General features: G+C 36.4%; 3 protein-coding genes across 8 annotated transcripts in view; 1 reads left to right on the plus strand and 2 right to left on the minus strand.

Annotated features, from left to right (window-relative positions):
- Positions 1-19063: 19063 nt before the first annotated feature.
- On the plus strand, positions 19064-22103 carry FAAP20 (FA core complex associated protein 20). Its single transcript, XM_026051112.1, has 4 exons — positions 19064-19155; positions 19755-19902; positions 20618-21240; positions 21658-22103. The coding sequence occupies exons 1-4, from the start codon at positions 19064-19066 to the stop codon at positions 21728-21730; spliced, it is 936 nt and encodes a 311-aa protein (XP_025906897.1). The 3' UTR covers positions 21731-22103.
- A 2472-nt stretch (positions 22104-24575) lies between these two features.
- Positions 24576-56967, minus strand: PRKCZ (protein kinase C zeta). Of its 4 annotated transcripts, XM_026051149.1 has the most exons (19): positions 56680-56965; positions 55969-56179; positions 54160-54281; positions 53707-53796; positions 53269-53319; positions 43333-43418; positions 42384-42515; positions 41755-41836; positions 40867-40919; positions 38756-38944; positions 36569-36666; positions 34947-35033; positions 34169-34304; positions 33623-33710; positions 33152-33271; positions 32844-32923; positions 32212-32301; positions 25428-25543; positions 24576-25152 (listed from the first exon to the last, which is right to left on the minus strand). In XM_026051149.1, the coding sequence occupies exons 2-19, from the start codon at positions 56037-56039 to the stop codon at positions 25065-25067; spliced, it is 1779 nt and encodes a 592-aa protein (XP_025906934.1). In that variant the 5' UTR covers positions 56040-56179; positions 56680-56965; the 3' UTR covers positions 24576-25064. The 4 variants fall into 4 exon arrangements, with proteins under 4 accessions (XP_025906934.1, XP_025906938.1, XP_025906937.1 ...); XM_026051150.1 differs by lacking the exons at positions 24576-25152; positions 25428-25543 and adding an exon at positions 29177-29266 and having other exon boundaries at positions 56680-56967; XM_026051153.1 differs by lacking the exons at positions 53269-53319; positions 53707-53796; positions 54160-54281; positions 55969-56179; positions 56680-56965 and adding an exon at positions 50346-50576.
- Positions 56968-63221: 6254 nt separating this feature from the next.
- Positions 63222-72089, minus strand: part of GABRD (gamma-aminobutyric acid type A receptor delta subunit) — a 13336-nt gene continuing 4468 nt past the window's right edge. For 2 of the 3 annotated variants that reach the window (XM_026050935.1, XM_026050934.1), the window contains 8 exons: positions 70255-70367; positions 69698-69765; positions 68852-69072; positions 68211-68293; positions 66463-66600; positions 65416-65571; positions 64600-64811; positions 63222-64275 (listed from right to left, as the gene is read on the minus strand). In XM_026050935.1, the coding sequence (XP_025906720.1) occupies positions 63976-64275; positions 64600-64811; positions 65416-65571; positions 66463-66600; positions 68211-68293; positions 68852-69072; positions 69698-69765; positions 70255-70367 (1291 nt within the window). In that variant the 3' untranslated portion in view covers positions 63222-63975. The remainder of the gene's footprint in view (positions 64276-64599; positions 64812-65415; positions 65572-66462; positions 66601-68210; positions 68294-68851; positions 69073-69697; positions 69766-70254; positions 70368-72089) is intronic. The other variant, XM_026050936.1, reaches the window with a different exon arrangement.

Raw genomic sequence — 72089 nt, forward strand, 5'->3', positions numbered from 1 at the left:
GCTCCTGGAACACAAACACTCTTGTAAACTTCTGAACCACACAGCCCTGTGGTGGGTGGGTGTTTGCTCCCGGCCTGCCAGTTCCAATCCACCCACAGATTCCAAAGACCCGAACAAAAAGCAGRCTCCATTTTCCTTACTTAACAGGCAATTCGTTTCCCTCTACACCCGCACCATCAGCTTTTTTTTTTCAGCATTGCACAAGTTTCTTGCAACTATCATGTCCCACCTTTTATGTCCTCCCAAAGTGGAGGGTGACATGTTTACGCATATTTTTATATATACACACAAAAATATATTCTAAAATGATTCACTCCTGCTTTAAAATGTCTGCTCAGACAGGAGGACTTGAGGAATATCAAGGACTGTGCTTCATATTGAAGCTATGTGACAAACACTGGGAAGGGCCTACTGTGAAGAATGTGAAAAAGGAAAAAAAAAGCAAAACCTGAAATGTGCAATTGTGACACACATCAAAATTCCCACAGCTTAATTTAGATGGTAATTCATTACAGCAGCAAGCATCTAATTTCTTCATGTTTACATTGTACAAACTTACTTCTAAATGTGACATTCAGGTATTGTAGCAAAACAATTCCTGAGTAAAATATACAATGCCATTTCCTTCCCTGCTTTCTTTTAAGAAACCTGAATTAAGGTTGAACATTCTCATTGACTATTTCCATTGCAGTGAAATTGGGGAAAGTCAGACTTTCCAGAAGGTGCAGAATGAGATTTCAAACTTTTCTTGAAATGGATTTATCTAGGAGTCTGATCATCTTTTTCAATCAGGTATTTCATTTCCATCATCATTCCATCAACATAAAAATGCAGCTCACAAAAATATTTCAATTTTTTTTACCACATTCTTATCTCTTCATCTAATACAAATACTGAAACATTTTTAAAGAAACATTTTTAATGTATTTCTCTTAGAAGTGTACTAAAATAAGCAATTCTAAAAATAATCTAATAAAGAAATCTTAAAATGTTTCACCAATCAGTCATACTTTAAAAAAAAAAAAGAAAAATTTCAATTAGTTTGAGAAGGTCAGCAACTGATTCATGGCAACACAAGTTCTCTCTCCCTTTTTTAATGGAAATATCAACTATTTGCACAACATCTTTCAGGTAAAAGAGCTCAGTGATGGCTGGGTCTTCCATGACAGTTACCACCCACTGGGTTCTATCATTTTCTAGGTGATCTTCACGATTCGGCACAACCTTGAAAATGTCTGTATCACACTTCATACAGGCCAGTTACAGAATTGATTTACATATTAATAGGTCATTTATAAAGTAATTTTAGGCTTTTACTGTGCTCCAAGTGGCGGCAAGATCTATTCTGGGAGCATTAAAAACAAAATTGGTAATTATGGTACTGTAAGTGAGGAGGGAATATACAGGTAGATGGAAAGCTACAATTCAGAAACTGCTGGATTCAACGAGTTGGCAGTTGGTGAAAATTTTTTAAGATAACCTTGGTTAACAGGATAAGTGGGAGGTCATTCTGGTGGGGAAAGCAGCATTTTGGCTCTTTGCATAATCCAGGGTTAGCAAAGTCTGTACACTGAACAAAGTCTGCCTATTCATTATTTTATTCAGAAAAGCACTGAGAGCAATGCGGCGTCAGCATCCTGCTGAATAGGGACCCTAGTTGTCAGGAGGTACAGGCAAAAGAGAAAAAATTTTCTGCTTAAAAGCAAAGCCACATGTATTATTCACTTCAAATGTAAGTCTGATTAGCAGAGAAAAAAAGACCCTCAGAAACGCTTTAGTGAGGCATTCAGTCCTAAGGAACAGAGCTTTACTAAGATTAAAAAAAAAAAAAGAGGATTAGTGTATTTTTACTGAAATACAGCTGCCTGCTTTTCTGATCAGTCATCTCAGCAAGAACAAAATACAATTTTTACTGCCAGCATGTAATGATGTAATCAAAACATCCAGTTTCCGTAAAAATCCACATCTGATTACAGATATGTACTCTCAGTCTGTGACATATTCTACTGACCAGTTCAGACACTCAGTTCCATTATTGCCGCACAGCCAAGTGCATGTGAAGCTAGAACAAATTCTGGATTCTTTTCCAGTATTCCCAGGGCACCCTCTGTCAAACCTACTGCAATCTTCTGCCTACAGCTCAGGGTTTAGCGATCCTTTTCTCTCCATAAAGTTCTTCGGCATTTAGGAGGCTCCTAAGAGTTAAAACAGTAACTAATATTTCAGTTATCTTCTCCAGGCTGATTCAAATGGCAGCAAAAACATGTAGGTGGAGTTCCTTCTGCTTGCCTGATGGCACACAACAACCTCCATTCTACCTTGCTCTTCTACTCTCCAGTCCTTTCTACCATTGGCAGAAGAAATAGAAACCCTGTTTCTCTATCATTCATTGGACTCATTAAACAGTCAAATAAATGGTCTTGTTTTTCAAGTAGGACATACAGTAATAACTCTCACTGATTCTGAAGATGTGATTTAAAAGATGGGATTTGTAGCCATCAGATAACAACACTACAACTACACCTCAGATAACAACACTACAACATAATAAGCAAGAGTTAATGACAGCTAGACTCTATTCACACCTTTCAGCCAAATTTTGAAGTATTTTAAAAAGATAGTCCAGTGCACAGTACAAGATCATGATCATAAAACATCTCTACCTCCAGCTGCTCAATAGCTTTAATTTCTGATAGGGTGCAAATCAAGACTGAGACACTGACAAAGCAAGTTAAGATGGAAGACAGAAAGGCAGAGCTCTCCTTTGATAGATTGTCCCCACTTCAGCCTTCCTATTAGGTTTTTAATTAGAATACCCAGGTTAGGAGGAGATGTCTCAGGAGACATATAGCACATTTCATGCCATAGAGGCTAGGGAGCAACAACACTGACCTCCTCATTTCTGGAAGGCTGAGACAGTTTCACTGTACCATAGACAATCCTGTACAGTCTGAGAGAACTCAAGACAGGAATAACTTGAAGAAAAATCATTACACCAGAATTTGGGAATGGTGGAAACATATGCTGTGGCACAGAGACAAAACCAGCATATTAAAAAAAATAAAAAATAAAAAAAAAAAAAAAAAAAAGAAGAGATCACATCTTCCTTTTTAGCATCTACAACCTGGTTGTACGTAGTAAAACAATCTCCTTCACAAATGTTGCTCCCCTCTAAGCTCTTGCTTTTCCTCAGTTATCTCTTCAGTGATGGCAACTAGTTATGCTTTGTCTGGGCTTGGTTCAACTCACTGTTTACACTTTACCATATTCATCTGACATCACTAAGCAGAGAATCCCATGGATTCAGCATTTGCCTTTGTTATTTTCCTTATTCCATTCGTAATTCCCGGTCCTTCTCCAGCCCAGCTTCCTAGCCTAGTTCATTCTGTATCTTTTACTGCTTTGCAAAACATAGAACCTCTTTAACAATATAGGTCACATATCCTTCTCTGTTCCTTATCCTCAGAGGATAATCACCTAATAGAAGAATTTGGCTGAGGTTACAACAACCAAAGTTTTTTGCTTCAGAAATCTCCAGTGTTGGCCAGAATAGCAGCTACCATACAAGYGCAGTTCAGTAGCCTCTTGAGAATAAATGGTGTCTAGCTCTACTGAATTAGCAACTGACTTGAATCTTCACAAAGTATGACTAATGAGCAATGTACATAGCTAATACAAGCACTGAACAGGTGACCTGCTTAAAATACTACACCCAAATTCACATTTTTACTAGAAGTTGTTATCAAGGATGCTATGAAATACACGGGAGCAAGAGGTTATCAAAAGCACATGGAAGAACTCTCAATTTTTTAGGGTTTTTCCCCAAAATTTTCTGATACGCTGCCCAGAGCTGTCCCCAAACACTGCCCATATGTGCCATCAGAACACCTGTACAATACAAGCTGTAACCTTAGCTTATAGAAGAGCCTTGACAGGGCAGCACAGACTTTCTGTCATTTATTTTAACACGGCATCTTTCATCTCTCAGTATGACCTGCAATTAGAAAACAGCACAGAATGCACCTTCAACAGAGAAGGGGATATGGATACTAAGCCAAGGCTTTACCCTGTAAAATGAACAATTAAATTGTTACTATTCACACTCCATATTTCCACCTAGAAGAACCAAGGCTATTCCACATGCTATTACCCAAGAATTACTATCAACATTTCAGGAGAAAAAAAAAACACTCTTGAGAAAGATAAACCCTAAGAGACACATGGAGCACCTCCCCTAGCTCAGGGTTTATAGCCATCTTGTCTATCCTAAGGCAATCAGTATCAAAAGAAATGTATCCACCAGTCTTGCATTACAGGAATTACTGATTAGCAAAGCCTCAGTTTTGAGCTTCACCAAAACAAAGAGATTTAACTCCTCTCCCTGCTCTCCCACACACACTAGATCATGCAGAGAAGTTGTGAGAATACTGATTTGATCTGCTACAGCTGCTCTGGTAAGTAAAAGGCAAATAGAATTGGGCTCTGCAACTGGCACGTATCAACTTCCATGAAGCCAGCCTAGCTCCTTCTAGCTCCACAGCAGAAAGGCAATTGTAATATCCTAGTGTGGCTTGCAAGGGTACTGCTTAAATGAGCTTACACAGTGCTGTGAATTTCAGGTCTATTCCCAACATTCATACATACCTATATATAAACACACATATATATATATAAAATAGTAATATATATATAGACTTAAAATATCCTCTATTTCTAGATGCATAGTAGTCATGTAGATCAGGCCCACTTCTCATCTCATGTGGCCCTTTAATTAAAAAAAAAAGTCTCTCAAATAATTAGGGTTTAAGGTTATTTTATCAAGCTGTTGACACATATCCATTATGTATAATATTTCTATAATTGAAAAGGAGAGGAGGGGTATCAGGAAAAGATGGCTTTGCTTGGACTCCTCTCTTTCAACTTCTCCCTTTCACACATTTTTAGATCTCATTTGTGCATGTGACAGTGCTAAGAACGACATTCCCTCCCTTATTCCTATTGTCCACTGTGTAATCCAAAACCCCTTTTGAAGAAATGACCGTGTCTGTGGTCACAACCGCCTGTGCATACTGCAGCATTAGTGCTCCAACCCAAAATGCATCAGCTCCTCTGCCAGCTGGCACCTTTCCTTCCCCTCTGCTTTCCCTCTCTGAGATGGAGAAACCATTCACTGCCTCCTGGGACTAGCACTGGACCCACACTGTTCCTGGTAATGAATGCAACCTGTTCTAATGAATGTGAAGCTTATTTGTGAGTGTGGAGTTGCACTCARTTGCCTGACATTTCACATTTCTCACCATAAATCTGGGTAACACTTTATTTTAATTATTGGGACATTTCTAACTTTTATTGTTTCTGGCAAACCCAGGGAAAATGAGCTCATGCATTATATAAGGTATGTGAGCTATTTCTTCAGGGGAAATTGTGTTCTATATTATTCTTGCCATTCAACAAGACATCATGCATCCCTCTTCTAGGTGTCACTCAGTATCAGGCTGAGAATAATTCACTAACTTTTCTGTGAATGACAGAAGCCTTGGAAGATAATATATCTATCCATTCATGCATCCATCCACCTTCCTGCATTTCTAATTTACTTGTTAATATTACTGAAGTAACACTTCTCATACTTCTTTCACCTTTCCACTTTAAGCTGGGTTTAGATACCACTTTGAGATGCTGCAAACATAACTACGAACAACAAATCTCAGATCCAAGTTTTATTTCTCCATATTAATTTTGATCTACATGTGTTACCAAGACCAATGCATGAAAAAAATGAACTAATACAACTCATGAGCATTATACTCCTCAAGAAGATGCTTCATATTAATGAGCTGGGATCACAGGATGCAGCCTGGGCCCTGAGGAGAAACAAATGATTTTTCAAATACCTTGATATCTCAATAAAAACAAAAAATCTCTTTATATTCCTCCCAGCAAAATTCTGTATCTTCAGTAATACGAACCATGCTAGAGCAGACAAACTGAACTCCTGTAGCTCTTCACAGTCTACTCAGCAGACCTGCAGAAAACTGCAGTCACTGTCCTGGGCCTTATTTACTCCCACTGCAGTCAGAGCCTAATTCCACATGGAGTCCAAACAAAGGTTAAATTTATACCCTATATCTCAAAAAAGATATTTTAGGACCAGCATGCAGTACGTGCTGAACATTTTGTAGGCACTCTTACCACTTGCTCATACAACTAGGCCATACTTTTCAATTAGTGAATTCTGATTGGACTGCAGAACTTGTAACTCAAGCTACTTCTTTTGACAATGGTTTAGGCTCTAAAAATTGACTCCTGATCTTTGGACTGCAAAGCAAATGTGTTTCCCTGTGTCTGTGCATTTCATCTCCTCCTTGGACTGTACCTTCCTTGTTCATACTGCTGGGTTTGAGATGATGAAATTGGCCCTTTGCCCAGTTGGGGAGGGGGAAAAGTAGTTAGTGTAACAGAATGGCTTTCTGACTTTTCTGAATAAAGTAAGTGAAAATTCCATGCAGATAGCGCATAGCATGTTTAATGACTCACGCTCCACATTTTCACCAGGGAAAAATTTAAGGCCTGTACTCAATGTTAGAAAATGGAAATTTTTATAAAACTTCCATGGTGATGTGTTACCATCTGTTCCAACATTAACCAAAAAAAAAAAAAAAAAAAAAAAAAAAAAAAAAACACTAAGCAAGTAAATTGCTTGATCTTCTTTCTTTTTCTTGTTGCAAGAGCTTTCTGTTTTATGGATGTGATGTGAGCCTGGATGGGAGGGGTGCTAGCACATACAATTCAGTGCAAAAATAATGGAGACTTTGGTCTAACTGCTTCCCAGCTTTGGGCCAAGAAAACCTAAGTAGTAAACTTGCATTCTAAAAATTATGTCCATTTTTCTCACACTATGATCAGCAGGGTTTGTTATCTTTATGTAAATCTGTATGTCCATAAGCATATATGTGCGCGTTGTGCCCAGACAAGAAAAATATCCCCAACCTGAATAGTATCCAAGACATCCTGATGAGAAGATTTTGCTAAAACAGTATTCTCTGTCCCTTGGGAACCAAGCCACTTAACATTTGGATGAAACGTGCACAAAATTTAATGTTTTGGTTGAGAAAACAAAAAACAGAAATCACAGTCAGCATATTTTTTCCTCTTTTCTTTCTCCTTCATCCAAGTAAGTTCATAACAATACATAACTTCTGTCTCCTTTTAAGTAAGAACACGTATTTCTTTCTTTCAGAGAGTTGAATTCTTGGAACTCATGCCATATTCATTTAGCTATTTTTACCCACCCAGCCCCTTCCTGTATCCATGGAGTTTCATCAAAACATTGAATTCCAGTCTCTAATGACATAACCTCCCCCTTTCCTTCCTGCTCTCATGTCACCTCTCATTTTCTCACCAGCTCCATAGACTTCTCTGATTTTTAGAGTTTTTCTACCTTCTTAATTTCTTTGCATACTTTGCAAAAGCACTGGGTACTAACACACTGCCTCTTTTCCAAAGTGGGGAATGTAAAGGAGTTGCAATAGCCTGCATTAACAGGCAAAAAAGAAGGGGGAAAAAAAAAAGCAAAAAACACGGGCTAAACTAGAGAAAACAGCTTCTCCTTTTCTTTTGGATAAAATGATGGTAACTCTTCAGACTCCAAAGGCTTGGTTTTGTCTTACAGCAGCATGAACCTGGAAGGGTGCTTCTGTAATCACTGTATACAAGTGATTACAAGAGCGCGTAAGTGAGCATCCTCATGCATGTTTTGATATAAATCAGCTGTATGACAGCAACAGTGATAAAAAGACAGAATCACTGTGGTTGAAGTTGCCACAAAAGGACTATGATACCTATAACAGTTTTACTGACTGTATTTACCAATTGAACAGGAGATAGAGGGTATGGGCCGTTCACTGTCTATCTCAGGTTACTTAATGGATTACCTGTAGCAAAATGCAGCTCACGGGATAGCCCTACAATATCTTTCCACAGGCATACAACATTTTGTCACAGCTGTGCATTTCTGCTAGACAGAGTTGCTGTGGTATGTTATTTTTAAGGGTAAAGGCAGGAAAAGGAATCTGGCATAAATATTCTGTGTTTTAGTAAAAAAAATCCAATTGAACTGCAAATGGAATTAATTTGCAGAACAATGAAGTCAAATTGCAAAATGTACAGATGAAAAGTATCCTTTGAAGTAATTCTGCAGGAGATAAAGGTGTTGATAAACCCAAAAAAAAAAGGGATATAGAGGTTAGAGCTGCTCTAGGTCAGATTTTAGCAGGTTTCACTTGATTATTCCCATCTGCTGATTCTCTCCAAAGCCGACATTTGGTAGTGACCATCACCTCCTAGTGTGCAGATTGCACCTCCAGCTAAAGACAGTGCCAAGCATGTTCTAATTTCCATGTGTAATATTTAACCTGGAAAGACTCAGTGACAACTACAGAGTAGAAGTTAACAACCAGTTAAAATTGCTATTAGCATGCCAGAAAAAGGGGGCAGGGAGGGAAATACAAGACCAAATTAGCTGTGGTGTTTGAGCATGGGAGGTCATCTCTGCAAAAAGAACACAAATCTAGTGAGATAAACAGCACAGCTGATAAATCAGAAACACAACCAGTATGAAATACAGGGTCTGCAAATATTTCAGAGAAGAAAATAACGGAGGGAAAGCTAAGAAGCCTATCTGTACTGGGTAGTTAGATATATTCTCTAAGGGAGTGTTCAGTGAAGGCTTGGTGATCAACTGACTCCAAGAGACTGGAGATAATAGATATGATCAGTTACACACTGAAAACTTAACCCAGAAAAATAAGAACTTTGAAACTAAGAGAACACGTTTAAGTATATAAAGGATTCATTTTGGATTTAGTTTATATTTTATTAAAAAGATGCAAAGATTCTTTCTTCTTCCTTTCTTCAAGAAAAATTGGAAAAAGTTGCTATGGTAAAACCAGCACATTTTCAGCATGAGAAAATGCTCAGACCTCGAATTTATATTATTTGACATAGGGAAAGGAGAGAATTTTTTCTTATGAACTGAGGTTGTTTACCAGCTTTGCAAGGAAACACCTAGTAGAATAACCAGGCATAAGCCCCTGACAAGCACATTTGAGATGTAAGAAAGAAACTGAGTAATTCTATCAAAAGACATATAGAAGGTCTGGATAGAAGTACATATTTCCTGTGCTTTTAACTGGTTGTGAATGCACTGCCTCATCAAGCCCACGCATGAGATAAAAAATTCATCAGAATCACGGTTGATTATGCAAGGGAGAGGATACAAGAATGGCAATACACATTCATCCAGCAATTCACGTAAGCCACAACTTTGAACAGGAAGTTTCACAGTCAAACTTTCAATTCTGACACCAGATGAAATAAAAAAAAAAAAAAAAAAAAAAAAAAAAAAAGGCCTAAGTGGAAAAAATAGTCTTAGTGTCTTTATGCCATCCACTACCAGATAGTTCATTGTTCTTGCTTGAAAAATATTTCCCATTTATATGTTACTTGTATTTAGAAATCCACACACTGGATTACCTTCTCTCTTTTTCCATTTCTACACAGCAAAACTAAATGACACAGTTAGCAAAGGCAAAAGATCACAGCCCTGAAGAACAAGGTCCACTGTCCTCAGAGTAGGTTCAGTACTGTCAGCAAGAGAAGAACTTCATTTTTACCATATTTCAGCAGTGTATTTCAATTAACAATGCCTCAAGAACTTTCCAAGAACCAGAAGCAAAACTCAAAGGAATCAATAACACTAAGATTAATCAGTTTAGATTCTCTATGAAAACTGAGAGCTACTAAGCAAACCAGTTAAGACCAACTGCATTTGTCATTTAGACCAAAACACATATGAGACTATGTAACCATTTATTAATGGGTCACTTAAAAATAACCACCTAGACAACAACAACCATTAAGTTGCTGCTAGCACACAGTGGATTTGAAACATCAATTAAAGTTTCTCATTTCATTAGCAGGACACTGAGCAGCACAACAGTTCTCAATCAAAAGCAAGCTTACAAAAGCTCAGGTAGCAAAAAGATTACTGATATACATATTAAAACTTCAACAAAACATGCTGGATTCCCTGATTCCCCAAAGTGATTTTATTATTATTATTTTTCCAGTAGCGGCAATTCTGGAAGTGTATGGGAGTCAGAAAAAGATATCAAATAGAAGCAACTGTGAATCTGCCTCATCTACTTTTATCATCCACATGGAAAAATATAAAGAATAATAGGCATATATAAAAAAAAAATCCTTAAATCTCCCTCTCCTTCCCCTCTACTCACAGTTATTAGGGAGAGACAGTACATTCTAAATTTCTAATTTCTTTGGAAGGACTGTCTCTTTGAAATTGCGATGTGACTTTAAAAAAAAAAATCACAAGAAAAAGCAGTTTCCCAGATTCTTACTGGAAAATTTTCCTGAGAAAACATTCATTTCCAAAGTGCTATTTTTATGCATTTTGTTCAGTGATCGTATGATGTGTCTAATGTTTTAATAATGATTTTAATCCATGAATTTTGGAATAATTCCATCTATCCTATTTCCTACAATGTCTGCTCCTAAGGATAATTATATCAATATGCTTCTGATATTTTGCAATCCAAATTACTTTTTCTCTTTAGACTTTGCTCTCAATGGGAAGATTCAAAACAAGACTTAATTGAACCTTCCTCGTTCTCACATTTTTCTGAGAATGCTGCTGCACCATAAAACTGAATAAATAACTTAATAAACATTGGGATACATGGATTATTCTGCCTAGCATTATGTTCAATTCTCAAAGTTTCCTATTATTAGAGTCCAAGATCAACTACTCTCTGCAGCACTTTCCAAGAAAAAAAGAAATCTCATACATTTATTTTTGTGTATATCTGCCCTAAAAAGGTAATAAAAAAATTGTAAYGGTATGTTTTATGTGGCAGGCTGATACATTTATATTATAAGGTATCAAAGAAGCATGAATGACTGTCACTCCTTGGTTCTTATTTAGAAAACTCTTAATATAAGCTTTATCATTTTTGTAATGACAATAGTATTTAGCTTTGTCAAGTAAGATCTAGCATTTACTGTGTAAGGCACAGCACTGCCTGTAATCACTTCGTCCACTGTTAAGTTTACAAACCGTGGGAGTGATGTAGAGATACAATGACTCAAAAGGCCAGTTTCAAGACCAGTGACAGAAGAAAGTTATTCAAAACAAAAACCCTCATCAGCTTAAGACAGCAGGACAGACTAGCTAGAAGCATCTGGCTGTAATGCAGTATTAGTTTTTATTGTTACTTAGATAGTAGATATGCTCTAAGACAGTCTTAGAGATTTGTTGTAGGCCTATCCACTATTGTCCTCTCAGAGGTTCTTTGCTTAATACTGAGCAAGGGAAGTGATAAAGCTGCTCCTTAGTTATTTATAAAGGAAACAAGAAGATTCTTTGATAAGGTACTTTTTTCCTTCCTCCCACTGTATCCACTGTGCAACAGGGAAATTTTAGCTTTGTGTTCCCAGTCCTATATAGCAACTAAAGGCTCTAAAGAGGATTCTGTGTAGCACTCATGGTGAGGCTATTGCTCATTAATTCTCCTGCTCTTTCTATAACATATCCAATATGTATCTGCTAAGAACTGCTACTTGAACATTTTAATTTAATCTCCTCTAAGTAAGACTCAGAAAGAAACCAACTAGCCAACCAGCCAACAATACAACTAACTAGCTAATACAACTAATACAACCAACTAGCCAACAATACAAAGCATAGTGCTAGAATGCAAATCTATGAAGTTCCTACTTCTTGAACATGACAAAATACTTATTTTACACATGAAATAAAAAGTCCTGATCAACTAGCAGCACTTTTTTCGATGAAACTTACAAGTCTGTATTCTTATGGTAAGCAGAGATGATGCTGCATACAGCAACAAGCGCGAGAACAGATCTGTGTAAACAGATTCTGAGTTGGCTTTAAATTAACTCACATTATTACCAGTAACAGAGTATCTTCAACTACACAGATGACCGACCCAATGTCTAAGATATATTTTGCTAAAATTATGAAGTGTAGATATATGTGCAAAGTTTCTTGTTTCTCAGGTAGCTAGCTTACTCTAGTTCAGACATTCTACGTAGCTTTGAGTACCACCTTATCTTTGTACAAATGGATATATTGATTTTTCAGCAATTGCTTAGTCCTAAGACTTAGTTCTTAGACCTTAGTCTTAGCTATAAATGACGTTAACAGAAAAAAACAAAACACGTTGATATGTTCTGCAGAAATAATACAGAGTTCAACATTATACACACCCACAGAGTCTAAAAATAAGCACCAAAATTTCCCTCCTCGTTTCTTTCTWATTTTTGTTTCCCACAGGTGATGATGCTATTCTCCTCCCCAGGTCTCTTGAAATTTATCATGTACTTTGGGTCACTGCCTGCTCTGGGTAACATTATCTGAGTAGGATTATAGTTTCGGGATGTACTGTGTGATGTATATTAATTATATATCTATTACACAAGAATAAACATCCAAAGACACTGGCTTAACATTGCATCCAAATATCAGATACCTAGAAATGTATTTAAATATACATTAAGAGTGCAAGCACAGACACAAGTATGTATGTGTACTAATTACAGATAAATGTCGTATTTTTAGCTGCAATGCATCATGAAGAAATATACTTTTTATGGAATATTTTCAGTAGGATGTGAGCTTTGTTTAGTTTAGCCCTGCAGCTCAGCCCATTTCAGACTTCTAGAAACAAGCCAATTAAAAATACTAGAAGCTTACTCAATATTGATTGCTTTAGACACTACAATTTTAATGGAGCTTCATTTCATGCAAATGCAGGAATTTTAAATGCACATGGTTGTTAAAAGCCATAGGAGGGATAATAATTTAGCAGTAGCACTGCAGAAACTATTTGCAATTCCTGCCAAGCAGACAAGCTCTTCAACAAAAGAACAAATGGTGAGAAATCTAGATGGAACTATCTGACAATTCAGGAGTAACAATTCTGTACAGTTTTGGGGCAGTTTGCTAAACATTTCTATGGCCATGATATTTCTCCCTCATACACTTTATGAACCATTAATTCTCCAAAAACATCTTACAAAGCAAGTATAGCAAGTTTTCATCTCCATATAAAAGAAAGGTCAGAAAGTATGAACACAGAAACTGGTTCTAGAACTGGAATGAGAAAGCTGCAATTCTGGAATTACGTTACATAGTATTTGATTTAGAAATCTGGGTGGAAAGGAAAAGAATCAGTTTTTCATTGCACATTATGTACATATGCATGCAGTCTCTGACATAATGGGTCCCCAACCTGATCTAAGAGCTAACCCAATGCACACAGTCAGTAAAACTCTTCATGCCTAGAGGACTGAAGCAGAAACCCATTGCGCTGACTTTGCCTGGAGGCCACTCTACACCCCGTAAGAAGAATGCCATGATGCCAGATGCATGCTCCATTACATTCTTCTAGTCTGGAAAGAAACACACTTAAAATTCAGTATATATAATATCCATGTTAATGTAAGACAGGAGACTGGCAGCCTGCCACTAGCAGAGCCAAAGAATGGGAAAAACAGATGAGTAGTAGAGTCTCACAATCTGAAGCAGACAGACCTACTGTAAGTTGTCTCCATCCTTGGGGCAGGATAGTCCAGGCTGATTTATGGGCACAGTATTTATAACTAACACACATGAAATACATTATGAGTAGATATAAATCTCCTAACATGCACAGAAAACAGTAAAGATAAAAAAAATGCATATGGCAAACTAGGTGAATGTTTGCCATTAGAAGTGTGGTGCTAAAGCCAGAGCACGTCTTTGGGACTATGGAGCCTTTTTTTTATTTGCACTACTGTTCTTCAGCAGTATAGAAGACGTGGGATATTAGTCAAGGACCTTCCAGAAAGACAGTGCTTTATTACTATTTCTTTTCAAGTTTTTATAGCAAAATCAATAATGAAAGACCAGTACCAGTCCCTGGTACAAGAATAGGTATTATTCTGCTAACTAAACGGACTTCAAGTCCTAAACCAGCATCGCAATATTTTGTTTCATCTATTACACAACCGCTTACASATTATTTTCCAGAGGTCAGCTGAAAAAAATACTCCAAAACTAGCATAATTTTGAAGTCACTCAGGAAAGGAAGGGTTAGCATAAGGCTGTAGTTTGATAGTTGTACTGTCTGTAAGTGGCATGGAATAACCTGAATAGCTTTACAGATTTACATAGGTTAAATAGGTTTACAGATGTTGGGAGCTGCAAGATGACAGCAGAGGAATGCAGACATCTACCAGGTGTCTCTAACTAGGTATCCCAGTCCTAACAAGATATATCTAAGCCTAATGACCTTCCACATTGATGGTGTCATAGGATACTTTCAGTTCAGTGAGTATAATGCCAACTAAACAAAACATATTCAAGTCAGCCTGCGCCTGATAAAATTAAGTAAATGACATCCGGAAAAGTGAAACTATTAGTCTACTGTATTTTAATGTCAGTTCTTCTAAATCAGTCCTAGTTTTTTTTTTTTTTTTTTTTAAATCAAGGTAAACACTAATGGAGTAGACTGAATATGAAAACCAAAAATATATATAAAAAGTAAGAGGGACAGCGTATTTTCAGTCTTTTTGAGAATGGACATAACTCGTTCTGTTTTATTTAGCAGCACTTTATCCTTCTTTTATGCCAGTACCAATTCTCAATTGAAGATCTGGTCTGATTTGAGAAAGAAGTGAACACTTTAGGTACTTTCTGATAATTCCTCCTTAACTCCTCTGCCTCAGTTCCCCAAACATAAAATTAGGTAAATGACTTTTTCATATAGATCTTCAAAATGCTTTCATCATGAATTTGTTGAATTMGGTGCTATATTTACACAAGCATTTCCTGTCAAAATGAGGCAAAGATGTCAGTCTCCAACCAAAGTGTTGATCCAAATTGAAGAAATTAAAATAAATTCAGAGAACTACTTAATCTTTATATGAATGTAAGCAATTACAGCAGTGTGATTATTATTTCAGAGGGAAATTGTGTGGCTTGTTATCAATGTGGTTTAGGTTGTGTACATAAAGTGAAGCTACTCTTACCATCTCCAGTCGCTGATGATAATGATGACTGCACATACCATTTTCTCTACATTTACTTTAATCCGTCAGCCAAGAGCAAAGCAATCCTCCTTCTGCACACCTCCTACAAACAGGGTATGGAAAGAGGTAAGGATTTCATTAAAAAAAAAAATGTCACTCACAGCACTTTTTTGTGTAATAGTAACAGTCTCTTTGTGCCATCATCAGCCATGGCATTTCATTCACACAGAACACTTGTGGGCACATCACATATGCTTTTTCATTCAATGTATTTTTAAATGTTTCCCAGGCAACTGTTTCAATACAGTATGCCTCCTTGGCAACCTGGTGCCCACAAATGCCATGCCAGTCTCCCCAGTCCTCCTTTTAGGTCTTTTCATCTTGTCATATAAACATCAGTAGGCTTGATTCTGTATAGACAGCCACACGGGTGCTGATCTGGTCTTGTACTTGAAAATGGAAAGCTGAATTAAAAATAGGAGTTCTACACTTGACTTTGCATATTAACAAATTAATATGGTAGGCTACCCTGGTAAGCTACCAGGGAAAACAGCTTTCAAAGCCAATGACTTCTCATTGAAACGACTATGTCACCTACCACCAAAATTGGAGAACCAACAAAAACGCTTTCACTCGACCAACTTCATCTGAAAACAGCAGTAAGTTTGCATTTCTCACATTCAAATTGTGTGGCATCTTTATTCTCCTGACTGTGCTAAAGTCTTACGTAGATTTCATAATTTTTTTAGCTTGAAGTATAATTCATTATGTTGATGAATAGAGTCACATTTCCACTCTACAACAGATAACGATCAGCGCGATACTGAATGGGACACTGTGACCAAGCTATTCTTTCAAAAGCTGCATTTGCTGCCATGAGAGAGACTGGCAAGTTCATTTGCTGCAGAAGCTTTCACTGATGCTCTGCTCTATATACATACTTCAGACTCTAACAGTATCTTCTGAGTCTTTTCCAGAATGGTATTTAATAGAGCAGACTCCTTGATTCTTCAAGGAAGTCACAGAATATTTGACAAAGAATGAAAATCACCAGTGTATTCACACCTAAGCATATGTTAGCTAAAATTATTAAAACATATTTTAATTTTCTAGCAAGGGACAATTTGTTCTAAAAATTTCTATCTAGCATAAGAAAATTATCACTACATACTAGAGATTCAGAGATACTTTAAGAGCACCAAAACTTTCTAATAGCATCAATAGCAATAAATCAGTTTTAATAAAAACTGCATGTGTTTTGCCTCAAAATGGTACATTAAAAAAGTACAGCTCATGCACACAAATTATAACTGTCCCAGAGGAAAACCTAGTACAAACTATGGTATTTTTTTCTTCATAGATTATTTCATAAGAACAGCTGAAAAAATGACAATTTTTCCAGGCTATAAAATAACCAACACTCTAAATCCCACACTGACAGCAAAGTTCTCCTCCCTGTGAGCTGTTGTATCTTAAACAGAGACTCCTCCATTACTTCAGGCTTTCTAATTCTTCCCAAATGCAGCAGCTCTCATTCAATACTGCAGCTGTTGGGTAGGAAATCAGAAATAGCAGAAGACAGATTAGTTGATAATGTACCATAATGTACCAGTTCTTCCCCAGCAAATGCTGGCACCTGCACTTCGCACCCTCCTCTTTCCTCCAGCCCAGGAAAAGATCACTTGGTTTGTGTGCCAGACAATTTAAAGGCTTTCATGATTACAGAATTGTTAAAACTTTAAAATCTGCTATAATAGCCCCTTCTTCCTAAGAGCAAAAGTTAAAACTGAAGCTTAATTTGTAGAAGGGTTAGGGACTATCTAAGTAAATATTAAGAATATACAGCTTGGTGAAAGTCTGCAGAGAGTACATAACTATCCATGCTGACACTCCATTTACAAGGAAACCCCTAGATAATCTGTAGAATCATTCCGAAAGCTCAAATCATTTGGCTGCTAAATACAATCTATTCAACAGACCATCTTCATTATTCATTTACGAAATACGCAGACTGAAAATATCAAGTAAAAGTAATAAACACTTCTAGAAAGCTAGTTTCAAATCATGGATAAAATAAAAATTCAAACATTCACTGATATGCCTACCTGCACGGATTATAACGGAAATATGTTAAACAAATAGCAAAGATATATACATATAAGATCAAAATTTACAATTAGGAGCTGAAGCAATAACTGTTCTTATTCTTTTTATTAATTCATTTTTGGCACTTMATCTTTTTAAGTACTCACCCATACTAAAGCTTTTGTAAATATTTTAAGGCATGACTCACAGTACCACACTGTGGTACTAATGATTTGGCTTCTGTCTTTGTAGAAGTCATAGCTAACAAAATACATGATACTAAAAAGCATGATTTAGGAGCACAGGACTGTAAAAGCGGTAGCTAGGGAGCCTTAAAGCACATAAAGCATTAACACAAATACTACAGGATATCAAAAAATAAAAACCCCACCACAGATGCCTATAGAGATTACCTCAAAGAGCTCTGCTGACCACTCATGCCCTTTTTCAGAAGATTTTTTATGTTGTTTGCTGCCACCAAGTGGTGATTATCAATGGACTTAAGACACAGCACAGTTAGGAAGTCAAAAGATCAAAAGCAGGTAAAAGAATCCAAATACTTTTTCTGTTGTTTTCATTTAGCAATAGTAACTGTGAAATCAAATCTCAACTTGTCCTCTATTATCTAATTTTCAAGCACTTGCTTGGTTGATTGCCGCTTTCAATCTAAATTTTTGCTTCATTTATACACACTTCTCACTATTCTTTGCTCTATGTCTGCTGCCATCACCACCTTTCTTCCCACACCGTGCCTAAATTCTTCCCTTTTGCCTTTTATTCAGCTCACCTTGTTCTGCCGGAAAGATCTGGGAGACTGCCCTTCCTGCAGGCAACAACAACAACAAAAAAAAAAAAAGAGAGAGAGAGAGAGAAGACTCTTTCTGTAACTGAGACAGGGTTTCCTAGGTCCCCTTACAGCTGTAAGAAATATTGATATGGGCTACACAACTATTAGCTTTCTATCATCTTTTCTTTCGCAATTTCATTCCCTTTTAGCTTACCATGCTAGTATTCTAGCATTGTGTTCAGCTAGTTTACTTCTTTTGAGAAGTTCCTCTTAATAACCAAACATTTCACATCTTTCTATATTTTTACCCTCATTCTTACAGAAAATTAAAATCATTAGCCCCTTTTAAATGTACTGATTATAGTAAGAGGCTCTACCTCTCTCTGTACACACGGCCTCACAGAAACACCCATTTACCACAGTAACACATTGTTGCCCTCAGCACAAAAATGAAATGCAGCTCATGCCGGAGCCATTTCATCCAGATCAGAGCCTCATTTCACGTACTTGCTTACAGCACCAAGCAATGCTCTCAAGGAAATACAGAATACCCCAATTTATTAAACCTGCCTAAAGAATACCAAATAAAACACAGTAATCACATACACATACATACCAAAAAAAAAAAAAAAAACCCATACATACAGGTCCCACATATACTAAGATACAGCACGTGCAACAGTTTTCAACAAATTTAATTACAATTAACGCTCAAATAATGACTTTTGAGCAGGATGAGTCCCCAGCTGCTGAACCTCAGGTGCTACTAGCAGCACAGAGTACAGCAGAGATGTCAAAAAAAAGCAACTTTTCAGGCAAGCTACAGCGCCGTCGACCCCATGGCCCCTGCTGTGAGCAAGCAGAGCGAGGCGAACCTCCCCGCAACAGCACGCGCCTCAGCACTTCGGAATGGCGAAACGGGGGCTGGAACAACCGTCTCCAACCGGTTCCAACCGGTCCCAGGCGCCCAGGGGCGGGAAGAGCGCCCCGCCCACGAGCCGCTGAGGCCGCCACCCCCTCGGCAGGGAGCCCCGCCTGAAAAGGGGCGGAGGGGGGCGCGTGAGGGACGCGGCATCATCCATGTCGCAGGAAGGAGCCGCCAAGCTGCGCCTCAAACCCAGGAAGGCGCCGACAGAGCCCAGGCCGGGCCAGGAGCCTCGCGGGCGGCGCCAGTGAGTCCCGACGCGGTGGGAAAGGGCTGCTCGCGGCGGCGAAGCGGGAGGGCCATCGCGCGGCAGCCGCTTCCCGCCTCCGCCGGCTGGTGCGTGAGGCGCTGGGCGATGCTCGGCGGAGGCGCGCAGTCGGGGCTGCAGCAGATTCAAGTCCTGTAGAAACAGGTTCACGAACCCTGGAGAAAGAGCCTTTGCAGCTCCATAATCCCCTCTTTAAAGTTGCTTTATACATCTGTAATAGTATAAAATATTTGGTCTTTTTTTTTTTTTTCTAGCTGTGCATACTTTAATCTTTCTCAGGGGCTTCCTGTGCATTAAATGTATTTTCAATCACAATTTCCTTGTACTCAGTACAGAGAAAGGAAGAAGTTGCAAAGATTTTACTACTGAAGGGGGCTGAAAGATAACTAAATTCATTTGGCACTGCACTAGTGCACTGTTTCACTTTTAAAACTATTGCTTAAAAAAAAGAGGGATTAAGGATCTTTACATGTTAATGCTATAGCAAAGTAAATTAAGAAAGACATTAATAATTGATAGAAAATATTTCCTTCACTCCTGACCTCTCCCACAAATTAGCAGTCTCTCTCTCTTTACAGGACAGTGACTGACAACTGTTGCTGGTTTGAAAAAGAAGWCTTAAGTGAATGTGAAAAAACATGGATATTACTAGTAGAAGCTGTCAATCCAGATTTAAAATGCACCACTTGGCAAACAGTGTGCAACTTTCCAGAGTTCTTGCAAAAGGTAGCATGTGTTTTCTGCACTGTTATCATGATTAAAAGACTGATCTGAAATATGATGTTAAAGAGTTAGAAGAAAATCTAGAACAGATTTTAAATGGGTTCTGGGTTTTCACTGTTTAGGCACTACACACAGTGGTGGGGCTTATAGGTGGTATAAAAACAGCTTGATGGATTTTCCCATATGCACACACACAGTCGTAAATTTAGTGCTTCAGAACGTTTCTCAGACCCAGTATACATACACGGACTGCGCATAAGCACTAGTTTCTGCTACAGAAACAACACTGAAAAAAGCAAACTAACATCAGTTAATTACACAAACACAAGAATTAGAGGTTAATGACAAACATAAGTGCTCTGAATTAGGCAGTATCACAACACAAAAATGCGCAAGTCCTCAAGGAAGAATTTTTTTTTTCCCCCTTGAGTATCCAGAGTAAACAACGACAACCTTGATTATTTTGTTTCCACCCTCCTTAGCCTATGTCGAGCATAATAAGAATATCCTATTTGCATTCAAAGTTATCAGCCTAGGAATATAAAAGGAAGAGATATAATGCGTAAATTGCATGGAAAAAGTTCTTAATTACTTTACAAGCAGTCTAAATACTTTTTAATGGAGTTTGCCCTTCTCAGTTTCTGTATTATGCACAGCCTTGTTTTTGACACATGGACTGAACTGCATTCGTACTGAAGATATTTTGTGTGTATTTTAGAGTTCAGAAGAAGAAAACCTGCAACAATCAGAAGTCTTTAAAATTGGAATGAAAGATTTCCAATGGATATCATTTCCAACTTTTCACAAAAAAAAACATCCAAACCCAGAAGATCTTAGCTCCTCTCAGATAACAGAAAGCCAAACCAACCATTTACTTGAAGTCTACAGCCAAGCAGATGAACCAGAAAGCTTATCTTCCACAGCAGAGAAAGCATGCTATGTAACTTTTAAAGACCACACCAAAAATACGGTTGGGGAGAGCTCAAAAGTTATTTCAAAACTGGATGCAAATCCTCAGTCATGTAAACTCAGCCAACATAAGTATTCTATGTACCATGTGGCCTCAGCACAAAGCTCTGCAAAGCTTCTTGGCTTTCCCCAGCCCTGCAGAAGGACTACACAGAACAGCAGAGAGAAAGAAAACGGCAGCAGCATGTCCCAAGCACGAACACATGAAGGCAGCATTTCATTTGGTGAGGCCACATCTATACCTGCAGAAAGGAACTCCCTTCTTGTCAGCATGCCTGGAACTAAAAGCTGTAATAGAAAGACCAAAGATCACAGCGAAGGAGCTTTAGCTCTTGACAGCTGTCCAATATGTCTGATGCAGTTTAATGGAATGTAAGTCTTTTTTTTTAAATAACTTTGGAGTATAAAAAAATGTTTTAGCTGCATTCTACACAAAAGCAAACATGGAAATCAGAGTCTTGAAGTGCCACTTTTGAAATGCCAGAATTACCTGCTTCTAATTCAGCCAAAAGTATTATAATTGTAACACTTCAGAATAAAGATAAATTTGAGTTCCCTGGTAAACCTTGCTAGTATATTTAGTTAGCAGTTTGAAATATTGACTAGAAAAAGACTTCTGTGAAATCTGTATTGTAAATCTACCAACATTTTAAAATCAGCATTCTCAGTAGCTGAAAGCTAACTTTAAAGCTAGACAGGTTCATCTCATGTAGCTGTTTAGCAAGTAATCTGAAACCTTTTAGCTGAGCTGACTTTGTTTCTCACTGAAATAATTGTTTCTATTTGCAGGCTGTCACAATTGGATATTGATGGTCATCTTGCTAGATGCTTGTCTGAAAGCGCAGACGATGTAGTGTGGTAAAACCAAAGGAATGAAGAGCGAAGACACATGCCCCAGGATGAGCCTTTCTCAAAGGAAAAACTGTGCCAAGGAAATACATCCATGTCTTAAACTTTCCTAAGGATTGCAAACCAAACCAATGCTTCCAAAAAGGAAAATGAAAATAATCATAACAGTAACAGTTAAGCATAGTAACAGTTAAACATACATTTGAGAAAAGCACTTTTTCCCCATCACGGTCAATAATTATTTATAGTGATAGTTTAGTAATAACAAATAGAAGGGAAGGAGGGAAAAAAAAAGTAGGTTGTTCATTTGCCTCAAGTATTCACTTCCCAGGCTACTAAACAAGTTGGCTTATTCATGTAATACATCAAGTCTCAGGTCACAGCCTTAGAGTTCAAATTAACTTCTTTTCACAAAGCACTATATGCAAGAATGACGGCTGTGCATCATTCAACTGTTTTTATAATCAATTTCTCATAAAGTAAAAATGAAATTCAAATTATGATAGAAAAATACTTGAATATTGAAATGTAGTTTATCATAATAAACTTGTACCTTCAATTTAAAATCAACTATGATCTGAATCCACAGAATAGGCATTGAAAACAAATATCAAAATACAGCTAAAATGCCATAGTTAATTTGGTAATTTATAATGTGGTCTAGTAAAGAAGTACAAGCTGGACACAGCTCAGTTTACTTATAAATGATAACAGTCAACTTTTTCATTAAAGTCTTTAATAGTTGTGCAAGAATATAAACGATCTTAACTGTTATGGATTAGTATACCATCTTCTGCACAATTAAAACTGTTCAGCAAAGATCCCAACTAATTATACAAAACTACAAGAACATATTTACTGTTTTACAATCATTAAATTAGCTAGATTTTTCATTTACTATTTTCAAATAAGACAACTATATATCATTACCAGATCCATTTGTAATATATTAAGATTTTTCAAACACATTTAATTACATCCTTCATCTTCCTTTATTTATAAAACAAGTACTTCATATAAAAAATTTCCCCTTCATCATGAACAGAACATTTTTCATACACTTGCACATGAGGAACCAAACTTGTAATTAGAAACTATTTGGCAACACAGCAAATTGTAAATGCTTTATATTTTTAAATAAATCAAGTATTTTTAAATGCTTATTTTGCAAATATGTCTTTCTCCCTTCCAAGCAAAAGATTTTGACCACCTAGAAATAAGGTTAAAGAAAAATAACTGCCCACCCTTCCTTATTTCCATTTCTAAGACCCATGYCTCAGGCTGTCAAAGGACAGCGTGATCTCTGCACTTCCATACATGAGCTGACTGATCGGTTAACTTGTATAACCAAGAGATTTGATTATATACTCAAAGAGAAGTTATTCAGTGTACATTAAATAATTGCCAGGAAAAGTCAGGTGGAAGTAACTGAAGTTTAAATCTTTTGATTACAATTAAAAAAAGCAAATTATTCCTTCATTGCATAACAAGGTATCTAATGTCCAGGCATTTGAGGCAAGTATTTCTTACTGGTTACATTACTTAATGCTGGTTAAAACACATCTTGCTCTATATAAAAAGCTACCGTTCAATGGAGAGAAACCTATAACTTAAATCTGAATGGGTTTAAATAGAACTAAATGACCACAGATCTACACAGTTGTGGCTAATGAGGAGATACAAAAATGTAGGTTAATTGACGGTTAATTTTAAACAAAATGTCTTGGCAGTCTCATCCTAGCACCTCATGACTCAGATGCAAATCCAGAAGATGTCATGTTCAGCACCTAATGCAATGCCGTACCCTGAGAAAAGCATATGCTAATGTATAGATAATGAGAATGCTGCAGCATATCCTGCATTTTATGCCAAATTAGGTAAGATGTCATGGCACAGGGTTTCTCATTTTTTCTTTCCCAATCCTTTTTTTTTCCCTATGCCCACCAGTCACACTATATAGTTAATCGGAAACCTAGCAAAAAGAAATACTGCCTCTGCTGCTCATACCTGCAAAGGCAGGTAAATCTTTACAAGCATCTGGAGTTTGACAGGAATACACACCTACTGGTCCTCAAATGTAGTGACATGAGTTTTTCTAAGCTGATAAGTTATTAAATCTTTCCAACATAATGTCCTTTTCCCACCCTTTTCCTCCCTGCCCTCCCAGTTTCCAAGAGAATAGATTCACTGGTTATCTTCCTCTTTTCACAATTTCTCAGGTATTTTTTTTTCCATTAAAAAACTTACTACTTTGATGCAAAACATTTTACCAAAACATCCCTTTCTTGTGGAGGATGATCAGTTATTAATATACATTGAGTATTTTCAAGCAGAGTTTAATGTAAGCAGGAGGTGTGCTTTATCAGGAAAGTATGTTACAGATGTTCCAGATGTACTATTTAAACATTAAGGCTATCTTCTAATATGCTTTTGCTCTATTTCTGAATATATTTGTACTGTTGATAAAAAATACTTTTAAAAAATCTAGTATACAACAAAAAACATTGTTGTGGGTGTAGGCACTGCTTAAGTATTTCAGAAACTTGCCTGCAAGGGTGGTTTTTTGTTTTGAATCTGTATCTTTTGAAAATATTGAGTTTAAAACAGATTCTGGAATTGATACTGTAAATTCTAATTTGGAGTTAACACTGCTGAGTTACACGGCATTCCAAATTCTATAGATGCAAATGAACATGTAGCTATGCCCTTTGTGTTTCATATGTAAATGGATATTTAATATTAACAAACAGAACTTACCCAGTTTAAGAATGTTCCAAATTTGTAATAATTCTTCAATGCAGTTTATCCATTTAGGCACTTAAATCTTGTACCCAAATTTATGTTTTGATTGCTAATAAAACACAACTCCTTTTAAATATATCTGAGACACTTAGACAGGTATCACTTGTGGAAAAAAAGGCATCAAAAATAAGCTTCAACACCACCGTAATACATTTATTCTTCAGGATGTTACACTAATATTCTTCAAATGGTAATTCATTGCATCAATTATTTGTAGAAAGAGTGAAGATCTCCAAGTCATTCAGAATCTCTTTTTCTTTGAGGATGCAATGAATGTTTTTGATTCTTCATGAAACAGGCACAAAATGTAAATTCCTTCATTAATGTAGCCAGTTTTGTCAGTGCCCCAAAATTAAGAACCATTAGGTAGTGGAAGACGCCCACCAAAATCATTAGTCTCCTCTTTGACTTTCAGCAGCAATTTTTTAAAAAAATCATTGGTCTCCATCCAAAATCTTACAGTTCCCAGCCTCGCATGCATATACTGTAGTTAAGGATAAATTTAAAAGGTCATTCACATTGTCCACATCACAGATGACATGCCTTCATACTGTTTCTTCTGTTGACAGCAGCAAGGGATTAATATATTCAAATCCTTCAAATTCTGACTGATCTATCCGCTTTATTATATCTCTGAAAAGAAATACAAATTTATCAGTTAGAACTACTGTGTTCCTGTACTTCTTTAAATAACAATACCTTACAAAAAATCATGTATGCAAAGTGGTATAGAAACAGTAAGAACCATAAGTGGAAGAAAGCTTCTGAAAATACAAGTAATTCACTAATATCTCATCCCATGATCTAATACTGAGCGCACACTATTCTCTTAAAACACCCAAAATAACTTTGTAACTTGTAAATATTTCTTGATATGCAACTGTATTTGACAAAAAAGAAAAGCATACTCATCATCCGGGGTTAGCTGCACAGGTTCGCTGGTGAACTGTGTATCAAAGTTATCTAAACCATAATCATCTGTGATCTGTGGCTGAAATGGAGGCATTGTTTGCTTCTTTTCCAGCTAAGAGGAATTACAATGGGGAAGAGAAGAAATAGAACACTGAGTATTTACTAAATCCAAAAACATATGTCATTTCTAGGTTATATATGTATTCAAGTCACAATTCTTAATTTTAATATTGATGAAAAATAACATTTAATATTTGACATTAAATTTTAGTCAAGTAGATTGTGACACTAAATGGTATATGGCCTATTTGTTTTACTGCTGTATTTTAAATATAAGTCTTTTGGACTGGAAAAAAATCAGATTTAATAAAAAGTTTATTTCACTTTTTTATTTTTTAAATAAAAATAAATAAATAAATAAAATTAAATAAAAAATAAAAAGCGTAGAAAGTTTCCTGTGTCTCACCATGTAAATTAAGAAAGTATTGTTGCTATAAATCTGGGTTAGTTTTAAAATTGAGGACATATTCAGAAGTCTTCCACTCACATCACTTGCCTCTACTATATAATTCGTTTTCATCCTGTCATAAGCCCCCTCTCCAAAGTCCTCATGTGGTAACATTAGAAAACATACATTGCATGTAAATCAGCCCATATTAATTTAATCTGACTTGTCTGTTAATTATTCTATTGGATTTGTACTCATTTTCCTGAAGTTATTACACACAGCTCACATTTAATCATGATTTGAAATTTCATACTGTACCCCAAAATAAACAGTAACCAAATCTCCAAAGTTCTTTTACATTGTAAAGGATGGGGAGGAAGCAAAGGCAACACATTCCTTCTGCTGATCTTCAAAAACATTGGTTAAGGGGGAAAAAATATTTTAAAGTTAGCTGCCTATTCCAAAGCGCTAACTCTGAAAAAAGGCAAGAAAAGACAAACAGTACTAAACATCAGAGAGGAATTTAAATCATAACTTGATGTGAACTGAACTACACTAGATATAAGCAAACAGTACAGCAAATGCTTGAAACACTTCTAGTACAGCTAAAATTCAAAGCCATTTCAGAGAGATCCAATCAGTTCTTCGTATCGTTTTAGTTAGATTTGTCTTACAAATGTCTACATGTTTTACAGGAAGATGACTGATCAAGTACTAGTGTCCATGGCTGCCAGTATATTATGGGCACACTGTATACTTTTAAAAAGTATATATAAAAATACACACACATACAGAGTTCAGGAATGCAGCGTTACAGAGGTAAAAAAGACAGCATTAATTATTATAGAAAAATTATGTATGGGAGCACTTTCTAAAACATAACCTGTAGTTTTATGCATTGTACTGCCTTACTAGTTAGAAATAGTGGAATAACCAAGAAATCTGTATTCCTTAGCAAGCAAACTGGTAAAAGCACCCACTCAGAATGGAACTACTACCAAGCAAGAACATCTTTCATAATTAACAGATGGTCATCGCATCTACTTAAAAAATGGTGAGAGGCATGAAACACTAACAGTAGCCATGAAGAAATCTTTCTACTTTAATGAATATATTATCATAATTGCTAAGCATAAAAAATGTTATAACCCTAAAGACAAATCTGCTCAGAAACTGATGTTAAAATTACAAGCAACTGATTATCTTTTTCTTCTAAAGTTCTAAGTTTACTTGGCATTACTCTGTCATTTGAAAGTTGCCTAACAAAAAAAAAATCTATTTCCTTGAAGAAGCCAGTGTAATGACTTCAGATTCTGACCTGGATGAACTAAAATTAATACTTTAGAAATAAGTAATTCTGAATTCTGGCCTCAGGTCTCTCAGCAATACTAATCAAAATACTAACCTCATATCCAACATCTTGCATCTTCTCTCCCTCCCATCCCATGATCACACACCCGTCTCCTACAAAACTCGKGTCTCTCTAGGAACTCTTGGTTTGGGCAAGGTTAGTCCAGAAGTATCTCACTACTGACTGTCAGCCAATGCAAGTGCCCTCATCAGACAACTGCCTCTGAGATACAGAGTGGAAAAAGGTTAATCCCTCCCATCTTCCCTCACTAAGCAGGTAGCTTGATTCTATCTTATCCACCCCCTAATGCTTGTTTTCACAGGAAACAGAATATCATATCTTAGAGCTCCACATACCTATCAAAAGCAAACACTGATGAAAAGGGTCACAACTGATTGGTGTTGTAAGGGGCAAATGAACTGTACAATGTTTAACTTCCTATCCCCTTATAGCTAAATTTAAAAGTACTATTGCTTTAAGATAACTGGAACCTAAATGTATTTTATAAAATAAACAATTCCTGCAGCAAAAATTTCAAGAGTTGATATTAAACAAGAAAAAAAGTGAAATTTATAGTTTGCCCTCAATTTATCAATTCAAAAGATAAAACCACAGTATCTTACTCAGTTGCAAYCATATCTTAAAAATAAGATAAAACCATRGATTTTCATAGACTTCCTAGTTATAACCAGTTCTGGAAAAGGTTTGCACAACTAGAATCCTGCATTCATACAAAGCTCCTTAACAAGGCTGTAACTATGTACATTGAAAAGTGAGAACAGAATAAGCATGGATTTCCCAAACTAAGTGTTCTGCTTATTATCACATATCCTCTTCGTTCAAAAGGTCATCTAGCTAGAAATTACAGATTTAAAGTGCTGCACTGCTATGGGCTTTGTAAAAATATACAGGGAGACTCTCAGAGCTGTATCATAACAGGGATGCAACACTTGCACAGATTCCCTTGCAAGGGAAGGGTGGGCAGAATTGAAAGTCATATCAAATGCAAAGATAAAATCCCAAATAGCAACATCTCCCACAGGCACCTATATGAATGCACTGCATAACTTGTGACAGGTGATGCTGGTAATTCCTGAAAGAGGGAAGCCTTTGCTTAGATCCTTAAGAGACACAGATTCCATGGTACCAGTTTATTCCTCTCCCTTCCCAAATAAATAATAATAAAAGAACAGTAGTGTGGCATAAGCAAACAAACACAGAATGCTTGTATAAGAGTTTACAGCTAAATGATACTCAAAACTTCCACATAGGCTAGAGACCATTTCAGAAATATTTGTCTCTGCAAGCTCAAGAGCTTTGTCTTCACTGATAATGATTAGGCTACCCGACTTAGTATTATGTTTACTAAATTCAATATTAAAGTCTTTAAGAAAATCCTTGAAAATGGTGTGAATTTTTTTTTTCCAGTGCAAAATTGTGAGTTCATGTATGGGCAAACAATATTTTGGAGGAAGGCAAATATTTATCTTGCATTTCATACTTTAATCACTGTTAAAAAATCTGGTCATGTAACAGTGCATGCCATTGATTCTAGAATAAATTGCCTAGTTATTTCAGAATGAAGTTCTGGTTTAAATGATTCTTTCTGCCTTCTCTGCATTGCTGTTTTGGTTTTTAAATCACACAAAGCGAACTTTATTTACCTCCCTCCATCCCCCATCTTACTGCAAGGAGTTTATGACCCCAGACGTTCATACTTAAAACTGTGGTTAAAATACAAGACATACTACTTTTCTGACCTTATTTTTTAAGGAAACATCTATACAAGCTCTATCAACACTCATGCTACAGGGCAGAAAATTGCCTACTACATGAATTGTAAGGAAGTTAAATTATCCCTATGAGAAACATTGTAGGCCGAGCAGTTGGAACCAGGTTTACCTTCCTCTGAAGCTTCTGGTATTGGCATTGATAGAGACAGGCTACCAGACTTGATCATTATTCTGATCTGTTATGGCCTACGTAGTATATACAGTTTGGATTAGCCTTGCTGGCCACTGGAGGTCACCGTTCCTCTAGAGAAATATCAGATAAAAAATCAACATTCAAAACTCCCTTTGGAAAGACCTATTGACACTAATGGAAAATCAAAAGTTTTCATGCAAAAAAATCCTCAGTGACTAAGTAACAAAGTGATAAGACTGTTTTAATAGCTTTATTTTGTATGGAGAGTGAGAAAAAAAATCTTAAGTTCTGGTTTCACAATATTATTTCACTAGGCAAATATAAAAAAATTAAACTATATTAACCAGCCTATTAGCCAACAACTAAATGTCTTTTGCTAAGGAAGCAGTAGATAGCCCTCTCTTTGATTGTTTCACCACTCTGAAATAACAGATACTGGACAACATTTAGCACCAGTTGTAATTCTTAACTTTCTGAAACAGCTCTTGGTATCTGCTCATGCAAAAGCAAATCCCAACTTTCTATTAATTACTATTCAGTTGTCAGTAAGATGAGTTTTAAGGAAATGGTAGTTTTGCAGGTTGCRCATCTCCCCCCACTAAGATTAAAAAAATCTTTAGGTTTCTATTCACTGTTTGTACACAACAAACAATTTCAATGGATACATTGAAAAAAAGGCAAACTTCTAAAACAGATGAGGTTAAAGCTTCCTGTCTGGATGTCTGTGTCAGTAATGTATGTTATTTATGTGAGTTTATCAGAAGTACTAACTTTTCTGCAGGGGTTATTCCAATATTTTAGTATGGGAATATTTTCCTTCCTTTTATGCTTGGGCTCTATAAGGCAATATATTACCCTAGAAGGGAGATTTAATACTGTGTTCTCACAAGAAATTCAATAGCAAGCTTATGCACACCATAAAGGTCATCTAGTATCACTCAGAACAAGCTATGCAGTCAGAACACACGATAATATGTGTGAGCTGAGAAAGGAAATGTACACACTATTGCCAGCTCAGTCCATCACGCACAACAAAACACTTTCATTAGGTTTTCCTCTTTGACGGTCTGTATCTACAATACTGCTAAACATGAGTGATTAATCTATCCTGGCATGCTTTTATGTTTGATATGTATTCAAAGAAAAAATAAAACCCAACAACCTACACTCGCCCCAATCTAACTTGAGATAAATAGTAAACACAATGCAAGTGATAGGTGAAGAGCACTGGCCAAAGTGATTATTTATTTAGACTATTAACAGAGTGGATAGGAAAGCTGGTCTAGGCTAGAACATATCACTGCACTTGCTTGGCACTGAGGAAACATTGAAAATGTGGTAATCAAAAAACTTGCACTTAAGTTTGAAGAGAATGACTACAAAGGTATGAGTTGTGAACTATACCACGGAGTAAGTCTCAACACATTAACAAACTTCTCAAAGAGGTAAAAATCATAACTAAAGTTAACACAGTTCAAGTGTTGCCCAAGAAGAGCCAGTTGAAACTTAGGTTTTTTATACAAAAAAGGCCAAATAAATAGCCTGTTTCAAAAACGTGAAAAACTGAATAAAACTGCAGTGCATGATGTTAGGGATAGCATATAGCACTGTAGTACCTTTAGGTAGGTAGCATAATGGAACATAACCCAGGCTTGAGAGCTACATAAAATAAAAGGATGTCTGACAAAGTTAAGGACTCCCTATACGAATATCTTTGAAAACAGCACGTATATTAAAACACTGGCTTCACATATAATGCCCTGTCTTCTCTTAAGAACATCAGCGATGAAGTTCTGAACATTATGTCGCAAAGCAAAGTAGTAATTGTGCAGTTCTCTTCCTTGAACCTCTCCTGCTGTTACAGGCAATGCTGCTTACATTTGGTAACCCTTCTTAAGGCTTAAGAGTGGCAAAAAAAAATTGCCATCTATTTTCACTGCTCAACAAAATGTTAAAAGTGTAATAAAAGCAGTAGTGTTGCTGACTTCACTGATGCTTTAACCATAAAACAATCAATGTAACAATCAGGGTAGTTTCTGCGATGATTTTGTGTAATGAACACTGAAGTAGGCGCAATTATTACCAAGAGAAGCTTTTAAAAAGTTACAAATTTAATACCATTTTCTGCCTGCAAAGCCACAGGAATGTAAGCAGTCTACTCCACGAGCCTAAAACTTGCCTTATACCAAGTGCAGTAAAACTGCAACAAGTAGAACCCAACTGAAGGCAATAATCATTTAAATAATCATACTGCTTAAGCTATTCAAGGTTCATCTCTCTTTTTTCTCTTCTCCTTTCCAAAGGCATGATCCTATTTATCTAAATAAAACCTACTACATTCTTGAAAAATCTTTCTGATCTGAAGTTACACAATTTATAAATTCAGTCTCTTAATGTGAATTACAAATAAACTACCCTGAGTTGTAACATATTTCCATGTTTGAGTATAAACTGGTTCTATACCTTACCCAATCTGCTGGCTAAATCAACTACAACTTCAAGGTAAAAAGGCTTCTAAGCAACAGAAAATAACAAGTACTAGAATGGCATTCCCAGAGGCTACCTCTGCTGATCCCCTTTTTTCCTCAAAGGAGTTGGAAGTGCTTTCAAACAGGACTATACAAGGCAACCACCCTGAGCTGCACAAGTCCTACGTGCTACAGTTGCAGGCGCCTTGCACATATTCCAGATTAATGTTACAGTAGCAGAACACTGGCACATGAGCTCACAGCAGCTGCGAATACAAACCAGCAAATAAATGGCTCCATCAAGGCTTTGAGATTTTTCTTCTTCAACTGTTTTGTATAATTCATTACGTATAAAAAACCCATAAGTTGCAAATGTTCATAAAGTTTGGGGAAAAAGATCAGAATTTTATCATACTTTTATCCATTACATTATCCTCTCTAGAGAAAGGATTTTTTTTTTTTTATACTTGAATCAAAATCATCCTATACTCCTTTTTCTTTAAGGAAATATTTGTATACACACAGACAATTAAGAAAATACAAACATGTTTCTTTTGAACACATAAACAGAAGTAATTTATTTTTACCAGATCCCAGTCTATGCTGCGAAAAAACGTGTGAGACTTGATATCAGAAAATCCTGTCTGTGGCTGACATCCAAGCCTTTCTTTGGGATCCTGCAACAAATAAAGAAACTGCTGTTACATGCTCTTTAATCAGTTAGCAAGGAAAGACTGCATTTTTGTCAAAGTCCAGCTACCTGACTCCATCATTCCCAGCACTCTGCAAGCTGCTGGCAAGATACAGGGATGAAGACTATCAAGGGATTTTTTTAAATACATGAAGTAGGTTTGAAACTTCATTTTAAACTTTTTTGCCACATTTCCTCAAAATAAAGTCTAGACTTGCATACTGCTGTGTATTATAAGTGACAGTGGTTCAACTAATTTCAATCAGCTTAAGTGAATAATTAGTAACAGAAAAGAGTTTATAAACATAGGTCTACAATCATCATTAACTGCAAAGTAGGCTTTTAAATTAAGTTCTGTACTGCAAAATTTTCCTCAGCAATTTAGCACTTAAGTAGTATTTAAACAGACAAGATGCCAAGCTTTTATAGATTTTTCTAATAGTAAACAGATAAACTTCTTAACTTACATTCTTTTCAACAAAAGCCCTGAGTTCCAGATCTTAGATTCTAAAAAAGAACATCATTTACCTTGTTTAAAAATCCTTTTAAGACATGGGAGGCCTTAACAGAAAGAAACCTTGGAATCCGGATTGGCTTTTCAAGAATAACTGTTACAGGTTTAAAAACAACAGTATTATTTTCAGTTTTGGAACATCCATCAGTTTTAAATGAAATACTATATTGTTTTTCTAAGTTAACATTTGGACAATACGACGATATGGTAAATATTTTAAATTTTGCAAACAGAAGGAGCTAAACGGTACTACTGAACTAACATTTTTAAACAAATTTTAGCTTCATCATAATTCACCCCCAAATAATCAAAATGGCTATACCTTGAAAGAGGTAATCTTCAGTATTCATGTCTGGATTGTCAGTAATGATATCAAATGGAGACCTTCCCGCCATCATTTCAAACATCAATACACCAAGAGCCCACCAGTCCACACTGAATCCTGCAAGTATTTATTGAACAGGTTTCAGCCAAGGCCCCTTGAATTTAGGGTTTCTCTTACTGACAAGATTAATGGCCCAGTTCCACATAATCCTCTCCTTTCACTGAAGAAGGACATCATGGCTTATTGTATCACTGGATCAAACTTCAGAGCTTTTTTTTTTTTTAAAGCAGTTGAAATTTGTGCTATAAGACAACAAAACTGTACAATATGCACTCAATTTTCACAATATATAATGGAACAAAAATAAGGAAATGAAGGATAAAAATATGTGAAACAAACTATAATAATGAATTGCAAATTAAAGTTCTTGTGAGTACAATGTCATTTTTTTTTTTTAGTTTGGCTTACCATATTCTTCACCTCTGAGGATCTCTGGTGCAATGTAATTTGGTGTTCCGCAGAAAGTGCTTGTAGTGTCACCAGGGCCTAATCCTTCCTGAACACACAAAAGCAGTTAAGCAATTTTCTAACTTGCATTTTCTAACTCGAGTCACATAGGAAGATACACAAAAGCTTAGCCATTAGGCCAAGAGACAAAACCAACCTACCCAGAAAACTCTAGTGGTTCTAGCATCCTAAAATACAGTGCAAGTATAAAAGCAGGCTGTCTGTATTGGATACTGAACTTGGAACTTTTTTTTTTTTTGCTCCCCCAGATCACTTGTAACAATCAATAAAAAGTTTACTTGGGTTGGTTTTTTCCAAAAGTAAAATTTCAAGTAAAATTGGTATTCAATAACCAAATTTCGGCTCAGTAATACAAGCTTTAGAAAACAAGTGTAATGACTCCAAGTTTTACTTAACATTGCTGGATGCAGTATCCAAATAACAAGTATTACCAGAGATATACCCCACAGCATTACAAAGAAAAAGATAACAGAAAGAAAATCATACCTTGCACATGCCATAATCTGTTAATTTGATATGCCCCTCTGCATCTAAAAGAACATTGTCTAGTTTTAAATCTCTGTAGATTATTCCTCTTTCATGTAGGAAGTTTAGAGCAATACAAATTTCAGCAGCATAAAATCTGAAATAACAAAGSAGAAAAATTAACAGACTACATAAAGGTTGATACAACTTAAACACCTTGAAACATCGACTTACAAACAGCTTTTTAATCAATACCAAAAAGTTACATTTATTCATAATCAATACTGAATTCATATACATTAAAAAGATTCCTTAAAACAAACATAGCAAATTAATTTTCTTCCTATTTCACTAATGAAGAAAACAGAACCTGTATAGCATACTCATTATTTGTTTCTGATCATTTCAAATAAAGATGCAAAAACTGTATTTTCAGCTTAAGGACTACAAGACTTTTTTTGCAGCACTAAACCCCACAAAGTTTTTTTCATTCTTAACGTTGTCATTTGATTAATTCAACACAAGATCAAAATAAGTTACATCTTCAACATTTCAAATATGGCAACTGAACATGAAGATTTCTTCTCAAAAAACACATATTCTGTGGAAAAAGTAACATCTATTTCCACAGCATTGCATTCAATACCAAAAAAATAGAATGAAAAAAATAAAATGGGGATCTATTTCTATATTTTTCTTTGTAACTAATATCCTCTCATGGAAAAGTTTTGTAACTGTTTAATATGCCACAAGCTAATAAAAATAACAAAAAGGAAGCAGTTCTAATGTAAGAAAATACCTTGCATGTTCTTCAGGAAGCTTTCTTTGCCGTTGCATGTGAAACATAAGATCTCCCCCATTTACATACTCTATGACCAGAAACAATCTGAAAAAACACATAAAACAATTAAGATATTCCAAGGAAGCTCTCAAGAAAAATATAAATCACTCTTCCCTTCCCACCTAGTCTTCTCATTTAAGCCAGTTTCATTCCTGCATTACACTAAGCTTTCATCTCAGACTAACAAAAATCAAGAAAAAAATCAAGCAAAACAAAAATAAGCAAACAAAAGCCCGCCTGTTACATAACTGACCTATATTATGGAGGATCATAACCATCATTCAAATGAAAATATAAAAAGAAGTTGGACTAAATGCAAAGGAAATCTGCAGAACCATCTAAAACAACATAAAAGATACACAACTAATGAAAGCGATGTCCACTTTTCCCAGTAAATGGGAAGAAATGCATACAGTAATGTCACAAGAGCAGATGAAAACCACAAAGCTGACTGAAAAACCCAGAGAATTGCCATTCATAGTATATGCTTAGCATATATTCATTGCTAGAAGAGAAAGTGCTCAGTTTTGTCTGTAAAGGCAGTTTCAGCCTACATGATTTGAAGTGTGAAAAAATCCAATTCATGTACATCCACTGTTTAGCTGTACTGAAAACTAAAGCTGGTGTGACCAACAGGTTAGACAGCCAAATCACACATGCACAAGAAACTTCAACTCAAGAACTCTGAAGAAGCACAGGAATGCCTAAGGACTCTCGTACGATCAAGGCACTTTAGACTCCTGGGTGACATTAGGCATGCTCCTGTACAACCCAAGAAGTTCTACAAGTTCACATATATTTTTGGAGATTGATGGAAAAACCATATGGGGAATTTTATCTAAGAAATATAGATGGAACCAAGAGCCACCACTTCTATATTTTGCAAGAATGGTTCATCCTTGGGAAAATACAATGGTGGCAATGCTGCCAAGGTCAGAGAGACCTTCAAAATAGAAGCATGCTGAGCAAGACCTTATGAAAGTTGAAGCTGTCCCAGAAAACAGCAATTCCTTATACACCTACGTTTCCTTGAGTTGAAAATTCCTTTCAACAAAAACACAGTGTATTTGGAAAGCAGTTCAGTTATTACAGTTTCAGATTATTTTAAAACATATTCTTGGTAATTATTTATATGCACATCCTTCTTTAAAAAAATACTTCTTTGAAGCACTTAAAATGCCCTTAGGTATTCTATGGAAAAATGTAAACTAGGAACAATTGTTGGATACATTACACCCTTCAGTGGCTTCTGCCAAGGAATAAAGACTAAAGCAAGTAATTCATGGATAAAATAAATAGTGACAATTGTAACAGTTTAGCTTGCTAAAACAACCCAGATATTCCCCATTTCCAAATTTCTTCTCCCATCTAGTGGCATCTAGTGCCTTACTAAAAACTGCAATTTAAAATTGCATGTGTCAACTCATTCCCAACTGTGAAGGGTGTGAGTAATAGGAGCCCTTGCTATTTTCAGGAGAAAAACACACAACAACACTCAAGCCTTTGCAGGACTGATACACTAGACTAACTATTTTTGAAAATAAAAAAGACTTTCAAGACAAAATAATTTCAGTTCTTACCGACTTGTTGTTTGAAAGCATGAATGTAAACCAACGAGGAACGGGTTACTGGATGCCTGTTCAAACACATGTTTCTCTGTCTGTACCCAATCAATATCCTGAAATAAAGTAATCGAACAATCAGAACTTCTGATGGATAGTCTGCTGTTGGTAATCCCAAAAAAGAAATGGTGAGTACCTATCCTCCCTTATACATACTATAAACATTACAAACATTCTTCGGGAAGAAAAAAGCCCCTAAAACTGGAAGTTACAAAATATTTAAGTTTAATTATATCAGATATACCTTAACCATTTAGAAAGGTCTGCACAAATTTTAAACGCATTTAAAACATCATATCTAGAATATTTGCGATACATTGATTACACTGGCCGATAGAATTGCATGCAATTATCATAGATAAGTGACCTTAGAGTTGCTGAATCAATTCAGGCCAGTAATTAAAGAACAGCAAGAAACTCCACATCTTAAAACGCTCAAATCAACTTCATTTGCTCATATGCCTTGAGGACAACTCGATTTTAACACACAGTCTTCAAGCAATGCACCAATTACATTCCACCCTGCAAACACTCCATGCTATGCCAATGAACTAGTGATAGCACTGCTCTAATTCTCTGAAATGCCAACACTTCACATCTTGAACTAACCTGGAAAAAAAACCAAGAGAGATACTGAGAAGCCAGGCCTCCCTGTCTGGAATAATTAGTGGAAACACTGTGTAATGGAAAAACACAGATTTCAACCTGAGGACATGTCTGGCTCAGCAATCAAAATCTCCTACGTTGTCAAGAAGTGTCATCATCAAATGCAAATAAATTTGTTTGGGTTTCCTGCTTATGGGCTCCTCAAGACATAACATCTTGGAAGGTGCAAATGTGGGCCCAAAGATAAGCCATAAATGAAGATTTTTAATGAAACTTTTTTGGTTGTTTTTACTGAATAAATTCCTCAGAAGACCAGTACAACATGACTTTGAAGTACACAAGCAGCTGGGATATTTTACTTGCTTCAGTCTTTTTGGGAAAGCATTAGTCTTTGATATTACCCATCATAGATAAATCACGGGCAGACTTAATTATATTGCTTTAACAATAACTACACAGCAGATAAGGACTTATGAGGTGAAATCTCCATCACCTGCAATATCTCATGCGTTCACAGAACTCAATAAATTTCCTATCAATTTCCACCATTCCATTATATAGCTTAACTTACATGGAATAAAAACACTAGCTAATTCCTTCCATGTCACTGCATATGAAAACTGCTATTGAAAATCAGATGACTTCTTTCATCCATTTCGATTCTTAGGGAAAACTGTTTTAGAAAAACTTGGTGACCTTACTCTCTAAATCTTAGTTTCTGGAATAATGACACAGATGGCTGCTAGAGAACCTCAATAAAGCCATCAACATGAGCAGCACTTCATTCTACCCCTTTACACTAACAACACTTCACTTTCTGCAACCCAGTTTTCCTAAGACGATAACAGTAATATAACATTGCCTGGTTAAAAGTCTCATTTCTTTGGAAAAAACTATATTCTAAGAGCAGTTGCACAAGGATTTCCTAACTAGATCAAATCTATTCTTTGTTTTGATTATTAGAGCATAGAATTTCACCCACAAGGGCAACACAAACTTCTGTCTGTATCAAGTATTTTAAGTTGTCATATTTCACATAATCCTCTACCACTCCCCAACCAGTATGGCAGAGACCACCATTCCAATGAAGCTGGTGGCCTAAAAACATTAGTATTTTTTTCTTCGTTCTGTCCAGTCTTCAAGACAGCTGCTGCCAGGGCTGTTTTGATACAAATGACTCTAGCTACCCTAGTCCATTCCAATACCAAGCATTGCATGTTTCAGTCCAGTGCCATTGCTGATGGCCCAATCTGACTTCCTTATTTGCTGTGATTTATTTTCTATTATTTTCACAAGAGTAATGAACCAACCTAGTCCTCTCAAGAAATCTTTATTAATAGTTATAGGTTATTAAAGTAATGGACATTTATCAGATTTAATCTCGGTACTACTACTCTTCACACTAATTGGTTCCCAAAGCAGTAAAACTATTAGAGAAACACTGTCTAAATTTCATCTGCTCTCTTACTTGAATGAGTTTTGTTAAATTGTACCAAGTTTTTATGACATGGAATGGATTACAATTAACAGAGACTTTACCTCATCATCATGAACCAATTCCTTTTTCACTACTTTCATGGCATAAATTTGATCATTCTTTTTTAATCGAACTAAAAGAACTTTGGCATAGCTTCCACGTCCAATAACTCTGATTAAGTCAAAGTCCTGCAGTCCAAGCCCCTGAGAAATCTTAATTCCATCCATTCCATCAATGACTGGTTTGATATCCTGTATAAAAAAGAAACAAACAAGATGGCTACCGACAAAAACATTTTCATAACAAGTAACTATTACAGCAAAGAGACTTTAATCACCGGACCAGATTTACTGAGGTTTCACACCACTGTTACTGGCATACAGACACGAACAGCAAAACTAACAGTTTAAAATTCTTATCAATATTATTCATGCTTTTATTAGGAAATGCTATGTTGTCATGGCAGTAATTTAATGAATGATTAAATATTCCCTACTAGAAAGGGAAAGGCACTGGCTAAAGAAATCAATTTTTATTCAAATTTTCAAACTGTAAACCACACAGAAAAGCCATTCACTCCGTGCAAATTCTGTCTTTTATATTCTGACTGATGCTGCAGAACTTAAGAGTTAAAGACACATGCAAACAAATTCCTGATGAATATAGCTGCCTTGATTTGAGTCTAAGCAACTCCTATCCATATCAAATTCACTAGATTTTTAATGAAAATTAAGATTTCTAACAGCTTCTGGGAATATGCAGAAGATGCTGGTTTCTCAAGAGTAAGAATTGGCAGAAAACACTCCACTATGGAGAACACAACCTTATTATTTATTTTCCAAGATAATTTTTATCTACTACCTGGAACAAGAACCTATGTCTAGGTTTGTCAGAATTTAAGATTTAAGAATTTAAGACTGACGATTGAGCAGTTGAACTAGACCAAGTACAACATGCACTTTGACAACCCAGGCGTTACCAATGTATACAATGCTTTGACATACTTTGATGGTCTATTTTTATCTGACCTCACACTACTGTACTTGTGGTCAGATCAACATTCTGCTGAACTATGGAAAGTGTTTATATAAAGAATCTTGATCTAGGATTGACTGCTATTAGAAGAGATTGCTCTAAGCTTAAAGATCTAGCCAGCAAAGCTCCCAGAGTGCAATGTGCTCTCTACAGGATACCTTCAATTATTTTACTAAATCCAAAAGAGAGGAAAAAATTCAGAATGGCTAAACAATATCAGCACCCAAAATTTAAATGAGAACACTATTCATCTGAGCATTATAAGTCAGTAATTCCAGAGAACTAAAATTCTGTGTTTCAAATTTATACCTTTCTGTCTCTGAATTCGAGGAAAAAAAAAAAGCTCAAGACACATGCCTGAAAATAAAGCAGTTACTTGCCCAAGAGCAGTAACTACTGAAGTGTGAATGAGTGATACTGACATGGACTGTAGTAGAGGTAGAAAAAAGAAGGTGCAGGCTTGTTGAAAGCAGGAAAGCAGCCTCCTAGGGCTTCAAGTGCATTGTACTTACTTTAAATATGCCAGAAGCATTTAAAAAAAAGCTCTTTGAGCCATATGGGACTATTTAAAGTATGCTGGGATTTTTCAAAATGCTTTAAGGGAAAAACATTCTTAATACACCAGATATGCTCCAAAAGGCCAAAATCACAACACAAGTATATGCTATTTTATTTTTATTTCCACATGATCTCTCTATAATTAATAGAGTGTTGTTTATGTGAAGCATTTCAAAGAACTGGACAGTTAATGTATTATCAAATTCATCCAATTCTGCAATATTAGCTTGAGGATGAGAGGTATAGCTCCTTTAGAAAGGGCAGACAGGACAAAAGCCACAGTATGTTGCAAGGGGCAACAAACTCAAATCCCCTGATAAAAAAATCACTGTTGTCTAATATGAATAAGAAAAAGGGCATTTTTCTTGCATCATGATTGGGAGAGTAAGAGCCATGTACAGAAGAAATCTGAAAACCCAGTCAAAATGTTGCAAAAATACCAGTTGTCAGGAGGGAAAGACAGACTTCTTGCTTATATGATAACAGAAAAATACAGGGCAAATAATTAGCTATTTATAAAAAAATCTTACATTTAAGAGTATGTGCAATTATAGACTACAATCCAATTTTAAAAACATACCTCAGAGTCATCTTTAATGCTGTCATGTTTCCGGTTTGAAGGCAAGTAAGGAACTGCAAATTAAAGAAAAGAAACCAAAGTAGCATGATTGCTAAAAATCTCAAAAAAAAAAAATTAGCTTAGGTTTAAGTTTGCTTTACTGGTCAAGTTTTCTACTTCAGTCTTCTAATCCTAACAACAGCTCCTAAGAGCACTGCAGCCAGAACTAAGATACTGATGCAGGAAAAAAAAACTCAAATCCACAAAATTAAGAAATATAAACACAAGTTTTGAGGTGTTCTTACATTGGCATTAGAGTTTGCATTGGCATAGAGTTTGCAATTTCTTTCTTTAAAGAGAAAAATCTCCTGTTATTGCCACTTGCTGCATGATTTAAATTCATATTATGAACAGTTTCTGCACATACAAATTTAGGATGAACCTGAACAAAATGACGTACTTCAGACACAAACTTACTGTCCTTAATGGATATTCAGTCTATGCAACTAAATTAGAGCTAGTCCAAAGCAAACTGCCAAAAAATGTAGATAAAAATAAAAAACGCCTCACCTCTTCAAACTGTTTTGCTCTACAGACCCAATACATCACACTACACTACTTGTTAATATAAAGACAGCCTTACTGCTGCAACCCAGCTGGGAGTTTAACTCTTACCATGCAGAACACAAAGGCAATTGTAAAACCAAATCTCAAGGTTAAAGACCACATCCTCTGAATTTAGTTATCCAAGGGAGTTGCAGGAAAAATTACTACCAACTTCACAAGCATAACATTTTATATAAACTTACATTTTCACAGATTTTTGGACCTAGCACCATGCTCGTACACAAATACTCTTATTCAAACAACATAACATGCAAACTGTATCCTAACAGGAAAAATACTCACTTCCATCAGTCTCTTCTAAGGGAACGTCAGCTTCATCATTTTTATCATCTAACTGAGGCTCCTGGGAAGGCATGGTTGAATCCTTGCAAAATACATAAGTTACACTGATTATAGTCTGTGGCAAGTGTGGGGAAGGGCTAAAAAAGGAGGTTAAAGCTTAAAGCCTAGGAAAGATATTAGAGTTGCTGCTGGAATATGAGGGAAATGATGGAGAAGAGGATAGTGATGGAGAAACTGAGATGCACAAAAACATGAAAGCAACAAAAGCCTTTTTGCAACCAGTGGTGCGAAACACACCAGTGCCTTTATATTGTAGAAATGTTTTAAGAACAAAGGAATAAATATTAAGGTTCTCCATCAATTCTTTACCTCTGTTTCAAATGCATTATTTCTTCTGGAAAATTCAAACTCAACCTTGCTAGCATTTAAATCACATCAAACTTTAAATCATTAAAGTGAGAAAACAAAGACCTGTCCACAGAGACTTTGGAAACTGAAACTAAACCAGCAACTGCTTCCAATGTTATGATCCACAATAATTACAGAGTGCTTATTACTTGAGATCCATAGCTAGAAATTGCAAAACAGCACATAGTAAAATATCAGCCTTATACGGAATGCAGACTTACCATATGCCTTCTGCAGGTCAGTGGTACAAGTATATGACAACGTTTATGGACCAACAATTTGCAGTTGATACACTTGTAGCCTTGCCTTCCAAGACCCCATATCCTTTCACTGCACTGGCCACAGTATGCTCTCTAAAAGCCAGAATGCACATTATCAGTTTCAATCACTTCTTCACTTCTATAGGCTGATATTTATCTGGAAAGAACCTATCCTATCCACCTCCTATTAAATATTCAGTAACAAAATCTACCATGCCTTCTTTCAAAATATCTTTTTAATAAATGAAGGTCATATTCCATGCTTAGAATTTAGCCAAATGCACTCCTTATTTAACAGAATGTTAAGAAAATAAAATTTCTAGTATGAAAAATTCATCACAGCCTCATATTTGCATGACAAGATATACAGACAATACATAAACAAAAACAAAGGAATTTGGACCACATTAATACGCATAAAAAGAATCCCAAAAGACAATTTTGGAGAACTCTAGTAGGAAATGTTTCAAGCCTCTACTAAGAATAATCTTTACCTACATGCACTTTAAGAGTCACAGGCCATTAGTAGGAATTTTATAAAACAAATATATAAAAAGTATCTTTCATAAAAATATTATTAATCCCAAGCAAAAAAGTCCATATATTCCATTAATTAGTATCAGAACTATATGTTCTTTTTACTGCATGCAAAACAGTATGTGTTTTTTTAAATATTCATGAAAACATAAACATAAAGAAATTCATCCAATCATATTGTTAACTCTACACCAGCATCAAAGACTTGCAAGTTTTTCTGATTCTTCTGTACTGAGTAAGACTGCACAGACTGAAAAGTCACATGAATAAGCATCTTGCTTTTCACCCTTTGCATATACAAAAAAGCACGGACTCTGAAATCAAAATCTGCAGAACATTACTAAAACGCAACATTTCATGCAACAGTACTTACTCTGTTAAAACGTTTGGCCTGAAACAAATGCCCATTGACTCGGTACAGCTTCCTCCATCTTCTGGCTCCACGGCGGTAGATCGATTCTAAGAAAGAAATTAAAAAGGTGTAAAACAGTAGCATGGTAGCACAGCAAAGGCAGACACACTATGTCAAAGCAAGCTGTGGCTTAAAACAATCTCATTTTTCTAGATATCAATGCAGAGCTGAAGTCCCAGCAGAGTTATTTTATCCACCCCATCTCCCCCTCTTTTTTTTTTTTTTTTTTTTTAAAGGACAGCCTTAAATGAGAGAGGATGTGCTTTTACCGCTGCCTCTCCCTCTCTTCTGTCCCTGTCCTTCTCACATGATCATAATCTTGTTACAGTTTCCTGGCTGTTTGCTGGTTCAAGCTCAGGTGAGAGACACAGCCAACAGTTAAAGAAACAGCTTCCTCTTAGCAAAATCACAAAGCGCAACTCAGTATATCAAACTAACATATATTAAGTAAAGGATGTTAGGTGCTAACAATGTTTTAAATATGCAGTCAAAATACATGCTCTAAAAATCTGCTAGAAGTGTTACAATCAAAAGTTGCATTATTTGACCTGATTTTCATGTGGTCTAGAAAACATCACTAAAGTATTCCATAGAAATAGTTCAAATGTGTTTCTGCAATTAAGACATGGCATTAAGCAGTAATTTTCATGCAATTRAAGATAGATTTCAAGAGGCCATACAAGACAGTACCTAGCCTCTATTTTGATTTTACTTCTGCTGTTACTTTGCACAAACACACATCCAACCTTGGTTTATGAGACTAATTAAGTATTTGATATTCAGCACAAAGAACTGGAAAGGATCTTATGCAACCCTGGTACAGTCCCGAGTCACACGCAGCTGCAAAGGACACTGACATCGCTGGCCACAAACAGTCATGTGCTTCCCACAGCTGACACTGCCAGTGGTACTGGGTGAAGTGGTGGGAAACCCCCACTTTCAACGACAAAATTCCCCTAAAACAAAAATCTCTCCCCCTCCCCAAAAAAACCACTAAGATTTAACATGGTTTTAAAAAATAATAGTTATAATTGGAACCAGTTAACATATTCACAAATTTAATTTCAAGTTCTCAAAGCTTACTATAGCAAAGCTATGAAGTATATTTTAAACAGCAGCAATTTTAACATGAAACAGACTACAAACTATTAATAACATCAGACCACAAACATGATGTAATCCCCTTGAATATCTTCTGGAAAGATATCTTGAAGTGTTTTTATTGGTGTTATAATAGCCTATAGAGTCAGTACATTGAGTCTTCATGCTGTCTTTTAATAAAATCTACTACAAGCAGAAAAATTCCATAATTCAAGATAGTATCTTGAATTATGTCTGCCACAGAGGTGGCAGACATGAGTTATTAGAGGATGTCTCAATATACTTGAATAAAATAACTCTTCCAAATCTGCAAAATACAAGCTTCCTTTACAGTAAACAAATCCACTTTCCTTAGTGCAAAACAGTTCAACAACTATTCACAGGACATGTTGGTTTGACAGTTTTGCTAATGCTGACTGGTATAGTCAAAAGATTAAGAAATACAACAAATTCTATAGCCCAAGCTATAATCCAAAGAAGGGCAGATACAAATTAATGAAAGTACATATTTAAACAGATATTCTCGCAAAGTGTTCAAAATCTGTTTTATGCTTTCACAGTATCCACATTTATTTTATACATACTTTTTTTTTAAACTAACCTTCTCAAGATAACAACCTCAAAAAATAAAAATACAATTCTCATCATATCTTTTAAGTTAAGCAACATGGCATTTCTGATAGCCAATGGTATTTTTAATGGATATACACAGACTGATCTAAATACTCAGTATAACAGGTGTCTGAACACATGCCTACTCCACTAGGGGGAAAAAAAAAAAAAAAATCAACCCTTTGTCTAGGAAAAGTTTTTATTCTGAAAAAAACAAAAACTATGCAACTTTCTAACTCATTATCCAATTAATCACTGATGAAGAATTTGCATCTTCTACATGTGAACTTAAAAACTTCAGATAGAGTTAGAATTACACAGAAGAAAACAACCCAAAAGCATAGTAGTAGGTACTACAAGAAGGTCTTTAGCTCCATTTATTCAGAAGTTTCAAAAACTTCAATATTACTTTCTGAAACACTACATGCTCCATTATTAAATATACATCTTGCTGATGTAACTGAAATATATTATACACAAGAATTGATAGAAAATTAATTGAAAAACTATTCTTCCATTTGTAGGATGGCACTTCAGGGGATGGGAGGTAGAAGGAACAAGTCAAAGATTTTTTTCCAAAATAGTCCTTTTGATTCTTTAGACAAAGCACCATACGGAGGCAATTTAATACATCTGTGTTCTAATGCTAGCTTATCGCTGATACAAGGAATATTAAGTGACTGATAAATTAATGAGCGGCTTGTGTTGGCAAAGTCTGCAAATAAAGAAGCAAGTCACTTCCCTAATTAATAACAAGTATCAAGTCCAAATCAGGTTTTTATAGCATACTGTTGTGAAGCAACTGTCTAGCAAATATTCAAGTTATTGTAGCATTAGAAGAGGAGGAAACCCCTACTAGGACTGCCACTGATTCAGGGTCTGGCCTAAGCCAGATGAATTCCTATATCCTGCCTGTAAGAAGAAGATTCTGCATAAAATAAGAAACAGTGATAATAAGATGCCTTTAAATGACAAGTATTATTCAGTACTATACCAAGAAGATTAAATTCATCACAGGAAAGCTACTTTTCAGGACTATCAATATTAGCATTCATTTTTGTAATCCCCATGAAGTTACTGATGTTTTACAATTGCCCATTTCTCAAACTTTCAGATTGTTCAGATCATTATCAAAACTCAAAATATCAGGGCTGTATGAGGAGAATGCCTCAAAAGGCGTTGTTTTGGTTAACAGAACAAAGGGTCACATACATAATGTTCACATGTACATGGACCTACCCCATTTTCCAAGTGCTTACAGTAAGGAATAAGTAGCAACGGAAGTGCGTCTCAACTAGGATAATGTAACACCTTGAAATAGGGCAGAATGTGGATCGGATTCATTTAAAATTGGCCTAGTAAAAGAAAAGATTCTCCCTGGAAAACTCCCTTAAGGGGATCCAAGATCTTCTAAAGAGAAGCCAAGTTTCAAGCTAAGATTGCAAAGGAAATAAAAACATTTAACTTGTATTTTAACGCACCCTAGATTAAAAAAAAAAAAATCAGCCAGTCACCCCTATGGAAGGGTTGGATAACTCTGACTGCCCCTGCCATGCAATTYGTCCCTCTGCTGTTAAGATGTGCAACTATATCATTAAGACAATCTTAATCATTTTTCTGATGACATTTGTACAATTCAAAAGTTTAACATCAGAATTATTTCATATTTGTGACAATATAAAATAGTACTAAATAGTAGCTAAAGTTAATGAAGTCTGAAGAGTTGCAGAAGACAAGACTTTCTGTTACGTTTTAGATTTAATAAGCTATTTCTAATATCAAATTGAATGACACCTCCCACTTGGTTAATTTCTTTATGATGCAGAGAATTACTAAGCTGTTTTCTAAGAAAGCAATCTCCCAGAGCGTCTTTATCCTTAGAGAAGCAAAAAATAAGTCACAGATATAGACTCACATGATTCAATTTGATGTACCTGCCTTTTATCTGTGCTGTTAAGAGAAAGCTTTAGTATTTCACTTGTTAAAGAAAGCATGCTTAAGTCTTTCAAATTAATGATGGTATTTGTTTTCTAGCTTTTGGAAGGAAGCTTTCCACTCCATCAAGAAAAATAAGGTAATTATGCTACAACTACAAAATTTACATTTTCTGACGTTCTCCATCAAAACCTCCTTTCATCTCCACTATGCTCTCCACAGTCTTCCTGTACAGCATAAGAACTGCTCTATAAAACTGTATTACAATATTCTAACTTATTTTATAGCAGTGCTGAAATAGCCGAGAACGCTGTTAAAAACAATTTGCACCTTGAAGTTAATGAGGCAGTAACCATCTCAGATATATTGGCTTAGGTTCTACAACTTCAGTTTTAATCATTGCCTGACTATTTCCAGAAAACTTCCTTTACATTCTCCACGGCTAAGCAAGGTTTTGCATGACAACTGAAACTCTAAAAGGGCAGGGAGTCCTCTACCTGCCCCTGTACCAGGATATCTGCACCTGGTTTACTGAAAAAAGCAACAGATGATAGCCTGAATTGTTAGAAGAGGTATTTAATAAGCAGTATTAATGTCAGAGCTGATGATAATAAGAGCTGAACTAATAGTAAGCATAGTACTGTAAAAGCAGAGGTCTGTACTACATCTTAAAGCTTTTCCTTTAAATATTTTCCGCATTCTCAGCTAGTAATAAGGAACAGCAATAAAGACTGCAACTCTAAGCAATTACAGATGCTGAAGAATTAGCACTGAAACTTTAGAATTCCAAGTGAGGTGCTTTTCCAGTCAATATTGAAGATCCTCCTCCTTATCCTCTCCTCACTTTTTTTCCCTATCCAAGTCATTCCTCTCTCCCAGAGGCTTAAGGGCTGAACTGCAGTCTATTCAACATGCAACTCTTGCACAGACAGGGATGATTAGAGAAGTCTCAGATGCCTCTACTGAAAAACAGCCCTTTCATCATGCCTCAGATTAGTTCTTTTTTGTTAGTGTCAGACAATTTATATACTACCCAGACTTGAACAGACAGCAAGTCCTCCAATGGCTACTCATTCACTATCATTAGTCCTACTAGGCTTCACTTCTGAAGTGCTTTCCATTTCAAATCAGCAGCACCTTTAATTTCCCCCTACAAAGTCTGATTTCTCATACAGCAACTCAAAATTCCAAGATAAATGCTAACCCGCAGGCCTCTGACTACATCTGTGGTTCAATTATTTTAATTATAACTTGTTTGCTGATTTTAAAAACTCTACAAATGCAACCAAATACAATAATAAACCTTGACAGTATCTTTTACAATATTATATATTTGAGGGGTCTTTCAAGCTACTGAAACACCGAAGACTAACTAAGGTTTAACAGTCTTGCAAACATCTGCTGGTTTCAACAAGAAAAAGCCTCATCCCCGTCATCCAATTTAGCAATCCAAATGTCTGTATAAGAAGCAGATTTGCAGACTTAAGTGTGTCACACTTAACGACACACTTAATTTGGAGACTTAAGTGTGTCACACACACACACTTATATTTTACTCTTAGGCATATAAAAGCTAAGAGAACAGAGAGAAAAAAGCTATTTCTTATGTTACCTTTAAAAATTAACTGAGGTATACATTGTTCTAGTATATTTGTTTTTCATAGTTTCTGAACCAGTACACAAACACCTGCTAAACTATCCAGTATCTTAAAGTAAGGAAAGATACCAAAAATCATGATCAGGTATGTGATTTGCAATTTCACCTCTCAGTTACCCAAAGGGAGCTCTATTTAAAAAGTGATAAATTCTAAAATTAAAAATAAAAACTAAGTAATTCTAATCAATAATACTGTATTCTGACTGACCTATACTACCTAATAATTAAAAGGTGTGTTTTTAAAAAGTGCTACATACAGGAAAAAAACAAGTGGTACACAGTAAAAAGAGAGAGATGTCATATGCTTAAACCATGACACAGCTATTTTCAATTCCTAAGCAACAATATACATTATTACACAAAAATAGTACAATTTCCATCTCTGCCAGTTCAATTACTAAAGAAGAGGGAGAGCGTTAGTAGTAGTTCCAAAACAGACTAATTACCCAATGCAATCCAAGCTCTGTCTTCAGAGTAATCGGTACAGTCGCAATAGTTCCTTTATTCACTGGGGGATGGAATTGGTTCACGTGCTCTGAATAACCTAATCATTGCTGCCAATACAGCAACAAACGAAGGGAAAAACCTTCCCTCTGAGCTAGAAAAATATTTACAGGCCATGCTACTGTCATAAAAAGCCTTTTAGAGCTATTTCAAAATATTAGGCAAAGAAAAATGAATATCCACATCTAAAAATACCTCAGAAAAATAATTAGGCTCATAAGATATCTTATTTGTCTTTATCATGTAATTTTCAAAATAGATGGCATTGAAAAAATGAAGTCTAGGTATCTAATGCCAAAACACTATGCAGATAAACAAAGAAGGAGAAACATAACAATATAATGCAAACACTACAAAAAAAGAATGCCCAGCAAAAACAGGTACAAAATTAGACAATAAAAGCACTATTCTGCTATCATACTAATGCCCCAAGCACTTACACCTTTAAAAATAATCAATTTTATTAGCAAAATGATTTAAAGGTTGCTTCCTCTGCATTCTTTTACTTCATGAAATAGCAAAAACAGCTCTAATATTTGTTAGCACTAGCTATCCAAGAAGCATTTAACATTAAGCACAAACACCAATTTGATCTAATTTAGAAAATAGAAATATATCTGCAACTCATTCTGTTAATACTAGAAAATAAGTAAATCATAATTCAAAATATATATTTCACATTAAACAATTCACTAAATACACTTCAATTAAAATATGTCTTATAAAAGGATGCTCCTAAAACATTCATCTTTAAATTAGCAATCTTAAAATGAACAGGCCCTGAACACATACCGTCAGGGTTTTTCGGATACATTTCTTTCATTAATTTCCTCTACTAGCAGCAGCATCTTCTGTCCTTTTTCTTCTGTCCTTTTCTCCCCAAATCCATCCCCCAGGAAAAAAGTCTTTTCACCGCAATCTGAACGGCATTTCAGAGAGGTGTCTCAGCCACAACCTTACAAACAAGAGGCACCAGGAATATCTGTACTTGTAACAATCTATGGCTGCAAGGGAGGATGGTAGGCAAAGCAAATACATGATAACCGAAATGCTGACTTCTATTATCTGCTGCACCACACACACACACTGCATCAATGGCCTCAATTCAGAGTAGCAATTGCAATGATGATACATAAAAGCTATAGAAAAGGCAAGCGTTACTCACTGGATTTTATTCTTTCAATTCTTCAGCATGTAATTCTTTATGCTTTACAAGGCAGTAGGTATGAAATGAAACATTTTCCCTTTATTCCACTGATGCTGCTGTTTGAATACCACTAGACACCAAAGACAATAGGCAGGATCAGCTTGAACATTAAGAGCAAATATTTAATGGAAGACTGGTTATCCTGTTCTCTCCCTTTCACATCTCTGCCTCATGTATCCAGGCACSGGTGGGTACTGGCTCCCTTGGGAGGCTGTAGCTAGCAGCTGAGGCACAAACTAAAACATGGCATGGATGTCAAGGAGCTGATGTCACCAAAAAAACACAAGGATTTCTGATAGAACAGGCAATTCCGGCAGGGACTTTTACAAGTCAGTAGAAACAGTTCAGCTACGTGTTTTGTTATACAGCATCCTGCTGTTTTAAGAGTGTTAAATTAAAACAAGATCTGTCAGCATAAAAAAACTGAGCCTGCAATAATAAGTAATAAAATTGCCACTTAGATCATATCTTTCTATCAGGATATCAGAAAGGGTATCACTTATGGGCACAGAAGAGAAATATCTAAATACCTGAAAAATAGCATTGTTAATTTATTCTCCACCCCTTCATTCCCCCCAAAAAAGTTTCCTTTTAAGTAAACTAGCTCTTATTTTTAAGTACACAAGGCTGGCCTAGAAGCCTGCCATCTCTATCAGGCAATCAGTATCTGAGGCTCCAGGCCAGCAGATGCTGGATGCACCTGCAAAAGGTTGCAGCTCTTCCTAGATACTGAGTGCAAGATGCTTCTGAAAAGCAGCCTGTTCACTCACATGGCAGCACTGCCATTCTGAGCTGCACAAACAGGACTTGGTTCTAGGGGTAAACTAGGAAAAAGGAGGAAAAAAAAGGAGGGAGCAAACATTCTAGAGAAAAAGGAACACAGAGACAATACAAGTTCAGATGCTGGAGAATCTGGGCAAGTCCTACTTTGTGGACAACATAATAAAAATATAAAAGGATGGCTTCATCAAATAATATTTTTAAATGCCTGTTCTTCAGCATTGTCAACATTTTCCATACAGAATTTTTACAATTATTTTTAAAGGAATGCAAACAGCATTGAAACTTTTGTGCCATGGTTTATTTCACTAACAGATTACGTCTATTTATTTCAAGCTTCTCTTGAAATAAACCTCAAAGCCACATCAGTTTTGCAAAGGTTCAAGAAAACTGGAATCATATCATGTTTCAACACGAACACAAAATATTCAGCATATATATTCTTGCATTCTCCTTCCAAAAGCATTATTTTTTTTCAGAAAATAAATGGAGAGAAAAACCTACCATTCTACAGGTCATCTTGCAATTCAAGAAATCACGTTACTATACATAGAAATTTATAATCCATGATATAACATGATCAAGTTTGAGCAAAACTTTACAAACGAAATAATCTGGCAAGTCAAAAGTGTTTTTTGACAAATCCATTTTAAATCGTCTACAACTCTGAAGCAGAGTCTGCGCTCAGACTCCTACAGACTCTTACAGCTTCCAAAAAAACCCATGTTAGAAAAAAAAATGGCAGATTAACCATTTACTTCTCTCTGCAAGTATTTGTATCACTGTATCACTAATACTAGTAACACACACATAGCCCAAGTGTAGCACATCTGTAGCACAGCAACAGCAAACAAGCAGTGAGCTCAATACATTTGTTTATGCTAATTCACACCTATACACTATTATCTCTTGTTTTACAATTTGGAAATGTTACAGCCAAGTCACAATACCAGATCCCCATGCTGGTCCTACAGCTGAAAGAGACCATACGCACTAAATCCATTCATTAAAAGAGAAACATGACTGCAAATCACTGAGTATATGCTACTACATAGGCTGTTTTGAACGATCAAAGCATGATGCAAATAAAGATATTTAAAAAAGCATAGCCTACATACAGAGTAACTAGGTCATCCAAACCATACTAATTTATGCACTTGTAGTTCATCTCATTGTCTAGGACAACAGAGACATATGCAGGTTAACACTGAACACTTTTGTTCTGAAATATCAGAAATACTAAACTGCACACATCTTTGCTATGCCACATGACTTGCAGATATGCCCAAACCCTTTTTTCCTCCCTCTAGATAATTTACTCTTCTCCACAAGTATTTAGCCTTTATGTTACTTTGTGTTCTTATGAGTAACAGATTTAGTTGGGACTTATCAGTCATATAGACTGATGGTATTTCTTCCTTCCTTCTTTAAATGGTTAAAAGAATCATTTTTAAAGAAAAAAGTAGCAAAGCGTACTTCCATTTTTCACTTAGCTTTCATTTATACTACTGTGACTAGTCAAGTATTATTGGTAACTATCAACCAATTATTCCCGTTTCTTTCCTCGACATTTACAAAGATGCAGAGTATTATACTGACAACCTCATTCCATAATGAAATGTGACTATCCAACTATTTAATAGCTTCATACCAATGCAATTATTTAGGTTATTGAAATCGAAGTAGATATATCAATTGTCTGCCTTCTTTGGAGATGTATCCATTCCTTCAAAAAGTGTTACAACAAATTGATAAACCCTTTATTGAAAGCTCACTTTCACACCAGTGTATCACTTATCTCAGTTTAAAAAACAAAGTAAAAACCCTGAAAGCAAGCACCTTACCATATTTAAACACATTCAAAATCCTACACTCTATGAACAACTGGAAGTCAGTATTAATCCTCCGTAACATTAAAAATACTAGTGTCAATTAATATTTCATAATTTCTCTGATAAATAACGAACATTATTTTACTATTCTATTCAGAAAAGTGTAAGTAAAGCAATATATCTACATAAAGCTACCTTATGAAATTCTTTAAAGTACTTTTCCATGTGACAAAAATATAAACTAAACTCAGTAACACTGCAGTACTCACTATCTTCTCCTGGACAAGGCATACCAGGTTTCTCTGGAACACCCGGGAATACTAAAACAGAAAAACAAAAGAAGTTTTTAAGCAGAAAATCACAATAGCACTATCTCCTTGATTCTTTAATACATTTATAAGAAGCCACATTTTCAAGGCCTTCAAGTAACTGAAAAATCAATGTTACTAGTGGTAAGATCTTAGACTTTGCTACAGCATTAACCAATCCGTATAATTTAAAATTTCAAGTCCAAAGTATACCAAGTTGTTTGAGATTTGGTTCCACTCAAAATATAACAATTACTAGTTCATCTAGTTGTTATCCAATTTTGGTGTTGTAAAAAGTATTTGATTCGGTGCGTAAATACTTTTCCAAATTTCACATTTATTAACCTTTTAGCCTTATTACCAAATGACTATGTGGTTTTCAAATTGTGTAATACTTACCATGAATAATCAGCCCTTCATCTCTGTTATGACAATACAAACGGAAGGCTTCTTCCAGTTCCATCTGAGATGAGATGGTACATGGGTCACCTGGCAAAAAAATGCTTTTTAGGAAAAAAGCATAGAAAACAAACAGAAACTTCAAGTTCCTGAGACCACCCTCACCGCCCAAAGCTAACACACACAAAAAAAGAACTCAATATATACTTCTCATAGTCATTATTAAATAGTTACATTTGTAAGACTAAAATATTAATGATATAATAGCAATGTACACCATTGAGGAGTGAAATTGTTTTTTAGAACAGGATCAAGCCCTCATTATATCCAAATCAAAAATAACTTTACAATACAAAATCTTTTGTACTTATATCCACAGTGTCCCTCTTTGGCCCTCTTTGCACCAAAATGTACAAGAATAACCAAGASTAAAGTTTTACGTATCTACCATACCTTCATCATCAATCCACTTGAGGGTAATTGGTTGTTCCTGTTGCAAAGAACACATCTCACGCACTTCATCACAAAGTTCATCATAGCTCATTGATGCATCCAAGTTTGCTATCAGTATGTCTCTGCAAGAGAAAAATCAAACTTATAGGTGCTTTAGCTAGCATATTTCAGCATTGCCATCTACAGACTCTCAGATGCAAAAGCATACTTACAGAATTGGCTAAATTAAGGGGCCAGAAGCCAACAACATTACATCTCACAGTATTTAACAGATATATATATACATTTGAATACTTAGAGGTATTAACTGTATTTATAATTTGTACCTTTTTTAAGTTTACTTCTTCCCATTGATGAGTCCCGTTCTTATATAAGTAACATTAATCTGCATTATTAAATTTATGATAAAAGATGACAGTGCTTTCCTACACATAAATTAATAACTTTCAGATTAGCATATTTGCACAGTTATTTTGTCCAAAGAGCACCTATTACTGATGCAAATGAAAGTGAGATTTATTCATATCATTACTGTCTTGATTATATCCATATTCTTTCAAGATTAGCGATATTTAATCTTGATATTAAATATCTATATATATATCTATAGCCACATTAACCAATCAGTTCACAGTTGCATATCATTCATAGTTCTAAAAAATAACGTATTTCATCTAGGTATGTAATTCCCTTAACACAAAGTCCCATAGATGTAATTTTCTAATAATTTTTCATATTTCTTGTTAACATGCAGTTTTAGCTATGCATAGCAAAAGCATGTTTCTTGGGAGATTCTTTACTAATTAAACAAAAAGCAAAATACACAAAAATACACTTCATCAATGTAATATTTAAACGAAGTAGTATCAAATGATCACAGATAAACCAGATGAAGTGAGCATACACACAAGTGTATTTTCTTTTGCAAACACTTGTGTACTTATTGGTGGTATGTTAGGAACTCTGTCCCACCCAGTAACAGCAATACCAAAGACCATAAGCTTCCCAGAAACAGACTCCGCATTCATAATGTTTTGCAACTCCTCATGCTTACTTCTATAACTGAGAGTTCAAAACATGTATTGTACTGTCACCTGGCATTTTTAATTATTGTACCTAAATGAACTTGTCCAACATTAACCATTTCCTACATCTCAAACTTTGAAGATGAGGTAGCATTTTCATGAAGAAATTGAAATAATCAATTGTACAGCATATAACATGATAAAGTCAGTCTGTCCTTATTCACCTGGATGCCTGAATTCAAGCAATAAAACAAAGACAAATTGAGTTATCACAGAATCCCTGCTTTGTAAATTAATGGATGATTTGCTCATCTAAATGAGAGCAGTTCATAAGCATGAACATCACAGGATAACACAGACATCACTAAAATTAATAGCTAGAGAATAACTTAATAACCTGCTAATTTCAATGGTGATCTGTAGAGGCAGAGCTTACTTATATGAGTGAATATGAGGAAGTGTAATATACTGTATTATATAAACATAACAACTGCATTAGGATTTAACAGATGACTATCAGTTTGTCACCATAAACACTTATAAGAAAACAGGAGTAACACATCAACCCAGACTAAAGAATAAAACTGCAACTCTTAAAACTCTTCCAGGGTCCTGCAGGGTGCAGGATGCTTATTTTAACAGCCTAGAAGTTTACATGCTTGTCTTGATATCACATTCAAGTCCATCAGCTTCCTTTTTACTCTAAGTGAGCCTATGAACTCCAGCTTCATAGGCTTCAAAGTGAGGTATGACACAATACAGGGGACAGAATATATAGACTTACCCACTATAATGTGTTTTTACCCTGATGAAGTCTCTGCTCAGATCAACTTTTGAGCCCATTCTGCTAGGCATGATCTAAATTCAACTGTTTAAGTGAAGGCTATATTTCAAATACACAGACAGGTCATTCAGAGAGGTAACTCATTTGATTACAAAGCAAAAGATCTCAGGTAGAAAATATTCAGATCTTTTCCAGATGACAGTCAACCATCCTGAAAGAAAAACACAGATGATCAGAAATATACTTGACTGAACAAGTAGAGGGCCAAATTTTATAAATCCATGTAGTTTTTCATATAAAAGAGCAGGAAAACATGAACGAGATACCCATTACTATGCAGGATCAATCTTAATGAAATTCAAAATACTCTATATTACATAAATATTCCAATTTACAAAAGACCAGAACTTAAGAGAGATAGAAAATCCTTTTTTTTTTTCTTTCTCCCTACATAATTGGTACACAGCTATTATTTAAGGGTCTTTCTAAAGAACAATATGTTCTAACAAATCACTCAGCTGCTCTCTCCTGAACAAAAATACTCAAAGGGATTATTTATTCACCCATACCACTTCTGTCTCTTTTTTTCTATACAGAAGTTATAACAACAATATAAAGTAACTTGCAAACACATGGAAGACTCTTATGAGGCGCTAATTACAAGTTTTTCAAAAAAGAAAAAAAGAAACTCCAAAAGACAACTTCAGTTACCTTCAAGGGCGGGCTCCTGGGCAAGCATGCTGTTTATTCACAAGTTTTCTCCATTCCGCATACAAACTAATTCGAAAATATTTCCAGCCCATCCTCGGCGAGCGGCGTCCCGAGGCCCCTTCCTCGCCACCGGCCCCACGGAAAACGCCCCGGCCCTGGGCCCGCCTCGTCCCAGAAAGTTGTCCAAAGTCCTGCGAGGAAGTTCGGGGAGGACTCCGGTCGCCTGGGGACGACGGCAACGCGCAGGGGAAGGAAGTCCAGGCCGACCTACAGCCTCAAAGTCGCCCCGGGCGCCCGTCGCCTCAGCAGACGGCTCAGCGACCCCCCGCGGGCCCTCCCCTCCCCTGCACTCCCGCTCGGAACATGGCGGCGCGCGGAGGGAGCGCCCGCCGCCAAGACCTCCTCTTTTACCTGCCGGCCAATCGCAAACTCCGCCTCACCTGCGGCCAATCCCTACGCGAGCTCGCCCAGCTGCAGCCAATCGCAGGCTAGGGACCGTTACCTGGAGCGGGGAGGGGGCTGCCTAGCCAATGAGAAGCCATAGAGGAGGTGGCGGAGGAGCACCTGCAGCCAATGGGAGCCGTGGACGGCGGGCGCGGCGGCAGGTGTGAGGGCTGCAGGTTCTTCTCCTGACGCCGCTCCGGGGACAGCGGCTGCGGCGACCGCGCCGCGCGACGACCGCGCCGCTCCACCTGGCAGGAGGAGGCCCAGACCGCGGGGGATGCGACCGTTAAGTTCGGTTCAGGTGGAGCTGCGGAGCTGCCCCCTTCGAGGTAGCGGCTCGTCGAGGGTGGCCAGGACTCCCCACGCTGGCCTCGCTGCGCTCCCGCTCGCTGGGGGCGGAGGAGGGGGGCCTCCCGGCCCGGGGGCGGTGCTGAAGCGAGGGGCGGGGCCCGGGACGCGCCGCGGGCGCGGGCGGGAAATGTCGCCTGAGGGAAGGGCGAGCGACTCCCCGCCCTGAGACCTCGCTCAGAAGCACCCGAGCGGGAAAGCCGCTCTCGAAACACCTGGATACGGGAGAAATGAAACAACACGCTGATGTTATGACCTTGTTTAAAACAAATAAAGCGGGGGGAGGTGGAGCAACAGAATGAGATGCCCTATGTCTGAGTCGCCTTACTAGCACCACTATTTTAAGGGTCTTGGAGGCCAGGCATTTTATTTTGTGCCACATGTAAAATGTGGCACTATATCCTAGTTAAGATGCCTCACGTTCTCTTGAGTTTTGCGTTCTTATCGCCCCATCCTCGACTTTGCAGTGATGTGACCGTAAGGATAATTAGCTTTAAATAACCACGTATAAACTCAAGTTCAGTGTCCAATTGAGCAATAGATTTTAGTTAGAGTCGTATGGGTAAAAACTGATCTGCTAAGAAGCTAGTGTTGGTGTTGCAGGTGTGCAGCATAGAAGATGGATGTTACCTCATCTTTACAAAAGTCAGAAAGATTTTTGTCTTTTTGATTAAAAGTTACAAAGATGCAGACTGTTGGTTTCTGGATTTAATGTCTCCTTGGCTATTTAATTTTACCAGGATTGTGACAGTTTCTAATCTGTATTTTTATAAATGTGTATATCTACACACTTCCAGCAGGTGGCAAGATATTCCTAGGCAACTGTCTGAAGGAAAGGAAAAGTTCAATATATAGTTATTATCTGTACTAGTGTGCTATTCTAATGGCACAGGCTCTTTAAAGATGAGTTTGAAGGGAAAACAAGTTATTTGGGATTAATAGCATTATTTTAAATTTAAAATTTTCTGGGCCCCGTATGGAGAAAGTAATATCTTTTAACCTCTTCTGTGAAAAGAGTCATATTCTGGAATATCTCAAAGTAGTTTTACTGCATGGGCCATTCAGAAGTATCAATTGTCAAATATAACTTTATACACTATAGTCAGAAGTAAATGAACTGAAGTAACATAAAATGTCTGTGTTTTAAAGTTACTTAGTTTGAATATAGTAAAATATTCACAATGCTTTTTTTTTTTTTTTTTCCTTTGGGCCAGAGGGAACCGTTTTCTCTGCCGGCAGCATTTCAGCATAACCAAGAGACAAAAATAAAATTTCTGTCCTCTTTACTCACCCTCTGTGAAACCTGTAAGTAGTTTTTGTAAAGGTAGGTATTCCCTCTGAATCTGCTATGTGGGCATGAAATTTTTTTATATATTAGCTGTAATGCCTAATATTTCCACTGTACACTTGCCTCATTAGAACCTATTGACAGACATGTTTGTCTAATGGAAAACACTTTAATTTTTCCATCTAGCTCTAAGTTTTCTTTAGAGATTAGTGTGGATTAGAACTGGTGATTTTGGACTAAGCAATAAACAACTAATAAATGGAAAGACAAGGCTGCTATTTGTGTGTGTGTGTGCAAGATACAATCATCCTGTTCTGTGTCACTCCAGAATTCATTTCTAGAATTTCTCATTTAGCAACTCACAGCAGTAACATGAGCAGGCATGCAGACTACTCTTCAACCCTACTGTCTTTCTTTACTCTTTTTTTTCCAAGCAACAAGATCTTATTTCCTTTGAAGTCAGTGACAGTGAAATCATTGGTTTCACTGGGAAGAGATCTGGGACCAAGTGCCAAATAGTTTGAATAAACATTATAAGGCAAAGCATTAAAATATTGTAACATAAACTGGAACAAATTGTATGTCTTACATAAGATCAGAAATCACCATGGTAATTCTTTGCAGTTTGGCTTGGTGGATTGAATATTAGTGTTTTTCTAGTCTGTGTTAAAATAGACCAAATGAATAATGCTTCAAGACTATTTTAAGACAACACCTCTCTTTACTCGTCTTTTTTATATAAGACAGAAGCACCCAGAAGCTACCTCCCACTTTTGTTGTCATATTATATTAGCCTACAGGATAAACGAGAAATCTRTGTGTACCCCAAGCAACATGTTTCAAAATCAAACCTCTCTGCTTCTGTACTTATTTATCCAGGATATTTATACAACCTGTCTCTGTAGCGCATTGCTGATCTCAAGAAAAGATACACATGCCCAGCAACTCTTTGACAGGCTTAAAACCAAAGGATGGAGATTGGATAATAGGTTATCAAAATCCTAGGTGCAACACAATTAGGCTTTGCTATGTTTTGATTGTTTCTGAATCCAGAATCATTGAGACAAGTTTAAATATTGCAGAAGAATTATCTATATGTGGGTTTTTCTTTTATTTGTTTGAGTCCAGTCTTTTTGATGCACTGTCTCCCCTAATGACATCTGATTAGTTCTCTTGTTGTCAAATTTTCTGACACAGGGTTTCACTGTCTTCTCCACTTTGTTTTTATCAACCAACCAAAATTCTGTAAAGGGAATAGCCATAACAAAACTGGCATAAGAGAGGGCAAATCCTAATGCTTCATGTAATATGCTTAAATCCTCATTTTATTTAAGACACAAGCTATAAACGCAGAGACAGTGTTTCTAACGTATATTGCATTCAGTATAACTGTAACATTAGATAAGCTTTTAACCACTGCAAATGCTTTAAGTCTCTTTAATAAAGTGGTCACAGGGAGAGATTTTTTTTTTAACGGAAATATTCTTAGTAACTTTCATTGAGTTTTCTATTATCTATTCTGCTGCATAAGCAAATATGCAGAGGGGTACTGTTTTCCTCCTAATGTGAAGTGCTTTCTTGGGTTAATGACAGTGAGTATTGAAAATCAGAGCAATCCTATTAAGTGTTTTGTTGTACCAGCAGTGGAAGCCTCATTGAGTTTAAATTGGTTTCGCTCCATTATCTATTGGATTAGCAAACCTGTTAAAGATTGATGTGGGAGCTTTTACTTAAACTTGGATAAATATTTCCTTTTTTAGGTTACCCTCTTAATAGTACAGGCATTGCAGGCATTGTTTTTCAAACAACTTAATATCTTTCTCTTCATCTTGTGCTTTCTGATTCTTTCCAATCTCTTAAGGCAACAACATCCTTTTTTTTTTTTAACATAAATAAAGAAGTTTGTGCAAGTGCCCCACACAGAGTACTCATGAATACCAAATGGTAGGCTTTCTTCTGTTATCAAGGCCAGAGTAGGGTTTTATTAGCCCTTTGGCACCAAAGAGGCAAGATTTCAATATGTGAAGAAATCTCTGAGGTTATTTTGATTTTCCTTATAATGTCTCTTATCTTGTGATTCAGTAGTTGTAATGTCTATTTTGTCAGTTTATAGAAGCTACAACTTGTGGATAATCTACACTTTATTAACACTTCAACATTTACAGTGATTACATTAACACATATCCTGCTCTCTTTCTCACAGACACACCAGTCTGTCGAGCAGTGTTCTAAAGCACTGAAATACAAAGGTTTTCAGATACAGCACAGAAAAAAATCCTTCTGCTCTGTCACGTAGTTCTTTCTTCCCTCCTTGACACTACTTTAGCACATCCAGAGTTTGCATAGCCTTTAGTTGACATCAAAGTTAGCTTATCTCTTTATTCAGTGCTCTATAAAATTAGTGGTTTTTTTAGTTGTAAATACTGTGTTATCATTTACATTTTTTAATTAAATGTAAAACATACCCCTAAATTCAGAACCTTCACATTTATGTGAAGCTCTAATCACTAAACAACACTCCTTTACTGAAGTTCCTCCATAACAGCATTTTGGGGGGGCATCTATCTTTTCTATTTCTGCCTCTGGAAACATAGAAAACAGTCTTCAAGATGGAGATGTCCTGTCCCATAGCACTCATGCAAGTGCTTGTGCAGTAATGGCAGCTGAAACACCTGTTCTTGTCTCGGAGTCACCCAATTTCTGGAATTGACACAGTTGCCATACGTGTGTTCACAGAGCATGTTCTGACAGCCTGAAATATCTTGAGAGGATTTACTTTTTCCTGTCTATAACATTGCGGGGCCTAGCACAATGTCTCCTGGCTGATTCAGAGTGGTTGGTCTTTGAAAGAAAGCTCGCTGCCACCTTTTACTTTCATTAATTGCAACTTAACTCTGCAGCTCAAAGACTTGCAGTCAAACTACAGAAATTTCATGGAATAAATCTGAAGAAGTGAGTAGGACATGCCAGCAGTGACAGTCCCAAATGGAGAAGCAACTATTTTTTTTCTGGTAACTCACTGTGATTACTCGGTTGTCTTCAGGGTAAGGAGCTATATCAGATTTACAATTACTAAGTATTATTGCTCATGTAATTAGATTAGACACTGCCTTTATAGTATCTGCAGCTTTATGGCTGCTAATTACTCTGAATAACCAGCAACTGTATGCTAGAGGGGCTAGGTCAATGCTTTGCTCTCTGTTCCCTAGTAATTTTAATCCCAAATCAGGGATTACTTTTCTTATGATATATAGTCCACTGGAGCTTGCTTCAAGTATCTCTTCGACTGGATTTAGCCCATAATTTCACTCTTAGCAACAAATTTTGACCCTAACAGGCAGTGTGCTAAGCTAGTAGCTGGTAAAGCCAGAAGTTACAAAAAGATTAGACTCTACTCTCAAAGCAGTCATTCTCCACTCATTTTTATACGAGGATTATTTCTAATTTACATGAATGTAACAGAAAAAGGCAGTGGGACCCTCCTCAAGTGTATTCTTGTTGTGATACTGAGCAGAATGTTTCAGAGTTGCCTGCTCTCTTGCTTACCAAGGGGTAGACAGATATGAAAGTGTCCTCAGTTACTTTTTCCCTTCCTTTGCTTCTTAGATCAGGCAAGAATTAGATTAGGTCTAAATGGAAACTGCTCAGTTTTAAACAAAAAGAAGAGATGAAAAGGAGATATGGCCCAACATCCTAGAAAAAGCAGTACCAGAAAAGTCCTTTCTTTCAATTTCTGTATTGTAGTATTTTGACAACATTGAGAACAACCACAAAGCAGGAGGAGGAAAAGCAGATGGAAGAAGAGAACCAGGATTACCTGCATATATCAAAGGAATGTGACATTTCCTTAGCTTCCTTAGTGTGATGAAAGATGAATAATAACTTGCTTTAATCCAGTATAGTAGAGACAAGGAAAGTGTAGTAAACAGCAACATGAAAATACTATTGGGATGCCCTTTGTTGCTTGGAGAAGAACAGTTGCTGTCTCTCCTCTAGGGGTTTTCTTCTGTAAAACTCACACATTTATGAAAGACACCAGGATTATTGTATCAGTTTTGCAGATGGTGCAGAGATAAGACATCACCAAGGTTCCTCAACAACTCAGCAGGAAGACCTTGAATCCAGATGTCTCAGTCCAGGCCTAAACCAATAAATACTTTGTGGAGCAATTATAGCTTGATATCAGATTGTACCTTCCATCATGTTGCTGGCAGAAAGGTTTTCCAATTGTAAGAGAAACTAAATTTTAGGGAAAATGTAATCTTGATTTATGATGGGAATATATTTTCTATAATAGTTCAGGATCATTTATTTTTCTTCAGAAGACTTTTTTACTTCAATGATATTGGAAAATATTTATTTTCAGTTATAAATCCATATTAAAATGCTCTATCTTTTCAGCACTGGTTGTGTGAAATCAAACTATGCGTCCTAGTGAAGCAAGGCAGGAAGGACAGGAATCAGTGTGTGCACTGTGATCAAACACTGGCTTCACCCTTACTGCAATTGCACCCATTAAGCATTAGTCACTAAATTGAAGGTCCCCATTTTCAAAGCCCGACAGAACTCTACCCTTCTCTACATCTTTTCTTGTTTAATCTTCCATCTCCCAAACGCAAAGAATAAGAAAGCATCTTCCACCTACCTCTTATTCCCTTTTACTTGGATAATGTGATTTTTATGATTTAAAAATTTCCAGTTTATCACTGTTTAAACCAGTTCAACAGTTTAAACTTGGACCATCCCACAGAAGACCACATACACAAAATCATTCTTGTGTGGAAATGAGTAATCAGCGGCTCTGTAGAAAAAGAAAGCGTGGAGAGATAAGCCTTCATTACTGTCCAGTCCTTACAATGTAGGAAGAACATGGTAATTTAGGATTTTCACTTGTGCTGCAAGTATGTACATATGACAAACTGTCTTACACTAAGACAAGAAACAAAAGGAGCTGGGATTGTTTGGCAAAGTAGAGTAATTCATATATCAAACCAAACTGGTAATAAATTGTTTCTTCTGCTGTTTTTAGTAGTAATCAGTTGCAGGGGTTCCTTCACTTTAGAAGTGTCTCAAGCTCATTGGAAAATACTTTGAGATGAACCAATACAGTTTCAGCAACGGCTTTGTAGTATGTAGGTATTGTTCAAGATACTGTTCAATTTGCAGGTCTCCTCAGATTTGTGTGTATGTGTGGGTTTTTTTTGTTTTTTTTTTTTTTACATTGTGTAAGCAACCCAGTATATAACATTGACAGCTGCAAAGGCTGCTGGAAACACTGCTCTGGCATATATATCAATGGTATCAGCATCAATGGGCTTGAAGAGGGACTTCAGGCCACTCTTCTTTTCCAGTTTCATTTCATGCTGCCGTTTTGTCTCTCCAGTTTCTATTTCTACCGTGCCATATGAGCCAGGCAGGCTTCTGGGAATTCTGTGCTGCCTGTTGGAAACAGCCAATTCCTGGTTCACACCCGCTATGGAAAGGGAAAACAGAACGATGGCATTCTTCACATTTATCTGCAAAGGAAAAAGGAGACACAAAAATAGTAGTTTATACGGCAAAGACAGCGTACTTGATCAGAGCCAACCACGTACTGACACAGCCAAAGGTCACATATGTATAAGACCTTCAAGAGTTGAACAGTATTGTGAGTTTTTGAGTCCATTTCCTAACTTAAATAGAGCAACAAACTGTGTTTAAATGTTTCCTCTAGTATAACGCCGATCATGTTGCAGGGGAAAGACCAGCAATTGCATGTGGTTGCCTATCATATTAATGTGGAGAAAAGCTCGTAACATGGGATGATTGCTTTTGCAAAGCTATTCTTGGCACTTACTGACCTCTGCACTCCGTCGTCTTGCCTTTATCTTGTTCTTCTGCTTTTTCATGTAGTCAGCATTGAAATGTGCAAATGCATATTCCACCAGTGCAGCGAAGACAAACACGTAGCAAATCCAGAAGTAAACATCAAGTGCCTTGATGGCAGATGCTCGTGGAAGTGAAGATCGGGCACTGACCATCAGTGTAGTCATAGTAAGAACTGTAGTTATACCTGCAGTGTAGTATGAGAAACTTTCTTTAGGTTTCATAATATGCTTTTATAAAAGTATTTAATAATCTGAAATTGAGGAATACTTTTCATAGTAGAAACTCTTTAATAGCATGGTTGCTAACTTTCAGAACATCTAGGGGATTTGAAAAATTTGTAAAAATTGTGCATTTGAATGAATAAGGCAGGTAGGAGTATCTTATCCTTCACTTTGCTCTAGGTCCAAATCCTCAAAATCTTTTTATCTGGACTTGAAATTTTTATTCTGGCAAACAGATCCACAAGCTCTAGAAATGCTTATCATGCTCTCAGTTTCTTCAAACCAATTCCTTCATACAACTGCTGCCTTTCTCTATGTTTTTGAACCATTATTAGGTGTTCGATTTTCTGTTCTTTACTCAGGCAGCTGCTCTGATAGCATGATAGAAATTAAAACATGAAGGAAATCTTTAAAAGATCCTCTCTCCTTCAGATGTAAACACAGCATTCATTAACATGCCTTCAGGGAAAATGAGGTATATTAGAAGTTGTTATATATAATATAATATAATATTAGGTCATTACAGCTTTATCCTTCCTTGCTATTTCCCCAAACTATCTCTTTTACCTAATGACACTCTGGCGGGCACAGCTGACTGGCTGATCCAGAAGGACACCCACGACATAGCCACGAGTAAGATAGAAGGAACATAGGACTGAATGATGTAAACTCCTCGATTTCGCCGAAGGTGGAAGTGAAGACTGAGCCTGGGAAACTGACCTGCTGAGTGGAAGAGGCAGACAAAGAAAAAAAATTTGTGAGTTAGAGTCAAACTGGTATTTAAAATAACTTCTCCTAGTGATACAGATCTGCATTCTTGACAATTTTGGAGGGATAAGGATTACAGAAACCTGTTTTGAATGTTGTTCGATTACTCTTCATAAGCCCTGCACAAGCTTGTCTAGTTTTCCTCAGCCGTGTTAGCCAAGAATACGTCAAATGACTTATCAATGGGTCTTATCAATGCTGGATCTGAAAATAAAATTATGAGTCTTCTTGAATAACAGCATTGCTTCAAAATGTGTACTGTCTTATCATCTGCTGTAGAAAGTCCTCCAGCTACTAAATTTAGATTTTTTAAAAGGCCAAGTTAATTTCAAACTTCAAAAAGAGCTTGGAGGAGATGTGCAGCATAAATGAGAAACTGAATACATGAATGAGGATGAAAAATCAGCAGGAAAGAAATTATTCCAGTCTTTCACAAACATTGCAATAAATCCAGTGATATGCATGCACAAAACTGACTTTTGCTGGATAGAATTAGAATGATCTGACTTTACCTCATAAGCCTCGTAAAATTAGGACTAATGGAAACTTTTTACAGATTGTAAATTAGCTCAAGAAGATGCAAGCTGTACCTCAAGGGTTTTAGAAAGTGCTATCTAAGTACCCCATGCAATATTATTTCAAACATGTGGACCTAAAGGACTACAGATTTGTCACAACATGCTGCAGTGAATTCCCAAAGACTCAGCAAAAGTTGGTATTTTTTCCGAGTACCAGCTGAAGAAAACTATACCAAGACACATATATTCTTTAATTCCTTAAGAGAAAGGATTTTCTATCACAGATAAAGGAGGTTTTCTCATGTAGGAACAAGTCAAATTCTGTTACCAGATTTAAAGTTCATCATTTCTGTTGTGAATCGGTAATTGGTAATTGTGAACTGTGCGAGCTGCAGCTTATCCAGCCCATGGATCTCTTCCTGGTTTTCTGACCAGTGGTAGACGATATCCTCTGAAGAGTAGCCATCTGCCAAAAAGGAAAAATGAATAAACACAACGTTTGGGGAAGAAATTAAATGTACAGAGGGCTTAGAGAGGAACTCCTCCAATTCCTCTGCCAAAGTCATTTTCATCAGTCTCACTGCAAACATGCTGAGATTCAATCTGGAAAATTCACTGTCCTGGCAGCATCAGTGTTGCCAGAATAACATCAGGGATAGCTTTCCAACAGGGAGAAAAATTCAAGTTGATTCAAAAAGACTGACAATATGTGGTACGGCACAACACTCTTCAGTGCCATGAGAAATATTCAAGTTATCTCCCAAAAAGCTCGTTTACACACTCAAAGTAGATTAACTGTTATTGTAGCCCTAAAGCCAGGCTATTACTTCTCCAATGCACCTGCATCTGAGTCACAAAAAAATGTTAATCTACTGGAAAAGAAAATAGCTGCCAAATCTCATGTCATCATCCTACTGAAGACATCAGAGTGTAATTATGTAATTCTACTTTTACCTGTTGATTTTATCATATAGGCAGTCTTCAGTCAGGCAGTGCAGAGTTCCCTTGTGAGGAATTCCCCACAGTCTCTGACAAGAGTGCGCCCAGTTTACAGGCTATGGTCTGTCTCTCTGTGCAAGCCCCACAACACTTAAAAGTATGCAAGCTATGGGAAAATAAAATATGTATCTGAACTGTTGAATCAGCTTGTTAGTCACGGGAAACAACTGGAGCATAGCTGCTAGCATGAGATGCAGCACACAGGGGACATGAGATATGTATGGTGTACAAATCCATAGGAAATCAATCTTGGTAAGCTTTTCTCTTAATAGATAATCTTAATTTCTGCAAAGAGGATGTGTTTACTGTATGGAAATCAAAATTCTCAAATTCAATTAAAAAATCAAATGCCACCAAAATTTCCTGCAGAACTTGGCTGGGAGAGAAAGCAGATTGCTGGTTCATTGTCTACTGCCTCTGCATTTGCTGATTACATAAGTAAAACTCTAGATTTCTATTTTTGACAGGATAAAATAGTATTGTGGTTAATTGCCTAGCAAACAGAGTCAGTGCTAAAAAAGAGAGAAGCTTGCATCAATGTGTCAGTGCATCTGTTCAGAAGCTGCTATTCTCAAATCTGTGGAACCCTCTGAATTTTTAGTCTGTTCCTGATACAAGAACCACCAAAGGCCAAATTCAGTGCTATTGATTGTGTGGCCCATTTGTGTCAGTGTTGAGTTTCATCAGTTCTGCCTGTGGGCTTCTCTGCTTATTCTCACTGGATTTTACCCAAGCTTCCTTAAAGCTGGTGAAAAGACTGTCACAATTTCAACTGGTTTTACATGAAGCACAAAGTTGCCAGTCATCTATCATCAGTAGGGCTGAAGGCATTTCATCCTCATTGAACTGAATCCTGTAATTGTGAAATGCATCAGAACTGAATTGATTCTGCAAAGAGTATAGTCTAAAGCTCAATCCTAGTCATGGGATTGAGGTTTGCATGTTTTATTTCTAAAATTGCAACAGTCCTTACATTTCATTGACTAAAACAGAATCATGCCAGCAAGCTCCAGCAATCTAAGTAGCATACAGGAAGGCATTAAGCAGAATATAGGGAACACTATACTCAGCCCTTACAGCTCTCCAAATCCAACATGCATTCTTGTTCATCCATTGGATACTTGGAAAGGTCCATGTCACAGGCCACTGTTGAGGTAATCCTGTTCCAAGCAAAATAACACTAATTAGTTGAACTCGCACAGGGCAGACACCTGTACATTGACCTGGGTATGGTCTTGGGCAGCCTTCTGTAGGGGACCTTGCCTGAGCAGAGGGGAGAGCGAATGGTCTTCAAAGGTCCCTTCCAACCTTAACTATTCTGTGATTCTGTGACCTTTCATTTTTCTTCACAACTCCGGAACTGAACAGAAAACACTGAAACCTTCACAACACTAGTATTCACTACCCCCTGCCTAGTGTCCAAATAGTTATAATAAGCTTAAGGCTTTAAAAGTGATTAGTGATTGCTCAATGGAAAACACTGGTGTTGCTGAAGACACCTTTCCAATAATACAATCTTTGCAAAGCAAAGGGATCCCTGAAAGAAGTGATGAGAACTTTCTTTTTTTAATTTTTAATTTTTTTTAAAGTCAATCATTAATTCCAGTAAAAAAAAAAAAAAGAAATCCCAGGAAAAAAACAAGTGGCTTGCTTTACAGTCTTTATGAAAGGATAACACACATGGGAGAGTGTATCTGGATTCATTTTGTCGTGCTCACCTGATGCTGTATAAAATGACCCCATCTGGCTGGAGCCTGATAAGTTTGTTTTCCACAGTCACATCATGGAACCAGGCAGATTTGGCATTTACTATGAACGTATCTGGCAACCAGAGCTTGTCCACGAACCTGCTGTCTAACCCCAGAGTTTCATTGGTGTGGTTGTAAGACAGACGGTCATCTCGCCAGCTCTGGTGCAAAAACACTGTCATGGTATATTCCTGTGACAAGAGAATTCACAATTAACAGATGATGCTAAAGAAACACAACAACAGTGCCTTGGGATTTGGTGAAAAATTTGGAGTGGAACGCAAATTTCGGTTTTAAAATTAAATCTATCGTGTTTCAGAAATGCAGGTAAATCCTGCCTGCATTTGTTTGTCTGCAGTATGTTGTACTTGGTTGCTTTATTCAGACCTGTATATGATAAGAAGCATCTTATACACAACTAATGGTTCCCTCAAAGTCTTTTAGGAATATCTGTGAAGGATTAGGAATATGAAAAGGAGTTTAAGTGGAAGGTTGCTGCTTAAAACTTTTTTCCCCTTAATAAGGGCAGTTCTAACCTTTTTAACTGTAGTAAGACAGCCCAAAGGCTTTACCTGGCTAAAGTCTTATAATTGCCAATTTCTGCTCAAAGTGAATCGCCCTGTGCCTTAAAATACATTTGTTCTTTGCAATATTTTCATATGGTAATTTATCCACTCCAGACATGTTGAGAAATCTCTTCCTTCTTTTATTTCTTAACAGGATATACTACTTAAAACTCTCTATTTACTTAGGCTTCTACATTTCTTGTCATTGCAATACAGCTATTCATAATTTGGTAGTTAGATGACAACATACCATGTTAACTTCTGAGATGTGGTCAATGCTGGCTACTTCAATTGCAAGAGCAACATTAACAGGGGGACCTGAGAAAAAAAGTGTTAGAATGAGAATCTGTGGCATAGTTTACTTTCCAAATAAAATCTTCCTTACAGCAAGAAATTTCAATCTTTTACATAGTGTGTCCTCAAGTCTCAGCAAAACACCTCTCTTCTCCTATGCAGAAAATGAGGTATAATCACAACTATTGAAAATTATGGAATTCATGCTGGAAATCACGTCATCTAGTTTGACACACCATAACTTCAAGCAAATGTAAAAATTTTCACAATTTAATGTGATTCAAATTACTTCAGTTGAAGTATATCAGCAGGAAGAGTATGTTTCTAATTGTGTCATACTGTAAAGAAAACCTCACATTTTCTGAGTGCACAACAAGCAAATTGTTGATCTTTATTATTTTTAGTATCCAAGTGCAAGATAATTACAACCCTTTAATCAAGCATAAAATACACATAAACATCAGAGAGTAGCAGCACTGTCAGAAACAACAGACATAATTTTCAAAGTCTCACCTCCAATCCCAGGCCTGAAATTACGTGCATACCCTTTCATCAAATCATCCAGGTTTGGCAACCAGGATATTTCGATGTTGGAACCTATGTAATCTCCAATGTCATTCATAGCTCTAGATAAAGAGAATAAGTGGTTTTTAAAACTTAGCCCTCTTTAGAAAAACAAAAATAAGAGAAAATGGAAGACATTAGCTTCTTTTATACCAGAGAGCACATAGAGTATAATCAATTCAGCAGAACAGGTAATTTAGTGGAAACTTTTTTGTTTAAATCAAAACAGATTTCAGATAAGCTGGCCACTTTCTGAGATACAAGCCCAAAGCACACAGCTCTTTAGCATTTTTTCCCCTACAGAAGTGAAATCAAAATTTAAAAGAGCTTGAGGTTTGTTTTCCTGTTACCATGAAAAAAAAATGAATGAAAAAGCAAGTGGAGCAAGACTGGAAACTCAGGCTTTCGGCTTAGGAATCTGCAGCTATCCAGTTACACTGATAAAGTGAGTTCACTATTTTTCCTCTCAGTGTAACTAAAGAGCATTTTACAAATGATTGGTGTTTTATATGCATTGAGTGAAACTAAGAAAAGTAAATTAGAACTGTAAATTTTATCAGTCTAAATCATCAAAATGCTGTCAATATGCTTTACTCACCTGAAGATTTTGTTCCTTGTCACTGAGGTGACAAGAACTGTCTCTTATTGATGTGCTTTGTTAGAGAATCTATGGCAACTTAATTTCAGGTTCATTTGGAAATGTCTAATGATTTTGTAATTAGCTCTCTTTTGTGAAAGGCTAATTGAAATGGACAAAGCAGGATAAAGAACTGAGTATTACAGAAAAATTAATGGACTTGAAATGTTGTAGTGACCTCTCTCCTGTGGCAATAACATATCATTATCCTGTGCCAGTATTAAATTGTAATGGCATTAAGGAGAAACATAGAGCTAAAAGGAAGTTAAAATGAGAGTCTAGGGTTAAAAATTGTGGGCCATAGCTTGCAATGCATTTTAAGCCGATTATAATCTAGAGGGAGTTTTACTTAAATATCCATGACACAATTAAAAAAAAAATTGTTTCTATTATTAATAAAGCTTTAGGGTCAGATCATCAGTGTAACAAATTTGTTGAAGTTAGTGGAGTTATATCCACTTAATGCCCATGGAGGATATTAGTGTATGACAGCTAAAATAATTCTATGGCTAGATTTTCTTTTTTGATGTTTGTACTACTAGTTTGCTTTTGTTTTATTTTATTTAATTTTAATTTCAATTTAATTTTAATTTAATTTTAATTTAATTTTAATTTAATTTTATTTTAATTTGAAATGGGCAATAAAATTACTCTTACTCAGCTACTGTCGTTCTCATACACTAGCATGCTGCTCACAGTATGACTACCAGATGCTCAAAGAGAATATGTAAATCAGAATAACCCACAGTTTCATTTTTAGTGATCACTAAGATCACTATTTTGCTAATATTATGCTTCTCATGAAGAACCTATATTTTGCCCTTAAATTACCAGGTAGTAAGTAATCGCTTTAAACAACCATATTCTCCAAATTTTATTTTGTCAGCCTGACATAGAGGATAATGAAGTGCAGGGGGGAAATGCAGACAGAAGGAATRTCGTGGCATGGGCTAACCGTTTGGGTGTGTGATTCTGTGTGGTGTAAATGTGCTCAAGTTATTCTCTTGTCTGTGTGAATTGAGCTTTTCAGGGCTAAAATCAGCCCAGGTTCTCTCCCCCATTCCTCTCTTTTATCTCACTGAAGAAGCAGAAGAGAAACAATGAAGTCAAGCATACATATAATCTTTCATACATATATAGAATCCTT

This window comes from Nothoprocta perdicaria, unplaced genomic scaffold (assembly GCF_003342845.1).
Source record: "Nothoprocta perdicaria isolate Ctin4 unplaced genomic scaffold, notPer1 scaffold_72, whole genome shotgun sequence".
Classification (NCBI taxonomy): Eukaryota; Metazoa; Chordata; class Aves; order Tinamiformes; family Tinamidae; genus Nothoprocta; species Nothoprocta perdicaria.

Coding starts and splice junctions, on each gene's coding strand:
- PRKCZ (XM_026051149.1), bottom strand. CDS start 56,039: ATGCCTAGCAGAATGGGCTCAAAAGTTGATCTGAGCAGAGACTTCATC. Junction 25,544..32,211: donor GCAGCATAGACTGGGATCTG/GTAAAAATAAAT, acceptor AATTCCTCTTAG/CTGGAAAAGAAGCAAACAAT. Junction 25,153..25,427: donor CAGCTAACCCCGGATGATGA/GTATGCTTTTCT, acceptor ATTTCTTTTCAG/AGATATAATAAAGCGGATAG.